The sequence below is a fragment of the Anabrus simplex genome, chromosome 5 (genome assembly GCF_040414725.1).
Source record: "Anabrus simplex isolate iqAnaSimp1 chromosome 5, ASM4041472v1, whole genome shotgun sequence".
Lineage (NCBI taxonomy): Eukaryota > Metazoa > Arthropoda > Insecta > Orthoptera > Tettigoniidae > Anabrus > Anabrus simplex.
In genome coordinates, this window is record NC_090269.1 from 391,918,943 (window position 1) to 391,991,031 (window position 72,089).

General features: G+C 39.8%; 1 protein-coding gene across 1 annotated transcript; it reads left to right on the forward strand.

Moving 5' to 3' along the window:
* Window positions 1-30,135: 30,135 nt before the first annotated feature.
* Window positions 30,136-56,829, forward strand: LOC136874975 (uncharacterized). The gene is made up of 3 exons (XM_067148687.2): window positions 30,136-30,252; window positions 44,725-44,920; window positions 56,585-56,829. The coding sequence occupies exons 1-3, from the start codon at window positions 30,136-30,138 to the stop codon at window positions 56,812-56,814; spliced, it is 543 nt and encodes a 180-aa protein (XP_067004788.2). The 3' UTR covers window positions 56,815-56,829.
* Window positions 56,830-72,089: the final 15,260 nt, after the last annotated feature.

The window sequence follows — 72,089 nt, forward strand, 5'->3', positions numbered from 1 at the left end:
GCTAATTGTGCCGAAAGCCTGCAGTCTAATATGTTGGAACTTGAAAATAGGTTCAGTGAGTATGGTATGAAAATTAGCCTCTCGAAGACTAAATTGATGTCAGTAGGTAAGGAATTCAACAGAACTGAATGCCAGATTGGTGATACAAAGCTAGAACAGGTCGATAATTTCAAGTATTAAGGATGTGTGTTCTCCCAAGATGGTAATTTAGTAAGTGAGATTGAATCAAGGTGTCGTAAAGCTAATGCAGTGATCTCGCAGTTGCGATCAACAGTATTCTGTAAGAAAGAAGTCAGCTCCCAGACGAAACTATCTTTACATCGGTCTGTTTTCAGACCTACTTTGCTTTACGGGAGCGAAAGCTGGGTGGACTCAGGATATCTTATTAATAAGTTAGAAGTAACAGACATGAAATTAGCAAGAATGATTGTTGGTACAAACAGGTGGGAACAATGGTAGAAGGGTACGCGGAATGAGGAGATAAAGGCTAATTTAGGAATGAACTCTATGGATGAAGCTGTACGCATAAACCGGCTTCGGTGGTGGGGTCATGTGAGGCGAATAGAGGAGGATAGGTTACCTAGGAGAATAATCGACTCTGTTATGGAGGGTAAGAGAAGTAGAGATAGACCAAGACGACGATAGTTAGACCCAGTTTCTAAAGATTTAAAGATAAGGGGTAATGAACTAAATCAAGCCACAACACTAGTTGCAAATCGAGGATTGTGGCGACGTTTAGTAAACTCACAGAGGTTTGCAGACTGAACGCTGAAAGGTATAACGGTCTATAATGATAATGTATGTATGTATGTATGATTTTTTATTGCTCTCTTTTTACATTCCATCACCTTCTGCTTATACATCACCACCACAAATGCTTTGACACTTTTGTTCCGACAAGTAGTACGTATGTTAATACGTATGCAATTAATTAAGGAACTAGTACGTAAACCCGTCTTCGACAATCGTAATTACTGTCTATAAAGTAGTTTTTAATTCTAAATTGATTATTAAGATGGGAATTCCTCAAGGAAATATTATTGGACCTTGATGTTTTTCTTTTATATATATATATTAGATAGATAGATACTCATGTTCATAAAAACCAAAACACCTTGAAAGACTAGAGATAAGAAATTCGTATTCATATGGCATGTGCATTAGTATATTTTGAAGAAATGGTTCGCATTTCAACAATGTCGGCCTTCAGGTTCAGGGTCCACATTGATACCGCTGCGCACAACCACCGACTGGAAAAATGTGCCTACGGCTCACGTTGTCGCTAAGAAACCGAAATTAATGGATCAGTGTTTCTTGAGCAGACGTGCAGGATTTCTCGCAAACTTATGCGAGAACTGTACCGTCAAATGAGTGAGTTTGAAAGAGGGCGCATTATTGGCGTGAGAGGATCCGGGAAATTGCTGCTCGTGGTGGACGAATTGTTTCGGCATTGCAACGTGTGTGTACAGAATGGTTCACAGAAGGCCGTAGAATACGACGAGATGGGTCTGGTCGCAGCACCCTGACCACCCTCCGAGAAGACCGACACTTCATTCGAATGGCATTTCAGGACAGATCTACGTCCTCCTTGGCTCTGGTCCAATAGTGGATCAGTGTAACATATCGTACAGTATCAGGAGTGAGAGTCCGTCGCCGTTTATTATGGTCTGGGTTACAGGGGCGTCGTCCACTTCTCCGCCTACCTTTGACTAATGTACATACAATTGCTAGACTGCAGTGGTGTATGGAACGACGTCACTGGGAACAGGAATGGCAGCAGATACCGTTTTCGGACGAATCCATGTTCTGTTGGTTTGAAAATTATGGCCTCATTTTGGTTCGCCGCAGACAGGGGAAGAGGCATCACATTGACTGCATTTGCACAAGACATACAGCACCAACTCCAGGCCTTATGGTATAGTTTGCTATTTTGTACAACAACAAATCAGAGTTGGTGCGTGTCCGAGGCACTGTGACCAGTTTCACCTACGTGAATGACATCTTGCGACCCGTAGCCATATCCATTTTTCACGACACTCAGTACGCCATATTGGAGTAGAACAATGCGCTACCACATATTGTTGCATGAATAAGTGCTTTCTTGTTGTCACTTCATACGTTTGCTTTTAATCATGAGCGATACCGGGCTGCAGGTCCAACGTTTGCGTCCTGTGTGCCTTGACTTGCCTCGCCTTGCCTCGCCTTGCCCTGTATACACTACGAAAATGAGTAATATACCAAGTGTATGTTAATATCAGTATTATATTTGTGTAGCCTAGATTATTCATTGTAGCTATTAGCTCGCCTATAGTTGCAGCAGCCGCTAAATATAGCGTTACTTCCAAAATAATAATTGTATTTACCGTACGGATAGGAGCGGCTGTAAGCTTCGGTTCGAATCCCACTGTCGCCACCCTACTAAAAATATCACTACCATAGTCACGTAGGCTAAGTAGTCCTAATCCGGGAGATAGTGGGTTCGATACCACTGTCCCAGCCTTTCGTAAAAATCCCTATCCTCACCGGGAATCGAACCCGAAGTCTCAGGATAAGAGAACAGCGGCTGAAGGTATCGCAAAGTAAATAAATAGATAGCGTTACTTCGAAAATAATAATTGTATTCACTTTGCGGTTAGGAGCGCGTGGCTGTAAGCTTCGATTCAAATCCCATTGTAGATCAAGACCCCATCAGAAGGTTGTTGTGCTATAGGACTTCATACGTTTGCTTTTAAACATGAAGTTCGATACCGGGCTGCAGGTCCAACGTTACGCTGTCCAAGCGTTAACCTCTTAAGACTTGGAGTTGGACGTGGAAAAAGAAAGCTGGTATAAGGCTTTATACGTTTGCTTTTAAACATTAGGTTGGATATCCGGCTGCAGGTCAAACATTACGCTGACCAGGCGTTAAACTCTCAAACATGGATTTGAACTAAGGACAAGATATAGGCTATAAGGATTTATACGTTTGTTTTTAGACATTAAGTTCGATACCCGGGCTGTAGACACCTGCAGGAGCTCTTTTGTAAATCTATCGACACTAGGCTGTTACATTTGAAACATCTTAAAATATTACCAGTCTGAGCCAGGATCGAACCTGCTTAGATCCCCCCAGGAAGGGGCATGCTGCTATGGGCAAGAGTGTATGTTATGTTGACCAATCTTAATCAGCACATTATCAGGCAGAACAGCGGTTGCTTGGTAGGCTAAGGCCAAGGCTGGGTAATCCTCATCTAGAAGATAGTAGGGTTCGAATCCCACTATCGCTACCCTAAAGATAGTTTACCGTGGTTTTGCATTTTTATATTATTATCCGAGGTGTCAGAATGTTGTCGCTCAAGATTTCTCCCCATTCGAGGGGCTGTTGCGCTACAAGGTAGTAAGAGGAAGGGACATGTTGCTATGATAAGGTAAGGGTTATTCTGCCCGAAGGCATGTCCGAACCTCCGCAGAGGTGTTCCTGAGCCGGAGTTTACGTACGGTAGGGTGGCCAGTTCCTTTCCGCTCCTCCATTCCCTTACCCCCCCCCCCCCACCAACAGCGCGTGGCAACCCATCCAACTCCTGACCACGCCCAATGTTGCGCACGGGATCCGGTGTTTCAACATGGCTACGGCCGTTGGCATGTTGCTATGATGCAAGAGTATATATTATGTCGACTAAACGTCACCTCGTAATCTGCAGAACAGCGGTTGCTTAGTTGGCCAAGGCCCCTTCGGGAGACTGTTGAGCTATAGGGTTTAGATTAATTTCGTTATTACGAGGGGACTACCGACAGGGATAGTCATATGAGAGAGTATGTGCTTGCATCCAGGAGATAGTAGGTTCGAATCCCACTGCCGTCAGCCGCTGAAGATGGATTTACACCAGGCTAGTAGGTCATGTGCTATTTTTACTGCAAACATAATGTTAAAACACAATTATAACGATAAGAGCAATTTCTAAATAATAGAATAGAAGGGTCTGCAGTGCTAGTGTCTTGACAAGGTCAGATACTACTCTTGTATTGCTGAGTTATTACATCCAGTGACGTCAGGGAGCAATGTACAAGCTGGATTTCGCACGTCTCTTTTATAATAGGATCAGTCGTCAAATTTTATCATCCTTCCAGTCGAAAGGTAGGCAGGATTGCTTCTTCTTCTTCTTCTTCTTCTGGTTCCTATCCGTTCCGGATGTTGACAACAATCTTGGCTGTGCTCGTCCTGTCACTTGCGGCTCGAATAAGCTCTGTAGATGTTTTAGAAGGCCACGTTTTGATGTTCTTAAGCCAGGATATTCTTCTTCAGCCAACGCTTCTTTTTCCTGGAATTCTTCCTTGCAGGATGGTCTGAAGGAGATTGTATCTGCTGTTGTTCCGCGTGATGTGTCCCAGGTACTGGAACTTTCTTGCTTTCACGGTGGTCAATACTTCTTTCTATTTCTTCATTCTTCATAGAATGTCGACATTTGTGACATGCGATATCCACGGTATTCTTAACATTCTTCTATATACCCATATCTGAAAAGCCTCCAAGCTTTTACACAATGATTCTGTCAGAGTCCAAGTTTCAGCACCATAGAAGAGAGTGGAGAACACATAGCAGCGTAGAAGTCTGATCTTCGTCGACCTTTCTAACCCGTGATTCTTAAACAGATTGCTCATCTTATTGAAAACAGACCTGGCTTTCCCAATTCGGGCTTCGCCTCATTAGAAAGATCCCATTGGTCATTTATGGTGGTAAGAAGGTACGTGTAATTATGAACTTGTTCAATGTTGTTCTGGCCTATCTTGAGATGATATGCAAGAATCCAGTTTTTACTGATTATCATTGTTTTCTTTCTTTGAGTGTTGACATCTAGAACATATTCAAAGTTCTTTTGTGTAAGTCTATCTACAAGGTACTGTAAACTATCCTCACTATCAGAAAAGACGACTGTGTCGTCGGCATATCGGATGTTGTTGATATATTTGCTGGTTAAGAGCACTCCCATCTCCACTTCATCAAGAGCTTCCTTAAAGATGCGTTCTGAATAGATGTTGAAAATCAGAGGGGATAATTTACAACCCTGCCTTACACCTCGTAGAATGTCTATGTCCTCCGTTTTTTCTCTGTGCAACCTCACAGAAGCCGGCTAGTTCAAATAAAAATTTACTGTTAAACGCAGATCCTTGTCATCCAAACCAATGCTTTTTAAGATTTCAACGATCTTCTGGTGTTTTACTCAGTCGAAAGCCTTCTGGTAATCAATAAAACAGGCATAAATGTTGCAATTCACGTCTCTGCACCTTGAAACAGCACCTGGATACAAAACAATGCTTCACGCGTACCAACTGAATTTCTGAACCTAAATTGTGCAGGAGAAATTTGTTCTTCATAGATTTAGTATATTCTTCGTTGAATGATCCTCAAAAATATCTTTAAGTAAGTGACTCATGAGGCTGATGGTCCTGTACTCACCATACGCTTTAGCTCCGGGTTCTTGTGCAATGTAATAAATTCAGATTTAAGCCAATCCCGTAGAATGCAACCAGATTTGTAGATGTTGAATAATGCATCAACCATTTTAAATTATCTTCACAGAGAAGCTTTAGAATTTCGGAATTTACATTATCGGTTTCAGGTGATTTACCATCTTTCATTCCATTTACCACAGTTTGCACTTCTTCTATCAGAATTCTGAGTCCTGTTTCGCCGTTTACTTCAGGAGGTTCAGGACGATTGCCATAAATAGTTGTTCTACGTATGTTTTCCATGTGTGTTTTAGCTCCTCTTGTCCAACGATTATTTTCCCTTCACTATTCCCCAACCTGTTCCGTGTTCTTGATTTGTATTTCCCAGTCACTTCTCTGACTTTTCTGTGAAAAGTAAAACTGTCATGCTTCAGTTGTACTTTCTCTATTTCATTGCACTGTTCCTGTATTTCTCCTTGCTTAGCTTCTCATATCCGTTTCCTGATCTTCATGTTGATATCCCTGTATTCATCAGGGTTACTTTTCACTTTCCTCCTTTCGTCCACCTTTTCAATTATTTCTTCAGTCATCCATGACTTCTTTTTGGTCACATTAGGTTTCAAATGTTCCTCTTTAACGGATTCCACTATAGAGTTTATCCTTTTCGTTTTCTCTCCAGTGCACAAGTTACCTGACAGAGACTTAAGTTCATTATTGAGATGGACTCCTGCATTTCCTCTTATGGAACGTTCCTTCAATTTTCGGATATCATACATTTTGACTCTTTTATTCTGAAATCTTTCCATTCTGATTTTAAAGACACCAACTAGGGGAAAGTGGTCTGAGTTAATGTCAGTATCTCGATATGTTTTCATTGAAACACAGCTATTTCTATATCTTTGATTTACCAAGACATAATCAATCTGATTCATGGTAAAAATATCATCTGAATTTCCTGGGGATATCCAGGTATAGAGATGTCTGTGTGTTAGTGTGAAGAATGTGTTAGTTGTTACAAATTTCCGTTCTCCTGCAAATGCATTAAGTACTTCGTCTCTCTCATTTTTTCACTAAGTCCACAGGGACCCACAATGTCGCCGTCAGATTCTCTTCCAATCTTGGTATTAAAATGATTATAGTAAGATCTTTCTTCGATATTTGTTGGAAAACACCCGTGATTTGAGAGTAAAATTCTGCAACTTCTTCATCACTATGGTCGGTTGTTGGAGCATAGACCTGAATAATGTTCAGTTGTGCAGGTAGAGCACTTATTTGAAGTAACGTTAATCTCTCCGAATTAAGTACAAAATTGGTGACACATTCTGCGATTGTTTTCGATGCTATAAATCCTACTCCAGACTGATACTGTCCATTAGATGTTCCTGAGCAGTAAACTCTGTGTTCATTAATATTACAAGAACTTGAACCTGGTCATCGCATTTCACTTACTCCCATAAACTTAATGTCCATTCTTTCCATTTCTTGGATTGATTGTTTATTTTTACCAACCTGAGCCATCGCCTTCATATTCCATGTGCTTATCTTTACACTATTCTTCAATGATAACCTCGTCTTTATAACAGCGTTGATCAAAACTGTTCCCCCCGGACTTAAAACTCCGGAACGTTTGTTTTTGAATACAACCATGATATGTAACTAGAGAACTCCATTTGGATATTGAATGCAGTAGTTTCTCGTTGTTTTCTGCATTCCCATGCTGTTGGCCAACCAGTAGCTCATCCGCCTTTAGAGGTGATTTCTCACCCCTTGGACAAGAGAGTGCCCAAACCTTCCACCAGCTCTTCCACCCTCCAAAGAGGCTGTTGGTATGTGATGAAAGTTTATCTCTTTATCCCGGGAGATATTCGGTCCCTGTATTAATCAATCGCTAATGTATTTATCTATATACCCGGAGGACAACTGTAGGGTAATGTTAGATTAAAAAAACCTACGGACGTTGAGCAACGTTGTCCCCGCAATCAGAAGTGAAGTGTAGTCTCTGTGTCTTAGGAACATCGGGAAGGCCATAAATCTTAGACAATTACAAAGCCGTACATAGCATCTATCTTCTCCATGACTACCGTGATATTGGTGGCAGGTCAACAAAATGGCTGACACTTAAGGCAAGAATGTAAACCTATATATTTAGTGTCTCTCTTCGTAGTGTTCTCTATCGATTGAATGCACGCAAAAAATTATGGCTGATACTTAAGGCACTACAGTAAAAATTATTAATGCCTAAAAAGGTGATAAACGATCACAAACTCTCTAGATAACACTAACATACACTAAACACAATGTAGTGTCAAAAATACTGCCTCGAAACGAAAAACGGAGCATAATCTATATAAATAAAATTGTAGGGGGTCCGCTGTCTGTAATTTCTTTTGTTTTGCCAATTTTTCAGATATTTATCCGTTTTAGGTCAACTCAAGACCGAATCGGTGGTTTTTACGTTTCGTGTCTGTTTGTTTGTCTGTTTGTCTGTTTGTCTGTTTGTCTGTCTGTTTGTTTGTTTGTCTGTTCCACCATCACGTCGAAACGGCTGGATAGATCTCAACCAAACTTCATATTTAGAGTAAACTCATCCCGGGGATGGTTTCGATATGCATATCATTTTAAAATCTTTCAATACTCGGGGGGTTTATAGGAAAACCAGAATGGTTTTTCCACCATCACGTTGAAACGGCTGGATAGATCTCAACTAAACTTCATATCTAGAGTATACTCATCTCGGGGAAGGTTTCGATATGCATATTATTTTAAAATCTTTGAATAGACCGGGGGTTTATAGGAAAACTAGAATGGTTTTCCACCATCACTTCGAAACGGCTGGATAGATCTCAACCAAACTTCATATTTAGAGTATACTCATCCCGGGGAAGGTTTCGATATGCATATTATATTAAAATCTTTCAATAGACGGGGGTTTATAGGAAAACCTGAATGGTTTTTCCACCATCACGTCGAAACGGCTGGATAGATCTCAACCAAACTTCATATTTAGAGAATACTCATCTCGGGGAAGGTTTCTATATACATATTATTTTACAATCGTCGAATAGACGGGTGGTTTATAGGAAAACCAGAATGGGTTTCCTCCATTTTCTCTTATACTATTGATTTTCTGTAAACTTTGTTTACCGTACGTGAAACGTCTCTTCATTATAAACAACTTTCGTTATGTTCATAATTTACCTTACTCTTCACATGACGGAGAAATTTACAATTTTCCGCTGGTATCATGCTCTGCATTGAGTGACCGACAGACCGACAACGAAACTACAGGTTACCATGGCAACGTCTCTGACTGCATGCCAGCAGGGAAGTAACGTATTGCCATTTTCTTCATCATGCTTTTAAATTCGTGGTTGTTCCTTGGGTAGAAGGCAAGAGAGGCGTCAATCGGCCTATCTGCGGGATATTGGCGGAATATCGTTGGATATTATAACCGCCCTCGAATAGATTAAGTAATAACACCATTAGTCATCTTCTTATTATTTGTTTACCTAAGAATCACTGACCTAAATTTCTCCTCTGTTACCGCTTTATTATATCCATTACTCACACTAGCATAATTTATTGAGGGGCATTTGATTTTCCAATACATTCACTTGGCATTTACATATTTGTCGTTATCCGGCTGTCCGCAGTTATAATCCATTTTCTATTACTTTCAACTTTCTTAACTGTATTATTTCTTCCTTAATTACGCCGTATGTACGCGAGTGCTACAAACTACTGGATGTATTTCCACCAAGACTCATATTTAGAATACACCTGTCCTTGATAGGTTTTGGGCAAATATTGTTTCTAAATCCCTGAACTGACTGGGGGTTTATACGAAACCGAAACAGTGATTTTGCACTTCCACAAAATATACACAACCAAACTTAATGGAAATCTACCTACCTTGGTAGATAATAATTTCTAAACCTTTTTTCTCATGTGCATCATTTCGATACGAGGATTAATAAGGGAGATATCATTAACGGACCGTTTTTCTGTACAAGTCCCATCGGACTTAACTCCCGAGCGTGTGCGTGTAAAGCGTACTCCTTACAATTTGAAAACTACTGAAGACATTCGAACCAAAATTTATATTTAGCATCCACCTGTCCAAAGGTAGGTTTTAAACGTAAATAACATTTCATGTTCCGGAATGGACTGGCGGTTTATAGGGAACCGAAATGGTGATTTTACTCTTCCACAACATATACAGAACAAGACCAACCTGACTGGAAATCGACCAAACGTGATGGAATTCCACCTCTAAACCTTTTTTTCATGTGCATTCTTTCGTCAGGAGGATTACTAAGGGAGATATCATGAATGGTCACTTTTGCAGGTTAAGTCCAGCGGACATAGCCCAAAAGGTGTTTTACATGGAGCAGATTCCTTATCTATATAAATCAAATCGTAACGACTGTGTGCCTCTACACTGACTATTTTGGCGAAATTTTCGTACAGCTTTCCGTTTAAGGGGTAATAATGACCATCTCCATAATTTTTGGTTTAGTTTCCTGAAAGTACCGGTACTAATTTTTACCCGCCTCGCCCAAAATTCAAATTGCGCCATAATCTGCCAGAAGAAAAAGAAGATAATTGAAATTTGACAAAATTATACGTTTAAGCCTGTAACGAACGGAAAACTTCCTAGATCATTAAATTTTTCACTTTGAATCCCCGAAGAATATCGAAATACGCAGGCAATTTTAATGATGGTGCAGACCTTCGGAAATTCCTATCCTATAACGGATTGCACAATCTCCGTTCAATTTGGAATGATCTACAACCGTGGTCTTATGACTTTTTGCCGTATCTGTATCCCTTTTACGTTTGATGTTTCTCTTTAATCGATGTTAAGTCAATTTGGAATTTTCACATGCATAATTCATACTTTCAATTACTTATATGAAATACAGAATCATTAAACTCTTCACGAAAATTGGCCCACCCAGTAGCCATATGTGAGCCAAATGCTATGTATGTATCCGAAAAGTAATGTTATGTGAGATAATCTTACAAAACCTTTACCCTGTTCCACGTTTCTAACTCAAACTGACCCAAGAATAGATAACATATCATAGGACCAGCCATTTAGGCCACTAAATCCGGCGTGTCTTATGGTATAATCCTTTGTCGATATGACGTACGTTTAGTAGCAGTTAATCTGTAAATGAAGGTCTTCAATATTGTAAACACGCATATACTTTCGTATGTCGATCTATATATATTCACTGATGTCGATTTTTAGCGATCGAGAAAGGGTGGGTCTGCTATTGTAATAAGTACTCCCCACACCGACTTTGACTGGCAGTAGGAAAGGGTTCCTTCTCCAACTCCTGTGTAACTGTCATTAGTAAGGAAAGCCTACAATTATAATGAATAGTTCCCTTCTCGATTTGACTTGCAGAAGGCAAGTGAGCATGCAGTTTTGTTTAAAACTCCCCTACCCGATTGTGTTTGGCAGTAGGCAAGGGTGCCTATCATTATAAAGAAATGTCCTCATCTAAAATGTGACTGGCATTAGGCATAGTGGCCTGCTATTTTGATGGAAACTCACCAACTTGGTGTGACTGGCAGTAAGCTGGCTGGCAGTAGGAAAATGGGCCTGGCATTATAATGATAACTGCACAACTCAATTTCGAGTGATAGTAGGGTAATTGCCTGCCATTATAATAAAAACTCCTCACCTGAAATCTGTCTGGAAGTAGGAAGGGGGCTGCCATATTAACGAAAACTCCCCAAATCGATTCTGTCCGCGTAGTAGGCAATGGGGCCTGCAATTATTACGTAATCATCCCATCTCGATTGTGAATGGCAGTAGGCAAGTGAGTCTGCCGCTATATCACAAATCCGTAACAAACACTTTACATTGGAAACAACGTACGGGGAACTCCCCATGCTCTTTCTCGGATAACGCTAAGAGACATGCAATTTTAAAACAATCTTATTTACTGCATGTACACTATTTACTTCGATAACCGAATACAATGTAGAATACCGTAGCGAAGCACGGGTACATTCGCTAGTTCTAACATATATATGGAGATAAGACGCACAGAACTACACTTGATCTTATGTCATGGCCTGATAATAGAGGTCTAACGTTACTCTGACTATGCGTGAACCTCTCAAGACATTTATGTTGTAAAGACCTAACTTTTGCGCTAAATGCGTACATAGAGTCGGGATAGGGGGTAAGAGGATTTATCATACTAACTACATAACATCTCGTAATCCGAAGGCCTTCGGTGTGTTATGCTTTGCGTTACTTGCAAAATAATAATTGTATTGGTCATGCAGTTGCGTTGTACCTTCCGATTTAGAGGAACCCGGGTTCGATTAGCATAGAATACATTGTATTATTATCCAAGGTGTCGGAATGTTGTTGTGCAGCTAGCCTTAAACTGGAGTCCTTAGGTCCTCTCTAAGGTGGTGTCGGGAAGGGGCATAACGAGAAGGGCGTCCTGCCGTAAAACTGTAATCGTCTAAGATGTAGTTAGGCTCCCTGGCTATAACCCGTCAAGATAATGGCAGTAAGGTTAGGTTCGTTCCCTTTTTCAAAAATTCCGCGCATGTGGCTAAGTCCTGTCAAGATAACACCAGTGAGGTTATGGGATAGATCACTTCTTAAAATTCCGTTGCAAAAACAAGTGCACGTGTTTAGGACCTGTCAAGATTGACAGCAGTGAGGTTAGTCACGTGCAAACATTCCGCATCAAAAACAAATGCACGTGGTTATGACCTGTCAAGATAGCAGCTGTCATCTTAACAGTTGTTTACATGTCGCGCTCCTACATCGTTAAGATGGCGCCAGTGAGGTTAGGACCTGTCAAGATGGCAGCAGTGAGGTTAGCCATGTTCACTTGTTCAAAAAGTGCACGTGGTTAGGACATTTCAAGATGGCAGCTGGTGAAAATATAGGCTGTGAAGATTTTGACGAATTCGAGAGAGAAACGTGTTTGTGAAGCCCAATAGAAAAGGAGCGTCGTACAAATATTGGTTGAAGTAAGAATTGGGCCCCATATGAGCATAATAAGGAAGAACGAGCGAATTAATAAGTATACCAAAGACCCCGAGAAGAGCGTCTTTCATCTCGAGTCATTCGTGTGGAGTATGTTGTGAGAAGTAGATCGTCATTTATGCTTGTTGGTCGTGAGTTGTTGTTCCGTAAATAAAGTTGGACTTAAAAATGTTTAACTGGCTTGTGTCGTATAGGAAATTAAAATGCAATGGAAATTCTGCGCGTAGTATATTTTAGGGGACAAGATGTCCAGGAGGTGTGATGATTCTAATGTTCTCAAATTTAGATAATGTTAATGTGACACTGGTTATCTACTAAACAAAAACCCTAATACGGAAGAGAATCTGTATGTTAGATAGCGAGGCCCGCATTTCGTAGCAGGGAGTGTAACAAACAGACAGTTCGCATACTTGAATTATTGTACGAGCGAAGTTACGTATGCGAAGTTACTTAAACTCTACAAACTGAACCTGCATGAACATTGGGGAGTGCGAGTATGTCTGTCAGAGGGAGAAGGCGAATAGCCGTGAACTTGAATTTACAGATAAAGGATGGAAGTTATGTAAGCGTTAGCCGATTAAGAATGACAATCGTAAACTGGTATTAAAAGAATTAGAGTAGGTTTGATTGTGAAAGTAAAGAGAGGTTGAAGAAACTTATTAGGAAACTGAATCCACAAAAAATTTCAGGTAAGTGTAACATGAATGGCAAGTACAATTTGCAGTCTTCCAACTTGTAGTATAGGTATTTTATTAGAAATTAGCGTGCTAATTTTATTATATAGATATATTGGTGAAGCAAGTTAAAAGTTTACCTAGAAATTAAGCTCTTCTACATTTGTAATTAGGACAGATTTAGCCCTGTAATGCCCAAACCAACTGTATGATGACATAAAATTATGTTTCCAGTAAAACTACTTCCTATAGCCTCAACTTACTCTATTATATGCATTTTGTACAATTTCAATTTTTTGACCCTTTTATTTTTAAAGTGACATATTTGTCACACTGGGCATTTACTAGGTACACGATAGATTTCATTCAAAAATATTTTATTATTAACTAAATCCTTATGTATGCCCTGTACAGTCATTCTCATCCTAAAGAGTGGCTTGATATTAATTATTTACATTTTAACAGAAATAGGCCTTAAAATTAGAATAATCGAGCATATAAAAATAAAAAGCATATAAAATGAGCATAAAAAAGGAGCATTATAGTTTAATTTCAGTACATTTTTCACTGTGATTATAATTTTCTAGCGCTATCTACACATGGAACCTCCTGAAGCAATTCTAGTCTTTGTTCAAACAAAGAAATACACACTAAATGTGGGAGGCCATCTTGATGCATATCTTGCAGCATCCTCTTGTGTTTTTCCATATTGGCCAGTGCTCGTACTTGTCTTTCTGGCAATCAATAACTGGAAGAATTGTTGTAGTTGCTTTCTTCCTAGATTTTGACTCATCGTCTCTGCTACCTAGGTCATCCTCGCTTTGCTTTGCCTTTGCCAGCTGAAACAAGGGCACATGCAATTTCAGCCTGAAACTTTATCAATGGCATGTGTTGCTCTTGTAGACTTTTGCAATTCTCCCTGTACTTGATCCAACTATTGACAACTGCAATGCATATCAAATGCCAAAACATGTACAGATACCATCTTCTACTCGTTCTAGGGAAACCTGAAAATAATAGCAAATTATTATTATTATTATTATTATTATTACCCCATATTTCACTCGTATATGGCATACGTGATGGTCAATAATCACTCAATTTCAACAGGACAGACAACAAACAACAGCAATACATAAAACACGCCATTCATTGGAAACACCCTCCAATGCCCAGTGTTACATATTTGCAACATCAGATTCTGAAGTGGTCCTACAGCTACACGTATTGAGCTAGTGCACTCCCAAAGTACATTTTCTCTTCAATGAACATTATACTTTCATAATACAACTTTATAAGTATGGAAAACACTAAATTATAGAAACAGTAAGAATAACAAACTTACCTGGCGTGTCATCTTCCTTCACAGCAGCGACCGGTTGACTTCAATAAAATGGCGCGAACTTCCCGGACCACAGTTGAAGAAAATATCCACCAGAGTGTGTTCACGACTGTGTGACAAATGTGCTACACTGGGCAATAAGAATAAAAGAGATGTATTCTAGCTTCTGATAGCATCTGAAGGTCGCGTGACAAATTTGTCACGCAGGGCATTATAGGGTTAATTAACTGCAGTTGTATCACTGTGGTGTAACTTTTCTTATTAGTACCTTATTTGTTTCTTATGTTTACAAGTAGTAGTAGTAAGAGTAGTAATAATACCGATAACCTTTCTATACATTTATATATTTAGGGTAGGCACATATTAGAATAATAAACCTACTATTCCTAGAATTTTATAATCAGGATACGTCTAAGTAGAATAATTGTACTGTAATTATGTTATCAGTCTGTTTCCTGCTTGCATTATTGTCGTGAAATCTTGGTATACTATTCATTAATTACTACCTCTGACATAGTTACTTCTATTCATAATATAAGCAATTTTATTTATGTTGATATTTCAGTATCAATTCACATTTCCTCGAAGAGATAAAATAAAGTCTGAGAGAGGCAGGTGTAAGGATTGTGGGTGTGAGTGAGAACTAAGGAAGATGAGGGAAGTGATAGTGAGTTTGAGGAATAAAATTAGACTTATAACGGGGGACAGGAGTGAAGATAGGTCTCCCTCAATTAACATGAAGAATAAGGTTATACGCGAACCTTTTCTTGAGCCCGAGTTTTACGGGATTGAGGAGTAAGGAGGGAGCATTGCTGGTTTCGGTTATACTGCCAACTGGATGGAATTAAAATCTGAATTGAATCGATAATTTGATCGATCGATATGAATTTTCTAAACATTTATTATCTTACGTCAACAACTGTGTCACACATACATTATTTAACATTATATAAAAATTTTCGACGCGAATCTTACTACTAGCATGAATTATATAGTTTGGCTTTGCTGTGTAAACAGCAACAGTACTAATTCGTAAAGTGTACGCCAGATGTCGCACAGCGATGAATAAGCTATTCATAGTTTGTGTTTCAAAGGTTGCCGATATGGATGTCGAAGATAACCGAGGTCTATCGATTCAGCACTAGGGAGCTCAGGACTCAAGAAAAGGTTCGCGTATAGTAGGTAAGCAAGAGGGAGGGGAAAAGTAGGAGGGAAGTTGTCGAAGAGAGGTCGGCAAATTCAAGGGGAAGGAAAAGAAGGGCTAAGGGATTTTCTCGTGAAGCGGTTTCAGGAGTGGTATTGGTGAGGATTCGGTATGAGTCACTGCAGGTAGATCAGCAGTGGGAAGATAGATATCAGGAGGAGGTGCGGGGCAAGAGGAAAGGGAAACGTTGAAGGAGTATATGAAGTTGGAATGTGGAACAGGTTAGTGAGATGGACAGAATGGAGGAGGAATTAGGTTCTGCAGGCGTCAGGAAATTTAACGGAGACCAGGAGAGGAGGGGATCTATGAGAATGATGGGGTTGAGGCCCTCGCAATGGCTGACTCAACTGCTAGGTCTGGAAGGAAAGTTTGTGGAGGAAAGGGAACGAGGGTAAAATTTTATCCAGGAATTAGGTTAAGGCAGATGTTGAGGGAAATAGAAAGGAAAGAGTTGGGAAAGTTGAAGGTGGTAATTTTCCCTCGTTGATACCAATAATATAAGGCAAGCCAGAATACGGAGTAAATAAGTTGGGGATGTGTGGAATCTGGTTACGGGAACGCGGAGGAAGTTTAAGGAAATTGGTATCCCTGGAATACATTTCGGGAGGGATACTGACTGGAGAGTTATTCGAAATTTAAATGAGACTATGGAACCTGTTTATAGGAAATTAGACCCTAATGGGAGGGTAGAAGATAGGCTTCTACTCCCAGTTGGCCTGCACTTGAACCGCAATGGTAGACTCATATTAGGGGATTTATTTATTTCCGGTTGCATAAACCGTTTGATCACAGATAAGAGATGAAACTGGTCTCAGTTCACGTTAAACTCGGATTTTTTTGTATAAACATTAATCTGAGATCAATTCGCACTGATATAGGATTAACTTTGACTGGATAAATTTCTCCGATTAAAATCTTTGACCTTGGTTCAAGGAGTTATTTTCTATTCGAGATAAAAGAACAGCTGATTGTGAACATGCTACCTTATTGATATAAATGGAGAAAAATAATAATGCCTAACCTAGACAGCTTTTATACTGACATACACAGAATAATTCTAATAAAATAAATAAAAATATCATAATCGGTGCCTGCTGCCATTTTTCCCACGGACATCTCCCTCACGGAGAACCGATAGCAATGTTAATACAGCAATAAATGAAAACAAGGCAAAAAGGCAAAATTAGGTACATATCAATGGCAAATAAAATGAATAGTACAGACGGCACATCAGCCTCTTGTTACAAGGCCACCCATATGTGCGACAATGTCCTCCCTCACCCCATCTGACTGACACAGCAAGATATTATACTACCTCTGTTGTCACTATAAATCATAAGAAAATATACAAAAGACTAACCTAATACATTATTCGCTATAGTTGTCCGTATATGAGCTAATATTACGATTCTTATAACGCAGTGAAACATAATTCTACAACATAACTTCTATGAATTGGTTATGTTCATATTTCACAAAAGTCTTATTACTGGGATATAGAGGGTTATTCAGCTAAATTGTCCATCTCAAAACGTACGGACCATTCAAGATAGAATGGCGTCAATATCCTTTGAGATAATGCTATTAATTTGGTTTTAAAAATGGAACTACACAGTTTTCCACACCTAGACTTAAATCTAGAAACATTACAATTTCAGCGCCGTGATTATACCGAAAATCGATCCAAGTACTTCTCAAGAAAATGTAATGTGTTCGTACGTGCTGCATTTGCCAGCTGGGGACTGCCCTGCTCGATTCGCGCTACGTATGAAACATGAGCTAGCCACTGACACGCAGAGTTAATTCACCTACGTGTTCGCTCTGGTGTGCTCAGAAAAGCACTATGATCAAATTGATCATTTAAAACCTCTTTAAAATCGCCGTGGGTAACAGGTACAAGGAAAAACGGACATGCGACGGGCTCTATGTGGCAACATTTTTATCGTGAAGTGATATTAAACCATACATCACATAACCAGCTAGTGCAACTGGGCAATAACCTCTTTTTAACACTAAAAGCGAATAAAAGAAGGAATGGCCACGAAGGTCGTGAAAATGTAAGATTCACTGGGCTTCACAAACCAAATACCGTAGTGATCAGGAAAAAAACGTTTGACTGTCTTCCTCCTGTGTTCGCTGTAAGAAAATCGTATGGATAAACTTCAGTATATTCTGCGAACGACGTTCATTTGTCGACAGTCAAGGCCAGATCAGTCCCATCATTTACATATCACTGAACAGACTTTTCCTTTTAGAAAGACCAGAAGAGTTTGTTTCAATTGTTTCTTACCCTACTGATTATATCTCGAACAAACTTCATATTTATAGTCTACTCCTCAAGGAACAGTATTTGAAATACACTGACTGACAGAGCAAATGCAACACCAAGAAGGAGTGGTCAGAACTTTATGCCAATTGCAGGGTAGACTGACGTCACTGAGGTATGCTCATGATGTGAAATGCGCCGCTGTGCTGCGCACGTAGCGAACGATAAATGGGACACGGCGTTGGCGAATGGCCCACTTCGTACCGTGATTTCTCAGCCGACAGTCATTGTAGAACGTGTTGTCGTGTGCCACAGGACACGTGTATAGCTAAGAATGCCAGGCCGCCGTCAACGGAGGCATTTCCAGCAGACAGACGACTTTACGAGGGGTATGGTGATCGGGCTGAGAAGGGCAGGTTGGTCCCTTCGTCAAATCGCAGCCGATACCCATAGGGATGTGTCCACGGTGCAGCGCCTGTGGCGAAGATGGTTGGCGCAGGGACATGTGGCACGTGCGAGGGGTCCAGGCACAGCCCGAGTGACGTCAGCACGCGAGGATCGGCGCATCCGCCGCCAAGCGGTGGCAGCCCCGCACGCCACGTCAACCGCCATTCTTCAGCATGTGCAAGACACCCTGGCTGTTCCAATATCGACCAGAACAATTTCCCGTCGATTGGTTGAAGGAAGCCTGCACTCCCGGCGTCCGCTCAGAAGACTACCATTGACTCCACAGCATAGACGTGCACGCCTGGCATGGTGCCTGGCTAGAGCGACTTGGATGAGGGAATGGCGGAACGTCGTGTTCTCCGATGAGTCACGCTTCTGTTCTGTCAGTGATAGTCACCGCAGACGAGTGTGGCGTCGGCGTGGAGAAAGGTCAAATCTGGCAGTAACTGTGGAGCGCCCTACCGCCAGACAACGCGGCATCATGGTTTGGGGCGCTATTGCGTATGATTCCACTTCACCTCTAGTGCGTATTCAAGGCACGTTAAATGCCCACCGCTACGTGCAGCATGTGCTGCGGCCGGTGGCACTCCCGTACCTTCAGGGGCTGCCCAATGCTCTGTTTCAGCAGGATAATGCCCGCCCACACACTGCTCGCATCTCCCAACAGGCTCTACCAGGTGTACGGATGCTTCCGTGGCCAGCGTACTCTCCGGATCTCTCACCAATCGACCACGTGTGGGATCTCATTGGACGCCGTTTGCAAACTCTGCCCCAGCCTCGTACGAACGACCAACTGTGGCAAATGGTTGACAGAGAATGGAGAACCATCCCTCAGGACACCACCCGCACTCTTATTGACTCTGTACCTCGACGTGTTTCTGCGTGCATCGCCGCTCGCGGTGGTCCTACATCCTACTGAGTCGATCCCGTGCGCATTGTGTAATTTGCAATTCGGTTTGAAATAAACATCAATTATTCGTCCGTGCCGTCTCTGTTTTTTCCCCAACTTTCATCCCTTTAGAACCACTCCTTCTTGGTGTTGCATTTGCTCTGTCAGTCAGTGTACATATCATTAAAAAACTACAGAATATACCAGGGGATTGTTTTCAATTTTCTTACACATTATTGATCGTATCTCGACCAAATTTCATATTTACAGTCTACTTATCCAGGTGTAAGTTTCGATCACATCATTTAAAAAACCTCTGAAAACACTATTCAACACTTGCACTATTCAATATAAAAATATATGTGAAAAACCCCTTTATTTTATATAGTTTTTGTTATTTACATAATTTTCCTATTCTCCAAATGACGGAGAAAAATACAGTTTTCTACGGGATTCATGCTCTGTAGCCAGTGTTGGACACACTCGCACAGCTACAGTTATTTGAATCGTCCAAAACAGGAGAAAATCGGAGGATGCATAATATTTCGCTCGGCTTGAAAATTAACCGCACCTAATGTAAGTGAACACCGAGGAAACGTGAGATAGTACATTTTCCTTTGGTATGTGTCGGTCTGGTTATCTATCTGTTTGTATACACCCAAAAATGGAAAACTGCTGGACTTATTTAAACCAATCTATGTATTTGGAATCTATTCACTCAGGATTGTGATATCTGGTGCACATGGTAATCATATGGAGTTCGTACTTATAGGAAGATTATTCTCAAATGTTTGAAAAAACTATGGGTATGAAATTATGTGGAAGATAAGTGAAATATTGAAAGGAGAAAATTTTCATATGAGTACTTTCAAATTTGAGGATCTCATTGACTTCCGTTAAGAAGTTTCTCGATGTTTAGCAACGTGCCGTCTGAAACCAAACCACCCTTCACACCCAAGAACCTGGAGAAGGCTATTGTGATTCACCGCAAAGGCAACTGAGGAGAGGTTTAACAATTCCAATTTCTGTGGAGAACATATTTCATTCCAAATTAAGCAAGTTCTTTTTTAAGAGGCATGTAATTCATTTTTTCAATAATGTTAATCTAGACATACATAATGTGTGAAAGAAGGTGTATTTCACTCATATATGTGTGCACTGTATGTTGCATGTCACATGAATTATGTATTTAAAATATTTTATTCCTTCATGAAAAATAATTAAAACTAAAATTATGAATGCATTTGGATTGCATTATCAGGACCGTTTTGCCAGTTTTAGCCCTTTTTATATATTTCACATCCATGACGTTCTCAGAAGCTATTTCTCCAATATACTGTTTCATAAAATGAACCTTCTTGTTGACAGTCTGAGGTCATCTTCACAAAATATGCCGTAGGTCACATTCAGAAATTAGGAATTCTGATCATAGACAGCCCTTTTTGAATATTTCTTCTGTCTTTCTCTCTTTCTTTCTTAATCCGTTTACCCGCCAGGGTTAGTTCTACCCTCGGAATCATGAGGGATCTCACCTCTACCGACTCAAGAGCAGTGTCCTGGGGCGTGAGACTTTGGATCGGGGGATACAAGTGGGGATGATGATCAGTACCTCGCCCAGGCGGCCTCACCTGCTATGCTGAACAGGGCCTTGTGGGTGGGGTGCGAAGTTCGGAAGGGAGAGACAAGGAAGAGGGAAGGAAGCGACTGTGGCCGTATGTTACGTAGCATACCGTCATTTGCCTGGAGGACAATTGGGAAGCCTCTTTAAGGATGGCTGAGGTGGGAATCGAACCCCTCTACTCCCTTGACCTCTCGAGGCTGAGTGGACCACGTTCCAGCCCTCGTGCCACTTTTCAATTTCCGTGGCAGAGCCGGAAATAGAACCCTGTCCTCCGGGGGTGGCAGCTAGTCACACTAACTTCTACACCACAGAGGCGGACTTTTGAATATTTGATCTATAAATAGTTTCGGAATGATTGAAGTTTACAATGTGTTCACACTTTATATACTACTAAGCACTTCAGTGATTAGTCTTCAAGCCTCTGTGTATTCACTAAGCCCCTCCATATCACTAGGGCCTCGTTTACTTGCGCACCTCATATCATTAAAAGATTAAAAACAGAATTTACCAAACTACCCTTTGGCCTCCGTCTACATCCCTTATCAGTCACGGCCGAGTTTTGATTCTTCTATGGTCACAGATTCATTCACAAGTTCATTGCTGACTTAGTTTTATTCCTCATTCCGTATGCCTTTCTGTTCAACGATAATACTATTATTAATAATAATATTAATAATAAATAATCATTGCTTTTTGTGGTGGTACAGTATGGTACGCAGTACCGAAAACTTTTCCTCGCAAAAAACAATAAATCACATTTCTAGCCATTCAGGCAAGCAGTTCAATGTTGGAAACAACCCGGGACATGAGCTACGAATTTTAGTTAAGTAAAATATAATAACAAATGCAAATATATTTATTATTTACTAGCAAATGTACCCGTGCTTCGCTACGGTATTCTGCATTGTATACGAATATTGAAGTAAATACTGTACATGCAGTAAATAAGATTGTTTTAAAATAGCATGTCTCTTAGCGTTATCCGAGAAACAATATGCAGAGGTCCCCATACGTTGTTTCCAGTGTAAAGTGCTTGTTACGGATTTGTGATGATAACGACAGGCTCACTTCCCTACTGCGATTCACAATCGAGTTGGGAAGTTTACATTATAATTGCAGGCCCCATTGCCTACTGCGCGGTCACAATCTATTTGGGGAGTTTCCGTTACAATTGCAGGCCCCCTTTCCTACCTCCAGACATATTACAAATTGAAGAGTTTTTATTATAATGGCAGGAAACTTCCCTACAACCAGTCAAAATTGAGTTGTGCAGTTATCATTATAATGATAGGCCCCTTTTCCAACTGCCAGCCAGCTTCCTGCCAGTCACACCAAGTTGATGAGTTTCCATCAAAATAGCAGGCCAGTATGCCTAATGCCAGTCACATTTTAGATGGGTACATCTGTTTATAACTGCGGGAACGCTTGCCTACAGCCAAAGACTGTATGCTGCATGCTCCCTTGCCTTCTGAAAGTCAAATCGAGAAGTGAATTATTCATTACAATGGTAGGCCTGCCTCATTAATGCCAGTTACACAGGAATTGGAGAAGGACTCCATTCCTACTGCCAGTCATAGTCGGTGTGCGGAGTACTGATTACAATAGCAGACACACCCTTTCTCGATCGCTACAAAATCGACATCAGTGAATATATATAGTTCGACATACGAAAGTATGTGCTTGTTTACAATATTGCAGACCTTCATTTACAGATTAACTGCTTCTAAACGGTACATCATATCGAGAAAAGATTGTACCATAAGACGCCGGATTTAGCGGCCTAAATTGCTGGTCATATGATATCTCATCTATTCATGGGTCAGATTGAGTTAGAAACTTGGGTAAAATTTGTGTAAGATTATCTCACATTGCATTGCTTTTCGGATAATTAAGTGACAGCTACATACATAGCATTTGGCTCACATATGGCTACTGGGTGGACCAATTTTCGTGTAGAGTATGATGATTCTATCTTTCCTCTAAGTGATGGAAGGTATGAATTATGTATGTGAAAAGTACTACTTTACTTAAGATCGAGAAATAGAGAAAAGTCAAACGTAAAATGGATATAAATACGACAAAAAGTCGTACGACCAAGGTTGTAGATCACTCCAAATTGAACGGGGATTGTGCCATCCGTTATGTGATGATACTTCCCCAAGGTCTGCACCATCATTAAAATTGCCTCCATATTTCGATATTCTTCGGGATAGAAAGGGAAAAATTTAAAGCTCTTGGAAGTTTTCCGCCCGTTACAGGCTAAGTCGTAAAATTTTGCCAAATTTCAGTTTTCTTTCTCGACTGGCAGATTATGCCGCAATCTGGGTTTTCAGTGAGAAGTGTAAAAAGTAGAACTTTCAAGATACTAAACCAAAAAATATGCAGATGATCATTATTACCCCTTAAGCGTGTAGCTGTACGAAAATTTCGACAAAATAGTCTATGTACAGGCACACAGTAGTTACGATTTTATTTACATAGATAAATAAGGAACCTGCTCCACGTACAACACCTTTTGGGCTATATCCGCTGGACTTAACCGGAAAAACGGACCGTTTATGATATCTCCCTTATTAATCCTCCTGTCGAAAAAATGCACATGAAAAAAAGTTTTAGAGATGGAATTCCATCATGTTTGGTCGATTTCCAGTCAGGTTGGTCTTGTACTGTATATATTCTGGAAGAGTAAAATCACCATTTCGGTTCCCTATAAACCGCCAGTCCATTCCGGGAACATGAAATGTTATTGACGATTAACACCTACCGTTGGACAGGTGGATGTTAATATAAAGTTTGACTCAAATATCTTCAGTAGTTTTCAAGTTGTAAAACATACGCTTTACACGCACCCGCTCTTGAGTTAAGTCCGGTGGGACTTGTACCGGAAAACGGTCCGTTAATGATATCTCCCTTATTAATCCTCGTATTGAAATGATGCACATGAGGAAAAAGGCCTAGAAATGAATTTCCATTACGGCAGCTAAATTTACATTAAGTTTGGTTGCAAAATGACGGTTTCGGTTTCGTAAAATCCCCCAGTCAATTCAGGGATTCAGAAACAATACTTGCCCTAAAACCTACCAAAGGACAGATGGATTCTAAATATCAAGTTTGGTGGAAATATATCCAGTAGTTTCCAAGTTTTAGACAAACAGACAAACAAACAAACATACAGACACAAAAAGAGAATATATGCAGATGGTCATTATTACACCTGAAACGGATAACTGTACGGAAATTTCGCCAAAATTGTCAATGTACAGACATACTCTAGAAGTGTAGACCTTTATTTCGATAGTTACTGCTTTGCAACTGTACGACGTATCTACAAACGGACTTCACCATCAGACGCCCCTTTCAGTGCTCTACATGGTTGGTCCTATGACATCTTCTCGTATCTCCTTTATTTATGGGTTAGATTGAGTTAGAGTCATTGAATGGGGTGAAATCTTGTACAGTTTTTGAATGCTACTTTATATTTTTGATTCTCATGTGACAGCTAGAATCATAAAATTTGGCTATAACATTGCCAATGGTCATGTCAATGTGCGTGCCGAATGTCATGATTCTACCTTTCCTATAAGTGTGCCAAATGATAACATATACGTGTAAAAGTACAAAATCAACTTGTGTTTAATGTATTAGGGATAGAAATACGACGAAAAGTCACAGGACAAAAGTTGTAGATCTCTCCAAAATGAAACGCAATTTGCTTTGTGACTTTTGATACGACTTACTGATTAGCCACCAATTACCCCGAAACGAAGGTCTGCACCGCCGTTAAAATTGCATCCATATTTCGGAATTTTCCTGGGCCAGAAGTTATACATTTGCATAGCTTAGAATATTTCCTCAAAGGAAAGAGTGTACAGCATTCGGGATTAGCACTCGCATACATACGTGGTAATTAAGGAAGAAAGTAATACAGTTTAGTAAGTTGAAATTAATAGAAAATAGATTATAACAGAGGACATCCGGATGACGACAAATATATAAATACCAAGTGAATGTATTGGAAAATCAAATGCTCCTCAATAAATTATGCCGGAGTGAGTTATGGATATAAGAAAGCGGTAATCGGAGAGAAATTTAGGCGCAGGGATTCTTAGGTAATCAGATAAGAAGATGAATATTTGTGTTATTACTTATGCTATTCGAGGACGGTTATAACCTCCAATGATATTCCGCCAATATCCCGCAGAATGGCCGATTGACGACTCTCTTGCTTTCTACCCAAGGAACAACCACGAATTTAAAGGAATGATGAGGAAAATGACAATACGTTACTTCCCTGCTGGCAAGCAGTCAGAGACGTTGCCATGGTAACCCATATATTCGTTATCGCTCTGTCGGTCCCTCAATGCCGAGCATGGTATCGGCAGAAAATAGTAAATTTCTCCGTCATTTGAAGAGTAAGGTAAATTATGAACACAACGAAAGTTGTTTGTGATGAAGAGACCTTTCACATACGGTCCACAGAGTTTGCAGAAAATCAATAGTATAAGAGAAAATGGAGGAAGACCGTTGTGGTTTTCTTATAGACCCCCGTCTTTTCAAAGATTTTAAAATGATATGCATATCGAAACCTTCCCCGGGGTGAGTATACTCTAAATATGAAGTTTGGTTGAGATCTATCCAGCCCTTTCGACGTGATGGTGGAACAAACAAACATTTTTATTCTTTTTATTTTGCTAGTTGCTTTACGTCGCACCGACACAGATAGGTCTTATGGCGACGATGGGACAGGGAAGGGATAGGAGTTGGAAGGAATCGGCCGTGGCCTTAATTAAGGTACAGCCCCAGCATTTGCCTGGTGTGAAAATGGGAAACCACGGAAAACCATTTTCAGAGCTGCCGACAGTGGGGTTCGAACCTACTATCTCCCGAATACTGGATATTGGCCGCACTTAAGCCAAACAAACAAACAAACAAACAAACAAACAAACAAACAAACAAACAAACAAACAAACAAACAAACAAACAAACAAACAAACAAACAAACAAACAAACAAACAAACAAACAGACAAACAGAAACGAACAACTTTATTTATAAGATTATTTTTATACCACTCCCCTCGCCCCCTGCCAAAAGGGTGCTAGGGGTGTCTTACCCTCACGCGGTTTGTCTCCTGATACTAACTGATAAGTGTACCACGTTTGGTGAAATTGCTCCAGTGGTTTAGGAGGAGATGTGTCATATACACACCCACACCCACACACCCACGCACACACATACATCAATTTTTATATATAGTAAGAAGAAGAAGATAATATTTTTATATGTAGTTTTTCGATTAATTTTATATCTCACCCCCTTCGCTCCCCACTTGGATTTGCAAAAAATCCGGAGTAATACTATTCATCTCAGAGACCCTGAAATCTATGGATTCGAAACTGTTTTTAATTATTTCTATATCTCACCCAACCCCCCCCACCCTTTGCTCCCAACCTAAAAGGGGGCTGGATTTTAAAAAAATTCTAGAGTATCACTTTTCAACTCAGCGACCCCGAAAACTATGAATTCGACACTATTCTCGATTATTATTGTAACTACCACCCCCCTGACCCTCTCCCTTAAGGGCGCTAGGGATGGCTTACCCCTCACAGTGATCGTCTCCCGATAGTAAGTGATTCGTGTACCAAGTTTTATTGAAATTGCTCCAGTGGTTCAGTTGGAGATGTGTCATTTACACACACACTTCCATTTCTATATATAGTAAGATTTTTACACTCGTTCTTCACCCCCTTTCCATCCCCGCCCAAAGGAGTCCTATGAGTGCCTTACACAACAGTATATTTTTTTCCCAGATATTAAGTCTTATTTGTACCTATTTTGGTTGACAGCTATGCCCAAACGTACATGCATAATCTCACTGCTCTAGAATCCTGGAGCTGACGTTGCCATGGTTACGGCAGTTCATTTCTTTATCCGATTCCTAGAGCAGGGGTAGTGTGGTGCCAATATCTCCGTAACGGTTGGTTTTAGGGCCTTAAAACATGGTTTTTGGGCCCGTAGGGCTTACCGAGTTTTGTTCTTTGCGTCAAGAGGATTAAATTGAGCTTTGTCTCGTCCTTATACGACAAATTCGATATTTTGCCTATAATAGTATAAGAGAAAATGGAGGAAAACCGTTTTTCCTATAAAACCCCCGTCTTTTCAAAGATTTTAAAATGATATGCATATCGAAACCTTCCCCGGGGTCAGTATACTCTAAATATGAAGTTTGGTTGAGATCTATCCAGCCGTTTCGACGTGATGGTGGAACAGACAAACAGACAGACAAACAGACAAACAGAAACAATTTTATTTATATAGATTCCTAAAAATTACAATATATTTCTTAACCCGTGAGTGGCAGGCAGACGAACTGTAACACAAGTGGTCGCACGTGAGAGTTTCCCTCACGTTAAACTTCATTTAAAGTAAATATATTTTCCACAATTTTGCGGGAAGTAAGAGTGAAATTAATTACTGAAATGAGACGCAAAGTCTGGGTTATACATTTTAGATAAAAATAATGAAATGATAATCCGTATATTACAGAAACCAATTAATAATGGAAATCTGTCAGTGGTTCAGTCACATATCAGTTCGTAATATTCACAAGAGTGGCTCAGACGGTTAAAGCGCTGTCTCTCTGAGCCTAAGTTGACAGATTCGATCCTGGCTCAGTCCGGTGGTATTTGAAGGTGCTCAGATACGTCAGCTGTAGATTTACTGGCAGGTAAAAGAACTTCTGTGGTACAAAATTCCGGCACCTCGGCATCTGAGAAAATCGTAAAAAGTAGTTTTTGGGACGCCAAACCAATAACATTGTTAATAATATAGAACTATCCAGCAGTGTCAATACGAATGCAATAATAAAGCACGATAGGTCTTCTCTCTAACAATTGAATTAGCTGGAGTTTTGTAACAGGGCTTATTACCCACCATTCTGCCTTGAATCATAATTTTGAAGATTTATCAGCAGCTCCAAATGAAGAGCAACTTAATTCAAATACTAACACCTACAACAGGAAATTCTCCTCTCGACTACAACATAACACCAACGCTACTGGTCGCGCGGTGAGAGAAACTCCCACACAGGACGCACGAACTCGTATGAATTTTTGTTCCGACTAGAGGTAGGGGTGCTTACCCTTCGAAAGTGAATCGCATTACTCACTACATTTATCAACTCAGCTAGAAGAGGTAACAGTCACCTCCCTTGCATCACTGAGAAGTGAACTCACAATACACACCGTTTCTGACAAGACTAACGTAGTGGTATCCGCATTGACGTTAATATTAATGTACCAGCAAACAACTAGTAAATAGCTAACCGTTATAGTTAATATGGGGTTATTTTACGTTTATATTCAACTGCTCTCGTTGTTTTTAAATAATTTCAATGGCATATAGAACACTTGATTTTTGTCACCGAGGCGGCTTCCTAGTCATTTAGTAGGAGCAAGGCGTGCACGTTGTTCACAAGCTACAGAAGTGAAATGAAGAAAATATCGATGGCTTGCTTCTAAAACCTCGTATGTCCATTATATTCCTTAAGACTGGTCACGCCTCCCAGCCACACATAGATATGCAGCCCATCAGAACAATTCTACTTGTGTTCATTTTCGTATAGCTGTGTGTAAAGGAAAATGAACCTTAAATACATTATACTGTAGGAGTGTGTAAATTAGCTTGCAAACAATATCCCCACAATGCGGTATGGTAAGGTCTATTTTCCTTTACATATTAGCATAGGAAAATGAACACAATGAAAATTACTCTGATAGACTGCATGTAAATATGTGACTGGGAGACGTGACAAGTGTTAAGGAATATAATGGGTAGGAAGAGCATTGGGACTTACGAGGTTTTAGAAGTAAGCCGTCGATATATAATTATTTTGTACCAGTGCACTATAACAGAAAGCATGACGATTCATCTGAAGTACCTCCTGAACCCACGAACAGTAAATAAAGTAAATTTGAAGAAAACATCTCAAGTACCGGTAGGGGAGCTCAGATGTAAGCTTGCATTCGGGAGATAGTGGGCTCGAACCCCACTGTCGGCAGGCCTGAAGATGGTTTTACGTGGTTTGCCATTTTCATACCAGGCAAAAGCTGGGGCTGTACATTAATTAAGACCACGGCCATTGCCTTCCAACTCCTACCCCTTCCCAATCCCATCGTCGCCATGAGACTTATCTGTATCGATGCGACGTAAAAAAAAGGAAAATCTTTCGTAACATTCAAAGATCCCAGTTATTAGCATTCCAAGAGGTCACGTTGTTTCTTTGTAAACTTATAAATTAACTTATGAAGATGAATGTCAATCGAAAAGTAACGAAGGTCTTTTATAACGAAATATTTTTGAGTTGGGAAAGCAAAATGACATACGCACAAACAAGCCCGCAGGGTTTACCTATTTTTCATATATTTACATGGAGACATTTCTTCCATTTGACATCATGTTCTATACGTTTCGTTCATATAACTCCATTCCTTGAGAGTATAACTACATTTGTACGACCAGTTTCATGTCTTCATTCGAACTGAAGTGTTGATCACCTAGGACAAGTGTCCCTTTGTTGCGAATTCTGTTCTGGCAAAAATTGAAAAGTATGGCTGGGAGATGCCGAATCAGTCGACATACAGTCCAGAACTTACACTGTATGGCTTTAACCCCCGTGTACCTCTGAATAAATTTCTAGGAGTTCAACGTTTCTGTTCAGATGAAGAAATGCGCGGGCTTTGCTCCCGAAGAACTGAGTTCTATGGACGAGACGCTTTCAACTCAGTGTGAGGATGGGAGAAATGTTTCGAAAGGCTTGGTTCATACGTTATAACATCTGTTGTTTCTTGTGCATAGTGCTATAATTTTTCTAATAAAATATTTTTCAAAAGGCGTTCTGTATTCCTTGCCGATCACTCCTCTTAAATAATACGGTTTACTGGCCGTTTCTCAAAAAAGTTAGACGTCGAAGTGTTAAAACCACAATCTTAATTTTGAATGGGTTAAGGTCAGAGATAGCGGGATCCTTGTACTGAAGATTAAGGAGCGAATCGTATACTCACGATAGGCACTTTTTTGGCTGTCGGTGGCCTCACACGTGCCTTATTATTATGAAATTGTGTGTTAGAGGAACAGTGACCTTCATTTAATCTGATGACCTACGAAGAGCCCTCTGTATCAGAAACAAAGCCTATTTAAAGACGAGAAATTTTGGCAATTTGTCTCAGTCGACAACCATGGCTTCGTACGACTACGTTCAGTTGTTCCTGTTTGGTCTGCTCTGCATTGGCGCTGCCAGCGCAGAAACTTCATCCCCAACGATCCGAGCACTAACTGATTTTGATATAAATAAGGTAAGGGACAGTACTTTGATTTAATTATTTTAACTCTCAGACGAATACGAGTATAGTTTCGGAACCGTACTTGTGCCCGAGTGTTAGAAAACATGTTCAAGTTTTAAAATATAAATAACTTCAAGAAAATACATGCGAAGTTCAATATCTCATTTTAACGAAGAAGGGCCATTGTAGCTAGCAGCAACTATCTTAATTCGGTATGATTTCAACCGGCAATGTTAATAATAATAATAATAATAATAATAATAATAATAATAATAATAATAATAATACTGGTTTTACGTACCACTAATTACTTGAACGGTTCCCGAAGACTTCCAAGGACCAGAATATACAGTATATCCGCAGGAGTATTTTACGTGCTAGTAAATCTGCCAACAAGAAACTTACGTTTATCATCGGGCTCAGGCAGGATCGAACCTGCCAAGTTGACGTTAGAATGCCAGTGTCTCATCCGTCTGAGTCACTCAGCCTGGCATCTGATAAGGTAATAGCACTGGTAACTTGACCCAGAAATAACCACCAGGATAGTATAGTAAATTAGTGGCGCAGTAGGGACTGGTTTCTTCACTGTGACAATGCGCCAGGTAACGCAGCTATTCGTGTGCGTGATTAGTTTTTGGTGAAAATCCGCTTCCTCAACCACCTTATTCGCCAGATGTCACATGTGATTTATTTCTATTTCTCCGAATGAAAAGGAGGCTGAAACGAAAACGTTCTGCAGTCATTCACGCAGTGGAAAACTTTCGAACGAATGTATTAGTGTCAATGCAGAGTACTTAGAAGGTGATAACGTTTGCAACTCAAAAAATTTGTATTTGAAGATAAATGATGTCCGGTTATTCTCAGGTGACCCCTCATATTAGAATCGCCGTGTCGCGCGGCTAACACCATAGCTCAAGGCTCCGACATGGTAGTTCGTAATGTGATGTCGTGTGATTTGTAAAAGCGAGTTCTACAAGTTTACGGCAAAGGGAAATCAAATACATAGGGACAACTCAGAAAATGAAAGGAAAGAGTATCGATGGCGGTGCTTTACAAATCGTTCGCCTAGAAAGACGTGGGTTCGAATCCCCGTGAGGAAGTCGTAAAATTTAAGAAACAAGATTTCCACTTTCGGAGGCGCACATTGCCCTCACTCAACCTACACCAAAAATGAGTACCACGTTAATTCCTCGGGCAAAGGCGGCCGGGCGTAGAGCCGACGTTACGAATAGTGGAATCCTTTACCTCCCTCCCTCCCTCCCTCCCACCCAAGGGCCTTCATGGTTTGTACGGAAATGACTTTGCTTTTGATTTAAAATGATCTGGAGGTGCCGTTTGTGTGGGAACAGAAAATGCACCAATTTAAGATTTTGTGTATTGAAGATTAGTTTTATTAAGAGTTAATTCTGTTAACTTTGAACATACAACAGTAGGCCTATTACGACTCTAGATTTCCTCTCAGTATCTCGTTTCTTTAGACGATAATTGAAGACAAGGCCTTGGAATCGCTAGACGATCGAGCAGGAGTCAATCAGCATCATTTCTGTGTCTGTCTTAGATGTAATAATGGTGTTCCAACTGCTTGTTGCTGACACTAGATGGCGTGATGTGATGCCCATTGGTTCGAATTTATGTTCAGAATGAGGATTTATGAGTGGTTTGTAAAAATTGTTAAATTTAAAGACGGCATATATCAGTACACTTTAAAATGTCATAATATAAAACCGGATTTTGGAATCTTAGTTCCATCATCAGTGAATCTTTTAAAGTAAAGTGATATCCACATCATTATTTAGTCTTGATTTTAACATGTAGAGGACAGTTGTTCTTATGAAACTGGGCCTTTAATCATTTTAAAATCAAGACGACAAAATTGTGTGAATTTTAATATTCTAATTTTATTCACTGATGATGTAACTTAAATTCCGGAAACCGGTTATAAATTAAAACATTTCAATGTGTGATGATATAAACTGAGTTTAATTTTCAAATGTGTATCGAGCCATCGGCCCTATTTAAAAGTTTTTTATTTTAATGCTGAAAACATTTCTTAGCAGGAAACCTAGTGGTCCCTATTTTACGAAAAACGTAATATAAAATAATTTCCTCAATTGTGCCGGAAGCCGAAGGGTAAAGGGCCCAGAAAGGTTACAAATTGTAGATGCGGATAGCTCTATCAAACTACAAGAACACATTTCCAAAATCACTTCTGGGCTAAATTCAGATCCGGAAAAGCAGGCTAAAATTGCTTGTTTCTTGACTCGTTTTCTTTTTGATTCAAATCCTAGGCAAATTAACTTGTTGACATAATTCTTTGTGTAAAAACTTCCTCGGTTCTGTACCCTCACGCACTTGTTTTTTTTTAAATGTCCGCACCGAGTATATTTCTGAGGGCTTAAATAATCTCTGCATTTACTCACATTAGCGCTCGTAGTGGTAGAAAAAGGCAAGCTGCTAATCTAATTGACCAGATAACGATGATTAAGAAATGGATTTTAATTTTTAGGAATGTATATATATTCTCTTATTTAGTATATTTTATTTAGCTAAAACTGAAGCTCATATCCATAGGACGTATTCAACATTGAGTTGTTCGGCTGAAGGATTAGAACTGCGGACATTTACGAGATTACTTCGTGTATTATATTGAGAGTGTCCATAATTACTCAGAACCTCTTCACTGTACGGTTACAGCTACTTGGATTGATTCAGTGGATATCTTCAGGAACTCTTTACATAACCTGTTAAGTCTTCTTTACAGTTACGATATCTATTGCATTATTGTGCTTGTGTTCAGTTTACTCTTTCACCGTAACTTTTTGCACACACGTTTGAGACAGTGCATCACCAGGGAGTGGTGTAAACTGCCTGAACGTGAGGTGTTTACCTTTTTGTAGCCCCTGCTTACTAGAGGTGTTTAATTGAACTTATTCGTATTTGTCTAGGACGTGAAGACTTTAACTCCACCTCTGTGAATCCTGCACGGTACTGCTCCTTTATCAATCGAAATTATTATTATTAGTGTTATTATAAAAACCTCGCAATTTTGATATATTCCGGTGGCAATGGTCAATTACTATAGTCTATACTTCTATACTTAATATTATAAAGAGGAAAAATTTGTTTGTTTGTAACGAATAGGCTCAAAAACTACTGAAACGATTTTAAAAAATACTTCACCTGTAGAATGCTACATTGCGAGTGAGTAACATGGGCTGTATTTTATTTTCAAAACAATTCGAGGTGGGGGGCCACGGGGGGGGGGAGTATAAAAATAATAGGCTAATATGAGCAAAATATCGAATTTGTCGTATAAGGACGAGACAAAGCTCAATTTAATCCTCTTGACGCAAAGAACAAAACTCGATAAGCCCTACGGGCCCGACAACCATGTTTCAAGGCCCTAAAACCAACCGTTAAGGAGATATTGGCACCACACTTCCCCTCCTCTAGGAATCGGATAAAGTAATGAACTGCCGTAACCATGCAACGTCAGCTTCAGGATTCTACAGCAGCGAAATTATCTACAATAAATCACGAAAACTGAACATGTTGCAGTCATGAAAATTGATATTTGAAATCTCCTTTAAAAATAAAAGAACACAAATATTCGTTTTCACAAAATCGACTTCAGGGGGGGAGTGTGTGAAAATAAGTGAGGAAGGAGTTGAATTATTTATATGAGGATACATATATCTCAAAAACTGAAGATGTTACAGACTTTAAAATTGGTACTTCGAATCTCTTTAAAAATGAACACACTCGTTTTGGAAAATCCACTTAAGGGGGTGAAAAGAATAAAAAAGTGTGTGAATTTTTAAACATGAGTATCTTCTTCTTCTATCGCTTTACCCACACCTGTGAGGTTGCGGCTACGAACTGTGTCACACATGAGGATTTGACCCTGTTTTGCGGCTGGATGCCCTTCCTGACGGCAACCTTATGTGTAGGGATGTAATATATACTTCTGTACTAATATTATGAAGAGGAAAAATTAAATATTTGTTTGTAACGGATAGACTCAGAAACTACTGAATCGATTTTAAAAATTACTTCACCTGTAGGAGCTACATTGTCAGTGAGTAACATGGGCTGTATTTTATTTTCAAAAAAATTCGAGGAGGGGGCGATGACGGGAGATATAAAAATATTAAAATAATAGGCTAATATAAGCGAAATCGAATATGTCGTACAAGGACGAGACAAAGCTCATTTTAAGCCCCTTGACGCAAAGAACAAAACTCGGTAAAACCTTCGGGCCCAAAGACCATGTATTAAGGCCCTAAAACCAACCGTTATGGAGATATTGGAACCACACTCTCCCTGCTCTAGCAATCGGATAAAGAAACGAATGGCCGTAACCACGGCAACGTCAGCTCCAGGATTCTACAGCAGATAGATTATGCATGTACGTTTGGGCATAGCTGCCAACCAAAATTGATACACGTATGATTTACTATCTGGAAAAAATAAACTGTTGAATAAGACGCTCATAGTACTCCTTTGGGCGTGGATGGAAAGGGAGTGAAGTATAAAAAGAATAGCCCCGGGGATCTCCTTAGTACAGCGATCAGCGGTTGCCGGAGGACCTCCGTTTTTACGTACTGGCTTAGATTTTAGCATTTTGCGGAGTTTGTTACCTATAGTTTAAACTATTTTCTATCAAATAAAGGAGTAGTAGAATCACTGATGTTATTAGTGCCGATATTTTGATCCACTTTTACGGTCATTGTAACCATGAAAACCTATATACTGTACACAATTGTCTTGAAAAAAAATTCTCAACATTTATACTCAGATACATTATATTATGTGCGACATGAGAATTATAATTCTTGATAATTATAGTAGTTACTTTTATGCATCGCGTATTTCCTTTATCAATTGTAATAGCTATGAAATGTCGGATCAAACAAATACATTCAATAATATTTATATTTGTGGTACTATCTAGCGGAAGTATACTTACACTAAACCTGCAGCTTTGTGAAGGGAGCATGTATATCTAGGTGGGAATGAAGGAAAAACATGGTAGCAAAAGATCTTAGAGGTCGACGCTAATTAGGAACTAATATTTAGAGGCCCCCATGAAGAAAACAAGAATATACACTATAATTCCAAACATGACAAATAATTCCTACGTACTTAAGTAAATACACCAGTGATATACATATCTAATGAAGTCAGTCACACCGATAGTATGAGTAACTAAAGCCAGTTTCTGATAACCCGTACGAAGAACGGGTACTTCTGCTAGTGTGATAATAAAGTAAAAATATAATTACCCAACAACAACAACAACAGTAAAGTAGGCATTTCCATGGAAAGAGAATATTACAAGAAATACTACTAGTTTAACATTCTAATTCCTGCATTATCATATACAATTTCACACACAACTGAAGTATACATGCGCTTAACTTTACGGCATACGGAACTAGAGTTGTAGCTTACTACTAGCTTAATATTGCAAGTGATAATAAATTAAAGTAAAAAATTACCCAACCAGAATTATAAAAAAAACAACAGTACAACAAGCAATTCCATGGAAATACTATATTAAAAGCTTTTACATTGTAAATCCAGCATCATCATATACAATTTAACATACAATGACATCGTGACGGGTGACGTTTCAGTATTTACACGAAAGAATATTCAGTGTGGTGTCGGTTGTGTGTTGGGTCCAAGTGGAATCCGTGATGAGTGCAATGTGTGAATTGTTATACACCTGTTAACATGGATATGTTTCTGGGCTGGTGGGATATCTGGAAGAAGTATAAGCTATTTAGCGTGGACAGTTATTCGCGGAAAAACCAACACCGTCGTAACCGGGCAACGAGTGTACTTGATGTGGGTGGAAGAACGGTGCCGTTTTGGAGGACATAAAGACATGTTTTTGGAAGATGATGATGTTGCGCGTATTAGATCTATAAAGAGCAAAGCAATGGTGAATAATTTGAAAGGGAAAACTTTAATTAAACTTCTGAACTCTTCAGAAAGGCGAGAAAACTCTTTCTTGGACATAAAATCATGCGCCCAAGACCAATAGCAGGTTCTATTTTATTTTATCGTAATGACATTGTTATTTCTTCTTTGAAGTATTACAGGTACTTCGTGATATCCTCCATCTAATTGGCGTCGTTCCATCATCATTTGTCTTTACTTGTTTATTATTTCTTTTTGTGCTCTGGTTGGAAACGCCAGGAATTTAGAAATCTAAGGCACCTACGCGCTTCTAAATGGTATTCGAGAAGGACATTGTCGTAAAATGAGAAGGGTATTCCAGTGCCAACCGGCCGTGACTACACCGGAGCAGTTTGAAGCCTTCTAGTGACTGAGAGATATAGTTAAAGAGGAGCCAGGTCGTATATAGTGGTTGTGATAGGAGGAGAGTAATTATAATTTGATGAAAGGCAATTCGTTGCACCTGAATTTAAAACTCCATGCAGAAGGGGTAAATGTGGAGACTGCGCGAATCACGTTATTTGTTCTGTTGTGCAGTTGTAATAGCACGAGAATATTGTAAGGGAACAAGAAGAAGAGGAATGCCCTTGAACAGCGTATCAATAACACCTGCGTTGCTACTCAGGGTGGACACTACGAGGATTTCTTGCAACATAGCCTGCAACTCCATCGCATGTGAGTCAGTAACAACGTAATGTAGGACATATCCTTGTAGGGAATTCTTTTTATGGGTGTTTGATCTGAGGGACAGCCTTCCGAATACTGTTACATATATAGCATTATACGCTATTTTTATACATATTTCTTAAACAACGGCACCGGATTTTCCCCATAATACGAATCTCTCGAATACATACGTTATGGCCACAAAGTTTTGATCTATATCAACGATAAAGGCCCTTAGCCTTCTGAAGATTCCTCTTCTCCCCACAAGGCAGTGGATTCCGACCGTTTTACTTCGTTGGCAGGTTGCACTTTCCACTGCTTTCGCCGTACCAGACCACTGGTCCCTGCCTTAAATTCCGTTGAGGATTTTCATTCCACCTCCGTCATTCGGGTTTGTGACTGGCAATTCCGGAGTTACTTTAAGTAAAGTACTTAGGTGTTTATATAAGGAAAGATCTACATTAACTAGGGCGCACATAAAGGTTACAGATCTCTCCACATGGTTATGACAGTATTTAGGGTGTAGAGGAGAAGGCGAATAAGTCGCTGGTAAGACCCCAATTAGAGTTGGTTCCTGTATATGGGATCCCCCACTATCACTTATTAGAGAACTCGAGAAGATCCAAAGCAAGGCAGCACGATGTGTTCTGAGTGATTTCCTTAAATGATAGTAGTGTTACGAAATCTTTATAAACTTTCAACTAAGAAGTCTTGTCTGTAAGGAGACGAGCTGCTCGACTAAGCCGTAAGTTTCCAGATGCCAGTGGTGAGATGGCGTTGAGTGATATTATAAGAGGAATAAGCATGAATTCAAGTTTTCAGAGTAGAAATGATCATAACATGAAGATCTAGTTCAAATTCAGGATTACAAATCAGGTCAGATATTGGTATACAGGAAGATGAATTAGGGATTGGAATAATTTATGAAAGGAATTGTTCCATGAAAAAGGAGAGACTTACACATATTAATAAGTAAGAAAGTAAGTAATTCGTCCTTATTCGTGGTGAAGTTATGCCCTCTCTTACATTTAACCAAAACATTTAAGAAAACATTTAACAGAAATGGAATTTTAAAGATACAACAAATCATGTAAAAAAACGTATGTAGTAGTAATAATAGTAAATATGAAGATACGAATATTATAAATAATAATAGACTGTTTCAAATTATGAGAGAGAGAAAGCAGATGTAATCAACAAATTCTAGCTCAAACAGTCTCTTTCTCATTCTCCACTGGATACCTCTCCTATTTCCATGCGGTATATTTATCAGTGAACTGTTAAGAAATAATAGAAGCATATTTTTAGATTGAATGCAGCCATGCCTTAATCCGGAGCAGTTTACAGAATATCTACCTTGGTGAACTACTGGAATTATAAAGCTTATTGACTAAGCGGTATGTTCCCAAATGTCATATCGTTAATGATATTCCATATCTTTAAAGCAATCCCACACTATTGAAGAGTTTTTCACACAACAAAATGGAATTAACTTTAAATGAATGTTAGGTGCAGTATTGTTGCCATTTTGTGCTCTGTTCCAGCAGGTGTTTCTCATGGTGTTAATGTTTAGTCAATCACTCATTACTAATCCGCATTTAGGGCAGTCAACCAGGTTGCAGATTCCTTATCTATTGTTTTCCTAGCCCTTTCTTAAATGATTGCAAAGAAATTGGGAATTTATTGAACATCACCCTTGGTAAGTTATTCCTATCCCTAACTCTCCTTCCTATAAACGAATATTTGCTCCAATTAGTACTCTTGAATTCTAACCTTATCTTTATACTAGCTGTAGTACCCGGTGTTGCCGGATATTTTTTGAATAGTTTACCGTCAAGATTTTTATTACCAGTTAGTTATGTGTGGAGTGAATTTTTATAGAATTCCTTTTTTTAAATGGTGATTGATGATCTATTATGTAGTTTTAGAGTTATTGAGTTGTGCTTGATTTCAAGTTTTAGATTATTTAATTTTCGAGTAAAACTTTATGGTTATGGAAGCTCGAATTGTCTGGAAAGTGTTTGACCCTGTCAAAAATATAAATGATAATTAGGACCCTGATATTTTAAAAATGCATATGGGCATATGCAAGTGCATATTGTGAACGTTAGTGCATATTTAGATATATTCTCTCTTATGTGTGATTGATTATCTAAGATTTCTGAACGAAATGAAAAATCTAATGGACTCTATATATGTTGTATAGTACATCTCTTGGCAATATGAGAAGCCTTCCTGATCAAGGAAAGTGTTATCAGTATCGCAGGCGGATTATGACCCTTTTCACAACAGCTATTTCCTTCTTTCAGGCATTTTTTTGTTAGTGGTTTTACGTCGCACCGACACAGATAGGTCTTATGGCGACGATGGTATAGGAAAAGCCTAGGATTTGGAAGGAAGCGGCCGTGGCCTTAATTAAGGTACAGCCCCAGCATTTGCCTGGTGTGAAAATGGGAAACCACGGAAAACAATGTTCAGGGCTGCCGAGAGTGGGATTCGAACCTACTATCTCCCGGATGCAAGCTCACAGCCGCGCACCTCTAACCGCACGACCCCAACTCGTCCGGTATTCAGACATTCAATCCATGAGCAACTACATAGGTAGAACCTGGGAGTCTTTGCCCGAAGAATGTTCTAAGCACTCAGTGCCAGTGTACAAGTATTGCCTAGTTACGTCCGTCGACGGAGAACGATCATTTGTAACGTATAAATTAATTCTGTCCGACATTGAACCCTGAAAACATTGAAAAACTGTTCATAACCCACTGCCATGCATCATTTTGTAAGCAATGGAAGATGTTTGTCAATTTAACACTGAGTTCAAATTAAATAATGCGTTTGGTAAGTGCATTTTGTTTAATTTTTAGCGCAAATTTTTGTGCATATTTTTGGAGTTTTTAGTGCATATGAATCCGGGCCCTAGTGATAACTACATGTATTTACCCGTCGCACTGTAGATACGATGTACACGATTTAAACTGTCACTGGGATTGCCACTAGTCATCCTTGCGACCCCAAGAGCAGTGGATTCAACACTAATCTCCGTTATTTTAGACTATTTACTTTTAACCCTCTACTGCATGAATTATTATTCGTTTCCGTTTGGTGAAAAAAATTCCAAGCTATAATGTTCAACATACGCTCAGTGGTTTAGTTATACCAGCAATTCTTAACAGGGCCTAATAGCTTAACACTCGTATGTGATGTGGATTGCCATATTGGAATATATATACGATTATCCACGATTTTATGCTAAGCTTTTAACATTCAAAGACCGAACATTACTGCCTACTGGCCATGGGTACGTATTGCAAGGCGCAAGTATACTTGTCTTTGAGGTTGAGCCAGAGGGGAGGGCCCACGTAAAATAAACGGTGGTTGGATCGCGTGGATGTTGACGGGGTAGAAGGAGTACCTTCGGCTGTAGGGCTGTTTTGTCTTATGTAATGTAAAAAAAAAAAAAAACAAGGCATCAGTGGGATATGTGTTTAATTGACTGTACAGTTGAAAGTGTGCCGTAAAACTACCTCTGTCTATAATATTTATCCATTTACACAGGTGAAAAGTTTTTTGTTGCCTAATGGCAACAGTATGCAGTAGAGGGTTAAGCCCATCTCAGCATCCAGGCTGAACGCGACTTAATCGGTATCCAGAGCGTAACAATTCATCTCAGCGACACATAAACAATTTATTCTATATTAGTATAGGTTCCTCTAACACTTTTCCCACACTTGTGGGTTTGAGGGAACGAACTGCATCGTACGTGTGTCTTTGGCCCTGTTTTACGACCGGATGCCTCTCCTGACAGCGATCCTACATGGAGGAACATAATCATTAATCCCTATTGCATGTCCCTGTCGTGGTTGGTAGTATAGTATGTTGTCTTAATATGAATAAGTGTGGGGATAAGTATAAACACCTAGTCCACGAGCCAGAAGAATTAATCAAAAGTGACTAAAATCCCCTACTAGAAAGGGGATCAAACCCAGGACCCACTCAACCTAAGGCCGCTAAGCTGACCATTCAGCCAAGGAGTCCGATGACATTAATAGAGTTAGTTTCCATTATTTTTACAGGTTAGCCCCTCCCATTCCCCGACCTTCGCGGGGTTTGGAATGTACACACATACGTTCTTATGTCGGTCGTTTTGGAAATATTCCTTTTTACCTTTACTCACACACGATGCCAAAGAGGGCTGAACTTGGACTATTTTCGATTGTTTTTATGCCTCACACCCCCCCTCCCTCGCCTCCCACCGCAAAAGAGGTCTGAACATTGACTTAAGAAATTCGGAGTGTTACTATTCATGTCAGCGACACCGAAAACTATGGATTTGACACTATTTTCGTTTATTTATATATCTCACTCTTCCCTAGCCCCCCACAGTAAAGGGGGATGAACTTTGTCTTAAAAAAAGGTCCAGATGGTTAATATTCACCTCACTGACCCAGAAAACAATCGACTCGACACTATTTTCGGTAATTTTTATATCTCAATGCCCCCTAGCCTCCCACCACGAAGGGAGCTGAACGTGGACTTAAAAAATTTCGGAGTGTCACTTTTCACTTCAGTGACCCCGAAAACTATGGATTCGGCATATTTTAGATTAGTTTAAATCCCACTACGCCCTCGCACCCCATCGCAAAGGGGCTGAAATTTCAGTTATAAAAAATTCGCAGTGTTACTATTCACATAAGTGACCCAGAAAACAATGGATTCTACACTATTTTCGATTATTATTTCACCGTAATCCCCCACTCGGCCCCCACCCAAAGGGGGAATGAACTTGGAATTTAAAAATTCTGGAGTGACACTATTCATCTCAGCGACCGCGAAAACTATTGATTCGATGCTATTTTCGATAATTTTCACACTTATCCTCCTGACGCCCCACATCTAAGGGGGATAGTGGTGGATTATCCCCGAAGTGCTGTCTGCAGATAGTAAATAATAAGTGTTCAAAATTTGATTGAAATTACTCCAGTGGTTTAGGAGGAGATGTATCCTTTGCACACATTTTTATCCATTTTTATATATAGTAAGATTGTGATATTTCCTACTTTGAAAGGCATCACTCAGACTTATTCGTCTATTAATGCAATTCCACGCCATCTCTCCATTGACAGCTCATAATATACCACCTAGTCGAGCAGCTCGTCTCCTTTCTCTCAAGTCTTCCAGCCCAAACTTTGCAACATTTTCGTAACGCTCTTCTTTCGTCGGAAATCACCCAGAACAAATCGACCTGCTCTTCTTACTGGATAAGTTCCTGAAGCAAGTAATCCTGGTGATGCCCATACAATGGAACCAACACTAGCTGGGGTCTTACCAGACACGTAGGCCTATATGCCCTCTCCCTTACTACAACCCTTATATACCCTCATAACCATGTGCAGCGTTATTTACAATCGCATGTATGAGGTTACCTCAATGGAGACCTTTTCTTATTTTAACACCTAGCTACTTACAATGATCCCCAAAAGGAACTTTCTCCCCATCAACGCAGTAATTAAAACTGAGAGGACTTTTCGAGTTTGTTAATCTCACAATCTGATCCTTAACCCTGTTTATCATCATATTAATGCTTATTGTTCATCTCACAACGTTATCGAGGTCATTTTGCAGTTTCTCACAATCTTGTAACGTATTTATTGCTCTTTTCAGAAAAACATTATCCGCAAAAAGCCTTATCTCTGATTCCAGTAATACTGGCTTGATGAATTCCCCTCATAATTATTATAGGGTCAGATAAAGCTTCACCTACTCTATTTCTCTGAGATCTATTTTCTGGAAATATACCCACAAATTCAGTCCTCATTATGTCTGGTCGAATCGCACTCATTTTGTCCAGGAGTCTACCATTATCTACCCTATCAACTACCTTAGAAGTTTCAATCGCGATGTAGTCCATTTTACCTCCTGAATCCCAGATATCTGCTATATCTTGCTGGAATCCTACGAGTAGAGCTTCAATGGAATAACCTTTCATAAACTCGAACTGCCTTCTATCGAACCAGTTATTAATTTCGCAAACATGTCTAATATAATCAGAAAGAATGCATGTCAAACTGACTGGCCTGTAATTTTCAGCTTTATCACCCTTTCTTTATACTCATGGGCTACTATAGTAACTCTCCTTGCATTTGGAACAGTCCATTCATGCAATCAATAAGTAATTCAGTTATGGTAATATACCCCTACCCATTGCCTTTATTATATCCCCCGGAATCTAATCAGATCCAACTGCTTTTCTACTTTTGACATTTTTTAACTTATTGTGAATGCTGTTGTTAACGTAGGTAAATTTTAATACCTTTTCAGTATTAGTCACTTCCCCTAACTGGACATTATCCTGTAACCAACAATATTTAAATACTGCTGGGTGAATACCTCTGAGTTTTGAAGACTCTCGCATACACACTCACCTTTTTCATTAATTATTCCAAAAATGCCCTTCTTGGAACCTGTTTGTGTCTCGAAGTACCTATGCATACACTTCCATTCTTCACTAATATTTGTATGACTGACAAATATGCTTGCCATCATGTAATCCTTAGATGACTTCTTTGCTAGATTCAATTTCTTAGTAAGTTCCTTCAAGTTCCTCCTTATTTCCACAGCCATTTCTAACTCTTCTTTCCAACCTGCGCCTCCTTCTTAGAATCTTTACTTCTCTGTTACAATATATAGGAGGTCTTTACCATTCCTTACCGCCATTAAATGCACTAAGCTGTTTTCACATTCCTCAAAAATTGCTAAAACCCATCCCGTTTACCGTTTTCCACCGATCATAGTTACTTTCTAAAAACTCCCTCATGCCTCCTTTAACAGCCATATGGCACTGCCTAATAGCCCTTTTTTACGGCCTTCCTTTCTATCACATTTATTTTTAACGACGACAGAAACAGCTTCGTGGTCACTATTACCATCTATTACTTCAGTTTTCTATGCAGCTCATCTGGTTATACCCGTACCACGTCCAGAACATTCTTCCCTCCAGTTGACTCCATCACTTTCTGAATCAGCTGTTCTTTTCATATGAACTTATTTGCTATTTGTTGGTCATACTTCCTGTCGTTCGCGTTACCTTCCCAATTGACATTTGGTAAGTTGAGATCACTCGATACAATCACGTTCCTTTCCATATTGTTTCCTACGTAGCTGATTATTTAAAAAAACAAATCCGAAACAACGTGAGCGCTACCCTTTCCCAGCCTGTACACTTCAAGCTCATCAATTTGCCTATTATCTTTAGAGGTGAGCCTTACACATAGAATTTCATGTTTGTCATCTTTAACTTTTTCGTAGCTTATAAATTCTTCCTTCACCAGAATGAATACACCCCATCCTACCATTCCTAGTATATTTCAACAATACACAGTCCAGTACCTTGAGGAAAATTCCGAATCCATTATATCATTTGTCAGCCGTGACTCAACTCCTATTATAATATCTGGTCAGTATATGTCTAATAATTTAGTTAATTCTATTCCTTTCTTTACAACACTAGTTCAGTTCAACACTAACATTTTCATGTCATCCCTACCTGACTTCCAGTTCCCTGTACCCTTATCACCGATCCCTAGACCACACCGTTAGTGCGATCCATACATCTGCGGTACTATCTGTAACCGGCATTGGACGACGCAATTAAAAATCGTCTTTAACGCAATTTAGTACTAATCGTGATGATATCTGGTTTGGTGCAATACAAGGGATACGCATATTGAATGAATTAAAGTAAAGTAATGAAAAATTCTGAAATATTCTTCAGTTTCTCTTATATTCATTTTAAATTTACTGATCTTTGAGCGTCTTCATTCAATAACATTTGCCTGTTTTATATTCCAGGTATACGGTGACTGGTTTTTGGGAAAGATGTGTGGACCTGACAACAATACCCTTGACAAAAGTGCGTGTTTTCGTATGAGCATAAAGAAAATCAATGAAACAAATCTTCAAATAGTAATAACGACGACACCGCCTGAGAGGCCTGAAACTATCAACATAGATATCTCTGAGAATGCTGGGACATGGCGTTATGTAGGTTAGTATGAAAATTTATCCTTGTCACAACATTGAGCATTTCGTTGTATCCTAAATTCTCGTGAGACAAGCATACGGCTGTCGGCCTCGTACCTTCACAGGCGCGGTGACGGTATAAACGAACACGGGGATTGAATTTCATTGATGACATACCAGGTGTTTAAGTTGATTAGTATGTGACACATTGCGTGAAAGGGGCCTAAAGTCAGACTTTTCTGTTTGAGATGTTGGTGGTTATAAAATTGGCATGAGATACTGAGTGTTAAAAGAGGAACTTCATGCTCCTTGCTGCCATACTTCGTAAGATAATAATGATTGACCTGTTGCTATTGAGAAAACTGTATGTTGAGAGTATTACAGTTTTAACTAATTTTCTTAGAAAGTAATCATGACGTGGAGTGGCATGACTTACTTTGTTAAGAAGACCCATAGATAGGCAAGAAGTCTCAACATACCAATGCAACTTTTATATCCCAGATACTTTTGTTCAGCCCATTTCCATTGCCGACTGTGGGTTCTTTTACGCGAAATGGGTCTCTTAATGTTGGGTTGCCCCTTCTGGCAGGGGGTGTGCTCCTCTATATGTTGGCTTGTCGCTCCTGGCAGGGAAGAACTCCACTGTTTCTTGGCTTGTCGTTCCTAGCAGGAGCACTGCGCGGTATGTTGGCTTGTCGCTCCTTGCAGGGGCGTCTTCAACTGTATATTAGTATGTCGCACCTGGCAGGGGCGATCTGCACTGTATGTCGGGTTGCCGCTCCAAGCACGACGTACTGGATTGCCACAACCAACAAACGAATCTGTATGGAAAGGAAAGTGAATGGAATATCACATTTTACATGAATATTATTGGACATTTCATCACAGTAAATGAACGGTAAGTTCTGCACACAAGGACACCCTATTCATTATGCTCACTCTCGCGTAAAAATTGCAAGTATTATAGTTGCTAGTGGAAGTGTGTGCAGAAGGTCAGCTCAATTGCCGGTAGCATTGCATAAAATTGATTGCGCAAATACCACCATAAAAATGTCAATGGGGGTTAAATCTGACGGTCTTTCAGATCAATCGTATTGCGTGTTGTGGAGACCAACCAATACTTCGGGATCAATTCATCCCTTGTTCCGGAATAAACCATCGGCTGTTGAGAGGGTACTTCTTAAATGTAAATTCATTTCGCACGTCACCAAGCGTACTTGGTAAGCCAAAACAACACGAGACACTCCTTATATAAATTTGAGGTATTTAAATAATAATGTGATTTATGCACCCGTGCGTGCAATTCACATGTTCGAAGATCCACGCGTAGGAAGCTTCCCTGCGGGTTTAGTCATACTGTGGAAGGCAATGAATTGTGAGGCGTTTGGATGACTGCCAGCGAAGATTATGTTTAGTCTTATAATCCCATACACTTTAAAATGATGCACTCCTCGTTTGTGTGTGCCAAAGCTCCAGCACTTCTATGATGTTCAGCGACAACAGATTTGATTTTTATATTCACGTACTTCGGATCAATTTACCGAATAGCCAAGGAGGAGTTACCGTAAGAAGCGTACCAGGCTGGTGTAGTCTTTTGCCTTCGTTGTGAAACGTATTACGTTCTGGACGTCATCTGTATGTATATTGCTGTGTATAAGGCATAGCTGCTTGTTTATTACGAAGACTCTCACCTAATATAAGCAGTGTTACAATGTAAGGTTCTACAGTTGACCAGCTGGACCACCGATTTTACTGCGAAGTATGTTTGTGAAACACCAGATAAAGTGAATTAGGTTGTGGACGAAAGAACAAATATACAAATATCACATCAGAAAGGCTCATATACATTTGGTAATAGCATTATACAACGATATAGAAGGATCATTTATTTAATCCGCCGGTCTGGCGGTAGCAAGCCTACTTTAACCGGGGGACCTTGGCTCTAATCCCGGGGATTTTAACCTGAATATGGAGGCTAATTCAGTGCCCACTCAGCCTACATAAGAAGAGTATAGGTGCTAAATTGGGGTGACCTAGAAACCAACGTCTACAAAGCAAGGGTTGACCACGCGTTATACCGCAATATTGAGACCTCTGCGATGAACAGTGTTCGTTTGCTGGACGAGGACTTTCAGCGCTGTAGTGCGTTGCATTTTGAAATGATTTATGATTGCAGACAATTCGTTATCAACATAAAAGAAGGTTTTACATATTTCTTTTGTAATTGATGTTACTTTTCCTGTGAAGTAAGAAGGCTGAACGAAGTTCACACGCCGTAATTCAATCGTTCATCTATTTCCTTGGCCGAAACAAATGGGAATTTGTCTTTTCGTAGGGCTGGTTATAGCTTTATTGTTTGTATCTCTAGCATTATCTCTTGAACACGTATTCTCCACAAAGGAACAGATCAGTAGGCGATCTGGTAGCTGTAAATTATCACAGTCGCTGAGTTCATCACTGTTGTCGAGCTTTTCACTTCTTCAGATTGGGCTTACAGAGTGAAACTCCCATCCTCTGCCCACTGCAACATTTCCAAGTACCGCATTGCAAGCCCTGACCTGGTACCAGTTCTTCAGAGATACGGATGACCTTCCGTATCACCACACTAGCAATTCCTACAAGCTCTCAAGGGCACCTAATCCTCTCAAATGGGTCGAGATGTCTCTGTCGAGATGATCTGTGGTAAAACAGTAGGCGTTTAAAATCAGGTTAATTTCTTTTACTTCTTAAAACAGTGGTTGTTTTTATTCGGCGGTAAGGTGGAGCAATTCCAATCACGAGATATTTGCGAGTATCGTTGAAAGGCAAATTTTATCCATTCGCGAAATTGTAAAGACGAAGAAGAAAACTGATTATAAACAAACCAGTCGTGTAATCACGAAGCAAACGTTCACAGAAAAAATTATTCAATTTGGCACACATAACAAATCTTCCGACCGATTGAGTCCTAATTGATGGATTACACAATTTATTATTCTCTATATACTATTAATGGGAGACAAGTATTACTTTTATTCTTATCTTCTTTTAATTACGCAATTTATATAAACGTATGACTAACTGTCTATTTTCTTTCATAATAATGTGTGCCAGGAAAAGTTGATTTTAAAGAGCATGAGGTCTTTCAAAGGGGTGCCTAGTCCTTAGGAGATGGTACAGAGAGGGAGGATCACAAGGCGAAATAATAGATATTATATCTTTCTTTCCTTTATTCAATCTCTGGAAGGCCACCCTATTATGTCGCCGAATCATAGATACTTAATAGAAAATAAATTCCAATTTCAACAACAGAATATCGAAATTCAAGTGAAATTCAACTGAATAATATCTTTCTCAGTCTGTTATGTCCATTATAACTTTCATGGCATAAATTAATAATAAAAAATGTTATAAGTAAATAAGATATCCTAAAGTCTTTCTATTGGCATTTGCGATTTCAGACTACACTTTCTACATGAAATGAATAAAGTAAATTTGGTAATATGAAAACACCTGAAATCGAATCTAGTCTTCTTGTATAAAGTTCTGAGTATCGTCCTACTCTTTTGTAAATTATTGTACACTTTATGAAAATATTGTGAATTGAGAGTTTATGATACACTTCCACTATGAATAATGCACTCAATTGATATTTCAAAGTTCCAATAAATGAGAATATACGAGAGCACACTGTTATTTGAAAGTCTGTCTTGACTTGAAAAGTTGTAAAACGTTAATTTTCCATGTAAAATATTAATTAAGTGAACTTTTAATGTTCTTTGTCAGTAATGACACTGTTTATAAAAGTTCTGTTCAAAGTCAGAACTGAATGGAGAAAGCACTGATATCACCTGATATACGCCTTCTCTTTGAGCTCGAACAGTTAAATACTGCTCTGCAAACAGCAATCTGGAACTCAGCTGTCAGCAAACACCAAGATGTTCCATAGTACCACGTCCCTGGAACTATTCCTCGTAGTACCAAATCTCCGTCAATCTCCGTCGTTCTACGCTGATCTCCGTCGTTCTACGTCGATCTACGCTGATCTCCGTCGTCTCGAGTCAGGATTTCTCATGTTATTGAAAGAGTGGCTTTACCGAGCTCGATATCTGCAGTCGCTTAAGTGCGGCCAGTATCCAGTATTCGGGAGATAGTAGGTTCGAACCCCACTGTCGGCAGCCCTGAAAATGGTTTTCCGTGGTTTCCCATTTTCACACGAGGCAAATGCTGGGGCTGTACCGTAATTAAGGTCACGGCCGTTTCCTTCCCACTCCTAGCTCTCTCCTGTCCCATCGTCGCCATAAGACCTATCTGTGTCGGTGCGACGTAAAGCAACTAGCAAAAAAAAAAAAAAAAAAGAGAGTGGCTTTAACACGAGAAAGTCCAACTGACTAGGTTGAAAATGTGCACCATTTGATTTCGCACTGTTAGAACTGATGACTGTTTCATAAATAATCACCATTTACTCGATGAGAAATACGTCGGAGCACTGTCTATTATCGTAAATCACGATAATGAGAAATACACTTCACTGCACAGTTCATCTAGACACTTACCGCTCACAGTTCGTATGGTCAAAATGACTTTCATTTGAAGCACAGTTTGTCAGGGCTCACCTTCACAGTAAAGAAATAAATAAATGGCTCTCTCTCGTAATATCTCGTAATGTTACTGCTCACTACCACAGTTCTACAATTATTCATGTACGACTCCTATACTTCACAATATCACTGAGTTACGAAGTTCATTATACAGTCTATCCACACGCGTTGTTTTAAATGGTTCAGTCTGTTATGGCGATATGCGAACAGTCTCTCTACCCAAATTAAAGTGTTCTAGGCGTTAATAATACTCAAAATAGTCAATGTGTTGCGACCTACACTCACATTATTCGCAGTGGAAACAGTCCAAGATCATTACAATTAAAAATAACCGTACTAATTTCAAGTTGTTTATGGTTATTCACACGAAATTAAGATACTTGTCAAGTTCAAATATTGGTGAAATATTACAAGTCTTTATGACTTTGATGTCACACACACGTTAATTTCCTAAGTATGAATGTCTGACGAATCGCAAGTCCCACAATTTATAAGTTACTCACTGGTATTCACAGAAACTAAGTGTCAACTTGCCGTCGAAATTTTCTAAGTATTACGATGTCCGGCAGCAGGAATACTGAGTTCGACTCGTCGCGTGCAGCATGACCTGCTAGCCAGCTGTGAAGAATGCGAACTGAATTGCTGCGGACCAAGGGACCAAGGGACCAAGGGACCAAGGGAAATGTTTTCATTCCCCTCCCCGACGGGGAGGGGCGGGCCACCTAGAAGGTAACGCCTTCTCTCTGGCCAGGAGATTTGGCGGGTTTGGAGGATTGATTGGGTTTGTGGGCGGAGGGGATAGGTTTGATTCTGTGAAGGAGTTGGGAGGGGGTTTCGACCTCTTGGCTAAATATTTATTGATTTTTCAGTATGTACAGAATATTTACATATTACAATTTTGGTGTTTTACAATTTGTTTTTAAGATTGTGAGTCTTGTTCTGATGTTTTTCATTCTTCTTGCTGTTTTTTAGTAAAGATTTGTTGTGGTTGGGGTTTTAGGGGGGTTGTGGGGTTACAGAGGTTTGGGTGGCGGTGATTCTGTGGCGGGTAGGGTGTCACAGCTTATTATTCTTATGTGTTACCGCCATCGGGTCGGGGTGTGGGAGCGATAGTGGGGTAGGAGTGCTAGTCTAGGGTTGTTTTTACAGTTATTATATGGAAATATATCCCTTGCCCCCGGTTTTATTATTTTGAGTTTATTGGGGGGCTATTAGGCTATTTACAATAGACGGTTACTTATTTTACACTATTTAAAGTTTAGATTCTTTGGTATTTACAATGGATGTTTACAAGTTTTTATCATATTTACATTTTACAGTGTTTTGCCGTTGTTTCCTAGTTGTTTACCGTGCTATTTACAAGTGTTGTTTTAAGTTAAATTTTTACAATTATTTCTTCTTGCCTTGTTGTTGGGGATACTCTCCTTCTGAAACATATGCGATAAATGTTAGTACATGTATTGTATACTACTGCTATGTAGAGGGGAGGGGGGTTCCGACGAGGGCTCGTGGGGCGTGTATTGGGGGGGGGGGTTGTGGTTGGGGTTTTAGGGGGGTTGTGGGGTTACAGAGGTTTGGGTGGCGGTGATTCTGTGGCGGGTAGGGTGTCACAGCTTATTATTCTTATGTGTTACCGCCATCGGGTCGGGGTGTGGGAGCGATAGTGGGGTAGGAGTGCTAGTCTAGGGTTGGTTTATGGTATAGTGGGAAGATTTTTGTTCGGGTCTGGCCTGCTGCTTATATCCCGTACGACTCAAGGCTGCTTGCCACGTCACAGAGGGCTAATGTGCTTATATCTCTTGAATGCCGTGACGGATTTTATTGAAATTAACATATGTTTACATTTAGAACATGAGCTACACGATGATATATGTCTCATTTCCATAACTTAATAGGCTGAAAAGTTAGACATTTTCTTTCTAGTACATTCGATAGAGAGGCGTGCAACATGTGATAGTGACGTCACTCGCAGCGCCACGAGGAACTTCGTACTGCGCTCGCACAAGATGTCGGCCATACGGTTACGTGCCAGATGCGACCGTGCCGGATGCGACCCGGCCATTATCGTGCCAATAGCGACCGAGCGGATAAGCATCGTGCCGCATGCGACCCATCAATCACTTACAATTGATCTGCAGATTGGTTATAAGTAGCTAACTTGGTCTTTACTAAAATAAAGGTCTGACACCATTGTTAGCAGGTTCGAGTGCCGTTGGTCGAAGGAAAAATATAATAATGTTGCTGGCTTTACGTCCCAGTAACTACTTTTATCGTTTAAGGAGACGCCGAAGTGCCGGAATTTAGTCCCGCAGAAGTTATTTTACGTGTCAGTAAATCCACCGACACAAAGCTGACGTATTTGAGCACGTTCAAATACCACCGGATAGAGCCAGGATCGAACCTACCAAGTTGGAGTCGGAAGACCAGCATCTCAACCGTCTGAGCCACATAGCCTGGATGAAAAAAAAAAAAATCACTATGAGAATGTTGGCCGGCAGGGTAGGAAAGTTGGTGGTAGACAGTTTCTAATCACTAGATTGCATGCCAAAAGCCGGGATTCAGATACAAACCTTTTCGCAGTGTTCAAATGGAGTGAGGGGATATGATGCTGCTGATGGTGATTCGGCCATCGGATGGCGACGTAAAGCATTGAGCAGACCCCTTGGTATTATTCGAGAGGAGTAGACTACGTGCCGAAACCGGGGTACATCTCTCCCTACTTCATTATCATAATCCCACATCCAGACGCGCAGGCCTCCCAAGGGAGTCAGGTAGAAAGACCTGCACCAGGCAAGGAATGGGAATGGGAAGGAAGCGGTCTTAAAGTACAGCCTCAGCATTTGCCTGGTGTGAAAATGGGAAACCACGGAAAACCATCTTCAGGGCTGCCGACAGTGGGATTTGAACCCACTATCTCCCGGATGTAAGCTCAGGGCCGCGCGCCTCTAACCGCATGGCCAACTCGCCCGGTGGGAAAAGACGTAAACGCATCGCCATGTTTCGTATTGTAAAACTAGTTTCCCCCAGAAGTGTTTTGTAAAGTAGGGGCAGTAGCTGCTTATAGGACTTACAGAAATGGCATTGCACTTCGTTTAGTTTACCTTATCTTGGGTGATGACACAACTTATCAAATGACAATTTGCTTGTCAACGCCGGTCGCATCCGGCACGGTTACAGATTATGCGGTCGCTAGTGGCACGGGTCGCATGCGGCACGGTCGCATCTGGCACGCCACCGGCCATACGAACAGATATTATCGCCGTCCCTTTTCCACATGTTCCGGCAATTATAAAACAATGTACAGGGCTGGAACAGTTCCTGGTACAAATAGCAATAATATATATTTCAAATAACTAGCAGAAACGAATATGAATAGACAGTTGTATTCTAATTTGTAGTGGTGGTGGTGGTGATTATTGTTTTAAGAGGAAGTACAACTAGGCAACCATCCTCTATATAACACTAATCAGAGAGAAAAAATGGAAGGGATCCGACACTTCGAAAAATGAAGTTATCGGCCAAAGGAAGACAAGGGCCACGAAGGGCGTGAAAATGAAAGACTCCCTAGCCATCGCAAGCCTGATAGCGTCGGGGTCGGAAAAGAACAAGAGTTGACCAAGAGAGGTCGGATAGGATAGATAAAAGTGAGGAGCCTGGCACAAGTAAGTGGAAGCAATGCCAGGACTCAGCTGAGGGCCCCGTGGTCGCCAACCCACGCTCCAAAGTTCAGAGCCCCTGAGGCCCCTTTCAGTCGCCTCTTACGACAGGCAGGGGATACCGTGGGTGTTATTCTACCGCCCCCACCCACAGGGGGATTCTAATTTGTAGTTACCGGTATGTTAACGTTTTTCTTTCTAAAACACGTTTTCTTGATCATATAATAAGATATTTTATATTACTCTCCCGTGCATCAAAGTATCGTAAACCAATTTCATCCACTGTCATATAAGTGGTTTGCTAAGATTCTCAACTTATCCCAGCCGTAGTGTAACATTTAGCACAATTCCGTTCCCTGGTCGTGACAACCACTCGGGATTGGCAGGAGGGTTGATATGCGGTTAAAATGGTACATTGACTTCCAAAGATTTTGTACCTGAAAACAGCAGCTACACCACCAGACGAGAACACGGATTTGTACCGCTACATGGCTAAATGTTTAGAGTGTTGGTCTTTATCTAGAGCATCCCGGCTTCAGTTCCAGGCAATGTAATTGACATTTGTTAATTCTCCGACTCAGGGGCTGGGGTATGCACCACCTTCATCATTAGATTCCATCTCTTAAAGGAGATATAGAGCAAATCAGGAAGTTGGAATCGTAGATGGGATGTGAGAATATCTAAAGCGAGTCGAATATAAACCTTAAATATCATTCTTGGTTTAATTTTCAGAGAAATTCGGACACAAAGAGATTACTGTTCCATACATTCACGATGCAACTGTACGAGCGCATACAAAGTGCTTCGCTTCCTGTAAACGAATATTCATCGGTTGTCTGCCAGCCACTTTCACCTTCAACGTCTATTCACACAGTGCTTTCTAGCATGTGGCAATCACTAGGAGCGAGGTCTTAAATGTGGCGGATATGGGAGACCCTCCAAATCACTGTCCTTAATGATAGAACCATTTGGACGGGCAGTACGGGGGCTCAACTTTGCCACGTTGCTTCTATAATAAAATTTGAACGTCATTTGTCCATAATTTCTCATTCTTTCCTAGTTAATAAACTGAGTAAGAGACTGCTGTTCATTTGTGTTAGCCTGACGTAAGGCGACCGTTTTTACATTAGTACTTTGATGCTGTTTATTGGTCTGCACATTGCTGTCACCTCTACAATATTCGTTCAAATCTTCGTTAGAGTACCACCAAAGATTATCATTTGAACCTTCCTCCCCTGAGTTGGCAATTACTGTGTGACCTCTTGCCACATAGAAAATTACTTTATCACTGTGAATTCCTGTTCATTCATTAATGTGACAAGCCATGATGTCCGTCGTTCAGCGAAACTTCTTCCATCGTCTATTGTACCCTGCCCAATCCGTTGTTAGCTATTGTAATATTCAGTTCTGAGGATGTGTATGTACATTGTAAGAAATTTTACGAAGCTCTATTGTTCGGCTTGATGCTGGGTGGAATTCTGTGATTGCGCGTGAATTAAGCAAAGAAGGGAGAGTTCCCGGATTGCCCCTGGGTTCCGGAGTACATTTTCGAGCTTAAGTCGATTAACCGACGACATCTCGAAACTTCTCGGGTGGTTCCACATTTCAAAGACGTCCAAGCGTGTCACTGAGTTGCTCTAGAGGGCCCATATTTGCACACATTACCGCAAGAGTATTCATATATAGCGTTTGATCATTCCTTGGCAAGTTTTAAATTTAGGTGGTTAATTCAAAAGAAATAATTTTCATACGTCATTTCCGTGTCATTGCTCCCCACTGTTTAATTCATTTTTCAGAATCTACTTGTTTGGTGATCAACCGGATATTTGAATGTGATTACTCTTTAAATCTAGCGGTTGTTTTCTTTTTAAGTTTGTCTCAGACTTGTCTACTGAAGACGGTAAACGTGGTATTGTTTGCATTTGTTTCTAGTGCCGCATAAGATACCATAATTGAGAATATTGAAGCACTAAGAAGATAATTATGAGATTATGATGTTGCCCGAAATAAATCACTATAGTATATTCCTAAATGTCCGGCAGTTCGACTTTTGATAATCTTTCTGGTTTATGGTCACAACGTAAACATGATCAAATTCGACATCTGACTTTTCATCACGGCTTAACCAGCGTAGATTGTTCACAACAGGATAGCAATGTTTCTGTCCTGTTGCTACACAGAAAATAAGCTTTAACAAGTGTTAGGGTAGGAATAATAGCAAAACATGAGTTTCACTTTCTATCGTCAGTATTCAACTCTTACTTTCACGGATTGTCCCCTTATTTTTTTTATTAATTTTCTTTCTCTTCATCCTTGTGCTGAATGAAATGTCTCGGTATACTTTGGATATTCGTCTTGTTTTATACATTCTTTTAAATGGTAAATTTACTTACGTTATATCGATTTACTAGCTTTCTTAACATGTATATTGTAATCTAATGTGATACTGTATTCATGATATGTGTGTGTAGTATGTTATAAATTACATGATTCTCTTTTAATACAATTAGATTAAAATATTTATTGAATTTATGTTTATTATTACTATATTTATTTCTTCATCTTATTATTTTTATTTGTATTATTTGCAAAAATTATTCTATTGAAGTAAATTTTTGATAGTGATATTCAACGGTGACAGTTGCCGAAAGCACATTGAAGCTTCGGATCTAGAGCTGCCCTTGAAAGCAGCCAATGAGATTTGAGCTCCGCCTTGCCCTCCCTTACTCTTCCATCTAGACATATCAGCCGACTCCGAAGCTCACGTGCCCAGGAGCATCTGTAAATACCACAAAGTTAGTTTAATTCTGCTGCAGTAATTGTGTACTACACTATACTGGAACTGATTAATTGTGGGGAAGATAATGGAAATGAAAATACACAGGCTGTTTCTAGTCATTCGGTCGCTTCAGGAGTCTGATGAATGAAGCCCCATGTAGCAACCAGGATAGGAATTGTGCCGGTTGCCTGTCCCACTCCTTTGGGGAATGACTGAAAGGTTAAATGAAAAGATACTGCAGAGCTTGATGCAATGAAAGATAATAGGATAAAACAGAGTACCCGGAGAAAAATCTGTCACCCCTCCTACTTGTCTAGCTCAACCTTCATATAAAGTGACCGAGGTTTGAACGCAGCGGTGAGAGGAGAGTGCGCTGTCCCCTGAGCCACGGAGGCTATTCTAGGGGAGGGAATATATTCCTATATTTTCGGAGTAAAGTAATTTTTGTCTGATCGTATTTCATTTCACATATGTGTTTTTCCATTTGAGACGTATTCGTTCTTTCGATAATGTGATATGGCTAGTCTTATGGACGGATCTATTAACTGAATATTAGGTACATGTATATTGCCAAATGAGTTTATATATGTAAGGTTTTGCTTGGTAAATTACTCGTTCAGATCAACTACAATAACTTTATTATCATGCTCCAAATATTTCCTGCTGTGTTTCAGATGGAAACCGTATATCCCAGGTGATCTACCTTTCTGAAGATGGTTCTGCCATGGAACTGGCCACTGGTATTAAGGACCAAACGGTACCTGGCCTTTTACTGTTAAGTAAACAGTTACCATTAAGCCCGGAGAAGAAAGCTGAAGTCCTTCACGCCGAGGAGATAGCAGGAGTGCCAGAACATATTCATTTCTCAAAGTGGGAGTCTGAGGCTACCTGTCCGTCCACGTAATGTGCAGAGCTGCAAGAGACAAAATGTCATAATTCATTTCAAATTTTCCATTTATTTAATTCATGTATGTTAAAATATATGAAAATATGTGAAAATAAATAAAATCTATTAATAAAAATATTTCAAATCAGTTGTTATTAAAACATAATTCGTAGAATAGTTTTTATATCTACGAAACGAGATAAATGTGTACATATATAAATGGGGGTAGACTGTGTTGCAAGTTTCTTTAACCCATAACAATTGACGCGGGGTATTTTGTGACCCATGATAGTTTAATTGAGTAGCAGTTTCTATATTTACGTCATACCGACTGTACTCACCATACATTCCTTTCCTCACACCCCATTTGTATTTCCTGAGGGCAAAAGGGATAAATTGCGAGAGAGAGGTGAAAGTTTCCATGTGTCCTCTTATCACGATCCACCAATCAAGTCTGCAGGGTGAAAAGTTCAGTACTTATTATTCACGATCGCATTGTACTCGAAATATATATTCATATTATTTGCACATAGAGTATGGAATAGAACAGAACATAATAGATTATAGAATATAATATAACAGAATAGAATAGAACATGATATAATAGAATAGAATAGAACAGAATAGAACATAATAGAATAGAATAGAATAGAATAGAATAGAATAGAATAGAACATAATAGAATAGAATAGAATAGAATAGAATAGAATAGAATAGAATAGAATAGAACATAATATAATAGAAAGAATAGAATAGAATAGAATAGAATAGAATAGAATAGAATAGAATAGAGTAGAACAGAATAGAACATAATATAATAGAAAGAATATAATATAATATAATATAATAGAATATAATAGAATAGTAAATAATAGAATATAATATAATAGAATTGAATAGAATGGAATAGAACCGAATAAAACATAATATAATAGAAAGAATAGAATAGAATAGAGTAGAATAGACTAGAATAGAATAGAATAGAATAGAATACTTCCTTACCCGAGTTCCAGATCGCCTGCATTTGGGTCGAGAGTATTCATGTATTGCAGCGCTTTTATTTGATACATGCTTTTAATTAAATCTTCTACAAATATTTGACTATTGCTACCCTAAATAGTCTACTTGAAGCTAGTTATGTCTATTTTCATTGCACAAATTATCATCGTATTATTTCTTTGATTTCTATTTGTTATAGATGTAATACAATTCTCCAGATTCTAGGACAAACAGTCATCCTATCTTTCATTCATTTACAGTAGTTAGTGATTTCCTTTCTCTTTTCCTTTCGCCTGATATCTTTCAAAATACAAAAACATTTTGATATTATTCGCAGTGTAATCCATTCCTTGTTTAGTAATGTAATAACTGTATGAAATTCTTTCTCTCCTTCTATTTTTGTTTTATATTCACCACCCAAATATTTAACTCTAACTGCTTTCCTTCCCCTACATACCCTCAATACGCGCGCCTCGTCCGTTATGCCTCCACAAGATGAAAAATGGTTTTGATTACGTTTCTCTCCCAGACACTTACTTTTTATATATCCCCGTTAATCACCACTCCACACCTCTTAGAATTCTACTTAAAAACTTTCTTTTCTTTTTCACATAATTTGAATAATTTCACAGAATTCCGATAATGTTCCTTTAGTATAACAGTCTTTATTAGCACACGCAGTACATAGCGGAAATATGTAAAGTACAGAAAAACATGGCCAATCAGACACCAGTGGTAACAGTAGTAAATATGTAGCATAGATCCTTTCGGACAGCCCAAACATTATGTAGGCCAGAATAGGTCAGTCGGTTAAAGAATGTGTCGTGAAATCTGAAAGTTGTAGTTTAGGATCCTAAACGTCCACGGGGAAAGCTTTGGTTTTAGGTGTGTCAGTACCTAATTTTATATTTTACTTTTCTTCTTACATTTTTCTTTACTTTGTCGATGCACACTAGCAAATAATGGTACACATAAACATATATAAGGAATACCGGGGATGATTTCTAGGATTCCAGCAAGAAATAATATCTCAATGAACATATGCTCTGCCTGATTGACGAATTTGTTGTTCGTCGTTCGTTTCATTCACTGCCAAGTCATTACCTGGTAGAGACATGGACTTCTTTCTGGGCTACTGGGATATGTGCATCTAGACGTTCGCCGTTCCACGTGGTCCATGCAATACGGTGCCCAAGCTTACTTGAGTTTGCATGAACGTTGGATTTTTGACGAGGTTGAGTGCACTGGCCTGCCCGGTCTTCCGACCTAAATCCACAGCACTTCTGTCAGTGGGGACAAATGAAAAATAGGGTGTACGCCACCCAAATTAACGAAATCAACGACGGGGAACCGTGTATTGGTAACGACTGCACTGTTATCTGACAGCCCCCAGGTACCTACTGACATCTGTTCATGGCGGATACATTGCATTGACCATCCCCTGTGATATAGCCAATATATGTCCAGTAACTCCGTCGTGTGTAACTCAGTAACATATAATCATGGGGACACTTGTACTTGTTTTGATCTCAGGGATCATACCCCGTTATTTATTACAAAATATTTGTTATCAGAGGAATCCAGTGTAGGGTGAATACTGACTGGAAAGTGGTCGGTGATTTTAAGGAAACTATGGAGTGTGTATGTGTGAAATTGGGAGTGAAATTTGTAGATCGTAACTGATGGTTAGGAAATAGGGATCTGTGCTCAGATGGCCTTTACTTCAACCGCAATGGTACGTACAGGTTGGCAAGTTTGTTTAGAAGGGTTATAGGGAGGGACAATCAGAGAAACCGGGTGGAGTGCGGAGCGGATATAAGGGCACAGGAATCTGGAAGTCAACTAGGGATGACAAAAACGTGTTAGTGTTTGTGTTGAACTGTTGAGTATTGTAAAGTAAGGATTGAATTATATAATATAGCATGTACCCGCGGCTTTTCCCGCATTTATTAATTCAATGGTTAGATATTTTAAAACTACTGAATGCATTCCAATAACAGGAAACAGGTGTCCTAGCGACTTTAAATGTGTACTTTTAATCGTGGACACGGCGCGCTGGATTGTGATGAAAACACAACTACATGAAGGATATAGACTGCTAAACGTACTCGATACACCGCCCTAGTTGAAGATCAGCGAATTAATTGTTGCCTGTAACCATTATGGAGACTACCGCTTCGTTTCCTTGACATTCTTATCGTGATATTTAGCCGCATTATCTGTTCAATGAGTTACTAATAATTTAATGAAGTGAATCTGGCTGGAATTTGTTTGGTTGTGAGCAGAATTATGAAGGATAACTCTACATTAAACATTAACATTAAAATCATGAACTACAGGAACACACGTTTCATTTCATTCCCAGTCCAGTTTCTGTGAGACGGATTACCCGCCCTTTTGCCTGTCTCTACCTGGTTCATTGTTGTGGTTTGGTAATTACACATAGAATAGTTCAATTTGAAATTCACAATGTATAGAAGAAGATTCCACAGCCTTTTAAACTGTACTATAATTTGTGAATTTTCTTCTTGATATAGTTTCTTAGATGTTAGGCTGTTCGTTACATATAGCTGCAGATTCTGTCTCCTCCTAAGAGTATCTTTGCAGCAACCTGTGCCCGTTGGTTCGGACGTAGGATATGTTAACGGTATCCCCCCCGCCTGTCGTAAGAGGCCTCTAAAAGTGGTAAACCTATGGTCCAAACTTGAGACCACTGGACCCCCAGCCATGTCTGACATTACTTCCATGTACTTTTACCGCCTTCACTACATTCATCTTTCTATCGGACCTCACTTAGTCAACTCTTATAGTCATCCCAGCTCGACAGTATTTGGCTTGCAAGACCTAGCCATACATTTAATTTTCACAGCTCCCCGAACACAGGCTATAGATACCCATCTCTTACTGTGATCCGACCCCAATATTGTTACGTTTTTGAGACCTAGGGAGTGGAATTGGCCCGGTCTTACGACCGAATGTCCTTCACGAATCCAATGATTTCATGTCCAAAGAACTACTTCTGAAGTTTTCGGAGACGCCGTGGTGTCGTAATTTTGTCCCGCAACATTTGTTTTACGTGCCAGTAAAGAATTTGTACCTGAAAACATTGAATTGTCAATTCTACTGTCTGAGTTAGTTCTACTCACACAGCTGCCCATCTGTGTCGTACCTTCTGCCTGTCGTATGAGGCCACTGAAAGGGGGTAAACATAGGGTCACAATCTGAGACCACGAGATTTTAGATATATGTATTATTATTATTTTATTATTATTATTATTATTATTATTATTATTATTATTATTATTATTATTATTATTATTATTATTATTATTATTATTATTATTGCCGGCCCCATGGTGTAGGGGTAGCGTGCCTGCCTCTTACCCGGAGGCCCCGGGTTCGATTTCCGGCCAGGTCAGGGATTTTTACTTGGACCTAAGGGCTGGTTCGAGGTTCACTCAGCCTACGTGATTAGAATTAAGGAGCTATCTGACGGTGAGATAGCGGCTCCGGTCTAGGAAGCCAAGAATAACGGCCGAGAGGATTCGTTGTGCTGACTACACGACACCTCATAATATGCAGGCCTTCGGGCTGAGCAGCGGTCGCTTGGTAGTCCAAGGCCCTTCAAGGGCTCTAGTCTCATTGGGTTTGGTTTATTATTATTATTATAATTATTTCTGTTTTTCACTGCTCATGTTTTGGCCTTTCTCTTCCACTGTCACATTTTAACTCGTCCTTTTAATGCGATGCATCACGAATTGCCTTAATTATTGAATTATACATTTAACATATATTTATTTATATATTTTAGATATTATTATATTAATTTATATATTTATGCATCATTTTACATTTTGCTCTTTCTCAAAGACCATATGGAGAACACAGAAACTTCTCTACATCCGGTCTACGGTAGATTCAGAGAATAAGCGTTTATTTACGTATATTTTTCATGTCGTTGTTAAAACACATCTTTAAATATCTGCGATCCGTGAGTTTGGCCGCCATCGCACATATACAGACGAACATTTCCTGATATCACGGACTGACTGAATATGGTTCTTCGTGTCTGAGACTGAAAATGGCTTCTACACCATGGTCATAAAATGGCTCCTTGACTTGTATTACCTATCTTATGCCCGTTGCCTAGCGACAGTGACCCTACGCATTTAATCTTGGTGACAACACGTTGGATTGTCATATTACGACGCACGTTTTTCGTTGGTTTTCCGTTTATAACTCACCAATGAAAGCGAAACTGAAAAATCCGGCTTCGACGTGCATTCGGACCCACTTAAATCTACGTATGTTCAAAGTTTCAGATCTCTGCGTACTGTAGATTTTGCTGGGCATCGCGCGCGCGCGCACACAGACTAACACTTCCTTTCTTTATTTTAGGTATCGGGTGTGTCCGCTGCACCTGTAGTTAGGCATCCTAACGAACATCAGTGGTCTGATGGTCGGTTCTCCTTTGCCGTACACCACGCCACAGTCGCCTTTAAATCACTTACTGCGTCACCACAGCAAAGATATTTACAAAAACAAGTATGCGACAGGTTTTCACACCATGCATCACACTGTCATACGGTTATGTAAAATGTACGTGCCAATTATAAGATTTCGATTGGACATGAAATTAACGCTAAAAGCGATGGCATACTGGTAGAAAATGTGTGAGAGTTTGTGAAGTGGGAAGTAGTTTTCTTTTACACCAGGTACGCATTCAGGTAAGCTCGATGTAATAGTCGGCGTGTTGTAATGGGCTAAGAACAGACGTGCTCACGCATGTGCCGTTGGTAAGTGGGTTCGAATCCGAGGAGCGTTTAACATCTTTACTCACATTTTAAGCTCGGAGGTTCAATTCAAGGCCAACAGCATGCATATTTAATGTGTACTGGCCTAACAGTGCCGGTCATTTCTACGCTATGTGTTCAACAGATGAGTATGTTGACAGGCTCCTCATCTACCGTGAAGCAAGACAACGCACAGGAAGCACATCGCCTGTTCCACGAAACATGTCCACACAGACGACAAACAATCTCAAATACGTTTAGGAGGGTAGTGCGAATTTTGCGTATAACTTCGTGAATTTCCCAAACAGTTCCTGTTAAAAGGGCACCACTTACTTCCGGTGAAACTTCTGAGATGGTTTTAGACACTTTCCGGCTTTTGAGACACCGAGGTGCCGGAATCTAGTCCCACAAGTGTTCCTTTACGTGCCAGTAAATCTACCGAAACGAGTCTGACGTATTTGAGCACATTCAAATACCAACGGACTGAGCCAGAATCGAACCTGCCAAGTTGGAGTCAGAAGGCTAGCACCTCAACCAGTACTAGTGTGTTGAGTGAGATTCCCCAAAGGGTAAGGCAGGCAACATTTCAGGCACGACGGGGAGTAAATGTCTGGTATATTATACTGGATGATCACCTAACTGGACCATATTTCTTGGAGGATTGTTTGACAGGAGCCCGGAACTTACAGTTTCTTCAAGACCAACTACCATTTCTGCTAGAGGATGTACCCCTGGGCGAGCGTTTAACCGTGTGGTATGAACACGACGTAGCTCCCCCTCACTTGTGAGCAGATGTTTAAAAATAATAATTTATTGTACACTTACACATACATTTACAATATACACATCAGCACTTAACAAGGGACATGATGCATTGAAAAAGAAACGTGATTTCGTTATCTATCATCATTAGCACTTTTCTTGCACCTCAGCGTCCTGTGCTTACTTCTTACGCCTATGCACTTACATCAGAATGCATTACTTAACATGCTACATGCAATTCACTAAGGAACACAGTCTATACAATGCTACTTGTCGGTGGCCACGATCTTCACTGTGACACTGCGCAACGCTGACACTCGCACCGCTTTCCAGCACCTCTGTGACAGGGATTAAATGAAGAAACTAGAACACACACGAGATATCAGTGGAAAGTTTAGACACGGCTGAGACAAAAACCTGAAAATATCACAGTACACTGTAGATGTCTTTTATGAGTAGACTAGCGGTGGGACTACCAGATCTTGCTATTTTCCATGTACATTCTTGTAAGTAGCTTCTTGTCAGGCATACCTTGTCGATGGTTCGAAGGTAAAAGAGATACCCCATACTAAGCCAAGTCAGAGCATGTCTATGATCACGTCTGCTAATATCCAAAGTCAATACTGCACGATACATATCGTTCGGGTTTCCAGATCCCGTCAACCTGTGGAACGCTACTCTGAGCCACTGCCAAATGTCCTTGACGGCTCCACAGCTAGTCAGTCTATGAAACTGAGTGTCAATTACCGAGGATTTCTTGCACAGCGGCGATTGTGTCATCCTGTGGCGGAATTTCTTTTCTTCTGTCGGGAGTAACTCGTTTATAACCTTTCCATTCTAAGGGGTTGCAAGACATTTGGAAAGTTGTCCAAATATTATTCCAATTGTAATTGGGGTATTTGAACATGATGTGTGGAAGGTGATCATTCTTCTGTAGCAATTTATTATAAAGTAGTTTAACAGTGAGGATATTATGGTCAGGAAGTTGCAAGCTGTACAAAGCCTGCAGAAGCGATTTAAAACAAGACGAGCGAAGGTAGTGATTATTTTCCACAAGGGGGGAAAACTGGAGTGCTCTATCGTGGTCGGAAGACGAATGCTGGACCATTTCTCTGATCAGGAGAGCTTTGCATTTTTCGGAGAGTGCTATGAGGCCTAATCCCTCTTGGTCAATTGGTTTCCTCAGTTGTGGCCTGGCTATACGAAAAGGATATCCTCTCCATAAGTAATATCCGACACAAAGTTCTATCCGTTGGGCATTTCTTTCGGGCATCAGTAAAATTTGTGCTGTGTACCACAGTTTTGACAGGGCAAACAAGTTGATATGCCATACTTTTTGTGTGATGTTGAGGTTCCTGCTGAGGTGCATCGATAGAGTGGAGCGCACATTTTGAGGAATATTAAATCGACTATTTCTTCAATATTTGGGGTAAAGATGATCCCCAGTATTTTAACACGCTCTTTGGTTGGTACTTCGTCTAACGTGACTGCCTGCAGCCATCTACCAAGAGGAAGAAGTTCCGATTTCTGATAACTTACAAGGGCGTTGGAGGCCATTTCGTACGTAGATATTATTCCTGTTACTGTTGAGCGACTTTTGGGGTTCGAAGATGGATAATGACGTCATCTTCATAGGCTCTAATGGTAAACAGACTATGTGGATTAGGTATTGAGCTAAGGACGTGGTGAACAGCACGTATGAATTGTTCTATGCTCAAGGAATATAAGATCATAGACAAGGGGCATACTGACGTCTGAATAGGAATCGGACGAGAAAAGAAACCATTAAGTAGAATTCTAGAGTGAGCGAATTAATAAACATTATGTATAATGTTACAGAGAGCGTCGGAGAAACCCATATGTCTCAGAACTCCCAGCAAGTATCCGTGATGAACTCGATCGAAAGCTTTCTGAAAGTCCAGACTTAAAATGGCACCAGCTATATCTGTATTTCTTGCATAAAATAGCACCGTGTTCCTAATGTCTTGAAGATTGTGTGTTATTTTTCTAGTTGGAATACCACACATTTGACCTTGTTTGATGACTCTTCCCATGAAAGGCATTATACGACTGGCAAGTATTTTCATGAATATCTTATAATCAGTGTTGAGCAATGTTATTGAACGGAAGTCTGATATTGTTTTGGGCATTTTAAACTTGGGTACGAGTATTATTATACCATCACAAAACCCGGTACAATCAAGCAGTTCTTCGATAAGTACATTCATTAGCTCCACAAAAGTATTTTTGATGATAGGCCAGTAAGTCTTGTAAAATAGATAGCTAAGGCCATCGGGGCCAGGTGCGGACTTGGGACTAGCTGCGCGTATTGCCTCAAATACTTTCTCTTCAGCGATAGGACGGGTCAGATCCTGTTTTCCTTCTTCACCCAAGTGCTGCTCTACAAATGATAGATTTTTTGTTGCTCGGCTACGGAGTTCCCGTTATCTTGAAATGTTTCTTTGAAGTATTTCTCTGCTTCCTCTAGGCAGTATTGCGTACCATTCAACTGTCTACCATCTTCCGAGTGTAGGGTTTGTACAAATTTCTTCTTAGCCTTTCTTTTCTCCATGGCTATATGGTAGAGTTGAGCTTTCTCGTCCGCCAGAAGGGATGATGAGCAGGACCGCACAAGGGAAGAATGTGGTCCTGGGTAGATGTTATTGAGAGCTGCTATACGGTTGGAGGCATAAAAGCCTGCTTGGCGAATCAATAAATCATTGAGGATTACATAGTAGGAACGTAGGGTTTGTCTCCTGTTATGTGCCATTTCCACCCCATGTCTTTTAAAAAAGGATTGAATTGCAGGCTTCATTCTGTACAACCATGTTGATATGTTGAGGGGCCTCTGCCTTTGTAGTCGGTTAATTAAGTCTGTCCATATCTGATTAAATTCTTCTTTTATTCCATCCGTATTTAACAGGGAGTCGTTTAATTTCCAGTATCCCCTCCCTATCCAGGGTAAAAAAGAGTCAGATCGCATTTTCAGGACAACTGCATAATGGTCACTGAACGGTACGATATTAACTGTTATGTCATGAACACTAGGAGTAGTGTCTTTATTAACATAGAATCTATCAAGACGGGATATCCTTGGAAATATGTAAACTGAACAAGCGGGCCATATATGGATTACCAAACATCACGAAGTTGGAGAGCCGTATATAGGCTTTTGATCTTTGGAATGCAACAAGCAATTAAAATCACCTCCAATGACTAGTCTGTGACAGCTGTGTGGTAACAAATTCCTCCCTTTCATGTCTTCTGTGTGTCCCTGAGTGCAAGTAAATGTTCACGTAAAGTGTGTTGTCGTCTATTAGTATAGATGTAATCCTTCCACTGGGATGACATTCGGTTAACTTGATGGGTATATTTGATCTAAACAGTATATCGGTACCTGTGGACTCCTCTCCGGGGTTGGCAATATAATCATATAATGGGCCAAGAAAAGATAGATTACGGATGTTAACCTCTTGCAGAAAAATGATGTCAATGTCGTGATGTCGAACTTGTTTACTTCTACTTTGCAGGCGGTTCACATTAAGGGTGGCGTAAGTGCGAAGGAGTATTATAAACAAAAGGAGAAATACTTTAGCAACCCACATTTTACAGACCATTTTTGATCTGGCCTCGAATTTTTTCTTGCGGGATGTTTTTAAGAATTTTCGGTCCTCGCTTATTACTAAAGTCGTCAACCAGGCGTTTAAATCTGGTATCTCTCGAACTGGTGCCCGGAGGTTTTATTATACGGACATCCATTTCCGTATTCTCATGTGAGCTGTTTGGTAATGAAAGTGTTTTTAGTTGACCTGGACAATTATCCAAGATCTGTTCCAGTACTAGAACATCTGGAGTAGAAAGGTGTTCCGCTTGGTCAGCTATCATGGGTTCTTCGTCTTCCCCTATATGTTGTTGGTCGCTTATAGATTCAAGTTCATGGAGTTGTTGTTGTTGTTCTGGGACATCTAACGCCGGGGGAGAATAATCTTGTTCCGTAGACTCATCAACTGATGTTGAGCAGAGGTTCGGTACAACAGTCATCTTGTCTGCACTTGTCACAGCTAACTTATATGTCTCAATGTTTGTATCAACATCAATGAGGGGTTGTAGTGGAACTTGTTTGGAGTTCTGTGGGACCTCTGTCTCTGGTGGTGTGCACTCAGGTACTGTGTAAACCGTGTGTGTGTTTTTGATATTGTCCTCTAGTGTGAGTTGGGCAGCTGATAACGGAACTCGTTTGTTGGGAGTTTGCCACTCGCTAGTGTCGGGGCATCGACCTCGGCCGGCGTTTGAACTGGATGTTTTCGTTTGGGGCATTGACCTCGCAGATGACCTGTTTCACTGCATATCAAGCAAGTTATGGGCTGGCTTTCGTAGCTGATTAAAGCTCTGAAACCACCGATATCAAGGTAGGAGGGGATGTGCTGTTTTAACATGATTTTAACTGCTCGGACACCATTATGTACTTGATATCGGAAGCTAGAACCCCAGATTTCATCAGTAATGGAAAGCACTGTACCAAATTTACCTATCCGATCGGGAATTAGTCTGTTTGGCACTTCTATCGGTAAGTTGAAAATCCTAACCAATTTGGTGCCTAGGCCGGCAGAGTCTACTGTCACTTTACTGCGGAAACCATTACTATGAAGAAAGGTGTGCTCACCTGAATAATCTTGGAGTAATCGGTCCGATATTTTAGAATTCTTGCATTTAACGAAGATTTGTCTTGATACGCCGTTGAGCTGTAGCATTTCGATGTCATTTTCCTCAAGTTTCAGGGTGTCGAATATCCAGTCGTGAACTTCATACGGTGCAGGTCGGGGAATATCACGATCAATAAAACTAATCACAATTGTGTTTTTTTCGTTCGATTGCTGTCATGTTGATTTGTCTAATTACCGTTGCCAATATGTAGAAACACCTTGTCTGGAATTGGTAACAAGGTCACTGTTTGCAAAGTTCCGAACACGACCAATACAATGGTACTCGTAACTTCCTCACCACACTACTACTAAACACGTCCGACGCGCTCGCAAGCACAGCGAGAACTGATGTTCGCAACTACCTGAAAGTTACACACCCCGATCGATGGAGGGAAGACTTGTAACCTAGCCTGCCAGATCGCTCGATCTGACGCCACTGGAATTCTTTCTATGGGGCTATATGAAGGATGTAGCGTACGCTCCGCAGCCGGAAAATCTTTAGAGACCTCGAACCTTATTACTGAAGCGAATCCGTAACTCCTACAATGTTACAACGAACCCAAATATCAGTTCAACGGCGTACTGAAATGTGCTTTAACGCAGAAGGCCATCTATTCGACCACTAACAGGCTGTTGCTCAGCCAAGCGGATTCAAACACACAACCATTCTGTCCTCGTCCAGCCTTACTTATAAGTATCCACATAAGCAGCCCTGATCGCCTAGAATAAATAAATAAATAAATAAACAAATAAATAAATAAATAAATAAATAAATAAATAAATAAATAAATAAATAAATAAATAAATAAATAAATAAATATGAATGTTTATATGTTTGTATGTATGTAAATGACACATCTCCTCTTAAACCACTGGAGAAAATCAAAGAAATTTGGTACACTCATAACTTACCATCTGGAGACGAGCACTGTGGGGGTAAGCCATCCCTAGACCCTGAGAGATGGGGGGTCAGGGGGGGTATATATAAAATGAATAGAAAGTAGTGTCGAATACATAGTTTTCGCGTTCGCTGACATGAAAAGTGACACGCCGGATTTTTTAACCCTTTGTTGCCTGACGGTACTTTAAAGTACCATCTCATATTTCATGGCTTTGGAATTATTCAGTAAATCCTATCCTTGTACAGTATTTTCCTCGTGGTACTTTCAAGTAACTAATTCTTGAAACAGAGATATTTCATTTTTGAGGTTGGTTTTGATGAAAAACGCAGGAGATCGTTTTATTCTTAGGAGTGTAGTCATAGTGTAACCACTGTAAACAAATGACATTTTGATTGATTATTTCTTAGCTCCTATTGTTACATTTGACCTGCAAGTGATATTAGTACATGTAAGTATGCTTCTGTAATGCAATAAAATACCCAAATTAATGAAATTTGCAATTGGTGTGGATATGTAGTTAGTAAATGGCGAGGTACTTAGAAGTACCGTCAGGCCATATGGAGGGTCTCATGTCAGTCATATCCAAAACCAAAAGTAATGCTTTCCTTCGATGGACATCGGTGTTTTTCTATGGAAAGACAGTAAAGGTGTGTGCTTAGCATCTAATTTCCATGGAACAGAAGCCACAACTGTTTCTAGGAAACAGAAGGATGGAAGTAATGTTACTGTTGATTGCCAGGTTGTTGTACAAGACTACAATGCACACATGGGTGGAGTGGACCATGCAGACAGACTTCGAGGCTTACTGTATATGGTTTAGAACGTCGATCCAAAAATGGTGGCATAGATTATTTTGGGGAATGATTGAGATAGCATTTGTCAATGCCTACATCATATACTGTAATCTGCATGAAAAAGTCCCTCTAATGGCATTCCGGCATAATGTGGCCCTAGGACTGATGAACCAGAAAGAAATTCCTCTTCCAGGAAAACTTTCACGTGATATGAGGTCACCAAAGTCACCAGAGCAAACTTGTCTACCAAAAAGGAGGAAAACAGAATATTCTGTGCCCAGTGATGTCAGACTAAGTAATCGTGGAAATCATTTTGTTGTTTTTGTAAAAAACTATGGTCGATGTGAGGTGTGTTCGGGAAAGAAGGTGCAGTCAAGACCGCATTCAAAGTTTACTACATGTAGTGTTCTTCTTTGCTGCAATGAAAAAAAAAAAAAAAAAAAAAAGAAACTGCTTTGCAGAGTATCATAATGTGTCAGCTGTATAGGATGTATGCAAGATGTTCTACATATGAACAATAATATTAGGAAACTTCACTCTTATTACACATAATTGCTTTAAATTTTGCTTTTACATTTTTGTAATAGTTTTAGGTATGAAAAAAATGTTCTACTAATATTTTGAGACAATAAATGTGATATAATTCCAAAATGTGAACATTCTTATCTACCCAAATATGAAGCCTCCTATATGCCTGACGGTACTTAAAAGTACCAGGCCCCAAAAACATACCAAAAATTAAAATTATGATTTGAAAGTATTAGCATTTACTATCTGAACATATTCCATTAGAATAAGGTGAAAAAATCAAGTATACTTATTATTTTTCACTATTCAGGCAACAAAGGGTTAAAAGTCAAAGTCAGCCCCCTTCGTGAAGGGGGAGAGGGGGTAGTGATAAAAATAATCGATAATAGCGTAGAATCCATTGATTTCGGGGTCGCTGAGATGAATAGTAACACTCCGAAAATGTTTAAAATCCAACTTCAGCCCCCTTTGGATTGGGGGTTCCGAGGGGAGTGATATATAAAAATAATCCCAAATAGCGACGAATCTATAGATTTCGTGGTTCCGGAATTTTTTAAGTCCAACTTCAGCCCCATTTGGTGTGGGTGTTGGGGGGGGGGGCGATTTGTTAGTGATATATGAAAATAATCGAAAATAGTGTCGGGCTTGCTGAGATGAATAGTGTCACTCAGGATATTTTTAAAGTACAAGTTCGGCCCTCTTTCGGGTGGGAGGCGTACAAATATTACCTACTATCTGGAAAATATACTGTGGGGGCAGGATGCCCCTAGAACTCATTGGGAACGAGGTTAAATATAACCCATATTAATAAATGGAAGTCGGTTTGGAACTATCTATATACATAGTATACTGTACTGTATATATAAGTTAAGGTATAAACATTAAAATAGACGTGAAGATGGAGATGGAGATGGTCCTAATTTTTAATCCTCTACCCCATATCAAGATGGCGGCAAAATCTGCCAGACGATCTAGAAAATTGAAATTGAGCAAAATTATAGCTTTTAACCTGTAATCGACGGAAAAATTATGAGATGTTAAAAATGTTTACTTTTACCCCCCAAAAATATCGAAATATGGAGGCAATTTTAAATACGGTGCAGACCTTCCTTTTGAGGTATTTGGTGGATAAATGGTAAGACGTATCACAAAACGGATGGATAGGTTTCACGAATGTGTTAAACGGTTTTTTGGGGAACAGGAAGCACCCGGATTACAAGAAAATCGTAGAAGATATGTTGATAGCTGTGAAAAATTTAGGTTGTGATATGAGTATCAAGCTATATTTCCTTCATAGTCACCTCGACTTTTCCCTGAAAACTTAGGAGATTTTAGTGAAGAACATGGGGAGCGGTTCCACCAGGACATGAAAGAGATTATCAGGGCAGGTGGAATGCTGTGATGTTAGCTGACTACTGCTGATCTATGAAGAGGGACAATCCGGAGTTGTAACACGTCAGACGATCACGAAGATCACACTTCCGCAGCAAAAGGAAGAGAGTTAAAGCCATGAAAATTATATCCTGGACTTGCCATTTGTAGAATTTAATTTTATATGTTCACAAACAAGGTAAATAATAATATTTTTTTGTGGATTCTTTTCATTTTAAGTTAGTTATAGTTAATTTATTGGTGTTTAATTCCCAAACTTTGCTGTAAGTGATATTATAGATTAAGTAAGTAATTGATTTGAAATTATGTAAATTCCTTACGTGATTCATAAAATTTGATTTCAGATTCATAAACAGGAGGCAAAACTACATTACAATCACCCATCAAAACTAAAAGCCTTGAAAAAAATTCATTTTGTAA

Bases quoted from the DNA above. Each gene is read 5' to 3' on its own strand.
- LOC136874975 (XM_067148687.2), top strand. From the start codon at position 30,136: ATGGCTTCGTACGACTACGTTCAGTTGTTCCTGTTTGGTCTGCTCTGC. The intron at 30,253-44,724 runs GTAAGGGACAGT...TTTATATTCCAG, and splicing joins CTGATTTTGATATAAATAAG to GTATACGGTGACTGGTTTTT. The intron at 44,921-56,584 runs GTTAGTATGAAA...GCTGTGTTTCAG, and splicing joins TGGGACATGGCGTTATGTAG to ATGGAAACCGTATATCCCAG.